Genomic DNA, 72089 nt, shown 5'->3' with positions numbered 1-72089 from the left:
GTCTACATTTTTCTCCTCAGTGGGTTCAGCGATTGATCTGAACTTGTGCGATCATTACCATGTGCAGACACTCAGGAACAATATTTTTCACTTTTCCCACATTCAAGCTGTTTATTAGCGTGTGTGTGTGTGTGTGTGTGTGTGTGTGTGTGTGTGTGTGTGTGTGTGTGTTGGTGTGGGTGTGTGTGTGTGTGTGTGTGTGTGTGATAGGCCGGGTCGTAACACTCTTGCATCACCCTAAACATGTCTACATTTATACATGATACATATCTGCTACGTGTGTGTGTGTGTGTGTGTGTGTGTGTGTGTGTGTGTGTGTGTGTGTGTGTGTGTGTGTGTATGATTTAAAGCTTTATACTGCAACGTCGGACGGTGAGGCAGCCAGGCTTTCCTCCGTGGTGGTTATGAGACAGGTCATACTGTCCTGCAGCTCTATCAGTGAGGAGTTTGATTTAAAAAGCTGTTTAACAAAAGCTCCACTCAGCTTTCTGCTTTCTTTAAATGTTGGCGTTATAGCTCCCCCTGCTGGTTATACACATACATAACACAGGAGGCCAAAATCATCAGTGACATTAGAGTCAGTTACAAGGTTTAATAAGCAATTCATTGATTGAATGTCACTCATCTAGATTTTTCTTGTGTCGTCCCCCATTAATCTATTCACTTGCTGCATTGTCTAATCCTATACTTTTATTGTGATTTATTATAAACAGATTTACCTGCCATAATGATATTGTTTTGCCTATATATATATATATATATATATATATATATATATATATGTTTGAAGATCTTTTTAAATCTAAAAAAATAGTTTGGGACCCTCGAGCAGAAGGCAACTGTAGGGGAGAGGATGTGGTCACACAGAGAAACTGCACATCGTGTCTAGCAGCTAAACCACAAACCTGGCAAACGGCTGTCTCTCTGCAACCACCATCTCTGTCACTCTGCAACCACCATCTCTGCACAGCTCTGTACAAACCAAGGTTATTGGTTTTTAGTTTAGTTTGAATTTCTTAGTTTTTTTTAAATGTATGGATTTGTCAGGGGCAAGATTCAACAAGGTCAGAAAATAGTAAAAATATCAGATACATGCAGACAACGTTGTCAGCATGTAGATCTGATATTTTTTAAGATTTTTACTAAAGACTAAAACTAAGAACATTTTCTCTAGTCAGCTTTTAAGTTTTGTAAATAAATACACAAATGTATTTATTTTATTTTTTGTCTGTTTGGTTTCCCCCTCAAAAGGTTACGCCTATAAAACCCTCCAAATGGTGCGTCACGTCATCAAACACCATTCTGATCAAAATGGACAGTTAGGCAACATCCATAATGTCTGCTGACTCGTCAACATTTTAAACCAATCAAAATCTTAAGTGACAATATGTTGCCTTTTACAGAGAGGAAGTGTATACGGTGATATGAACACTTCCTACTTGTCAGTTACTGAACCAAACCTGCACTGAGACACGACACATCATCTCCTCAGACAGAACCATATAAACAGGTAAGACTTTATGAACTTAGAATGTAAAATATGTAAAACGAACAGAACAGAATATTTAAATTCAACCTGGGTTGTGTGTTGTTTAAATTGTGAGGGAGTTTAACTTATCATTATGTACATCAACTTAAAATGAATGATGTAGAAAGTACCTCAAATACAACAAAATATGAATTACATCCATTAAGATCTGTTATTAAGATTTTTATAGGGTAGTGCTGTATTTTAAACATAATTTTAAAATGGAGAAACACCACAGTCCGTCGACATACAAGCAACACAGGAAGTGTCTGTGTGTCGACAGCCTGTGGTTTAGTATAGATATATGCAGCTTATTGACAAAAGAAGGAAAGTGAGAATAATAAACCATGTCATGAAAAGTACTAATTTATCCAAAGAGGCTGCAAATACAATCCCATCTAAAAAACACATTCTGTATAAATATATATCATAGACGATACAGAGCCACCTCCCTAATCACATGGTATGACTGGGATCTTTACAGTTTGTATATCCTGTCTACACAGGATACGGAAACAGTGCATGTATGTGTGTGTGGAAATTACAGGATACAGTAGGCGGACTCTAGATCGGATATGAACACTGAACATAGATTGTAAAATATGGACATAGTCAAGGCAATGCATGATTATTTGTATATCATTTAAACAACATGGCAATTCAACGTGTATAACATAAAACATTAAGACATTAACACAGAGCATTAAGAGAGTGCAAAAAGAACATGATGTTACATTTGAATATAATAATGAAACAAATGAATTAATGTTAAACAGGAGATCTAGTAGAACTAAAAGGCAAGTCATTTTATGTTTGGTTGCGCTGTGGCTTGTGCTCTGAAAATAGCAGATCTACATGGTCACAACGCGTCGCTGAAATCATGAACGCAGCGTCCGATTGCGGTGAAACTTTGCACACACATTCGCACTACGTTGAGGAACAAATGCCACTCTTTTAACATTGCCATATTATAGCGCCACCCCTATTTTTGAAAAAATCATGCAAATCGGTAGCCTACACATTATCTCTATAAAGGTGATCAAGACGGATCCGTCCAATTTTTCATATTCAATTTCCTTCCTGGTTGGCGAATCCCAAACGTTGCTAGACCACAATAACCACCTGACCTGGTGGAGACCTGTGCTCCGAGGAGCACTTTTTCTAGTTTGTTATAATCTCAATTGAACAACACGCCCCTACAACCATACACATGTTTCTCTGAGGGGTCTTGTGTCAATTCACAGATAATGTTGTTGATATACAATATTTAAATCAAACAAGAATGACCTGATCACCTGATATCTGACAGATTTGATGACATAGTGTATGTCTATATAAATGGTTTGATATCATACTTAACTTGTTCTGACATCTTATTCTTTTCAGATCCTGAATCTTCTTTGCAGCCTTTAATTAGTGATGGCACACGAACGTCTGTTAGGGATCCTTCAGGATCTTACTGCTGATGACTTCAAGCTATTCCAATGGCTCCTGGAAAAGGACCCCGATGGCTCCATTCCGAAATGCAGGCTGGAAAATGCAACCAGGCAGCAAACAGTAGATTTGATAACACAAACATATCCTGATAGAGCTGTGGACGTTACAAGAAAACTCCTGCAGAAGATCAACAGGAATGATCTAGCGGGGATACTTCCAGACGCTGGGTCTGGATGCAAAGGTAATTAAATTAAATTACATCAAATTAAATTAAATTAAAATATTGAAATCCTATCATACTGTATCATACTATATCGTTCATTTTCAAATCAGCCCCATGGTGGCGCTATAACAGGCCGATTCGTATTTTTAACTATAACTGCACCGATCTGTGTAAAACTTTGTATGCACACTCATGACTACGGCCTTGGTCCCTTAATAATACTGAAATGAAATGTGATGAGCACAAAGAGGGAAAATGTTAGGTGATACACATTTTCCACATCAGAATAGGGCAGGGGAATTTCTGTCTCATCCAACCGTGGATATAACAGATTTACATCGCAATGTGAGCTTGTAAATCTGCTATTTTATCTATTTAAAAAAATGTCACCTATAGGCTACTGGCATGCTCAAAATAGGGACACCAGCTTGAAAGTGGCTCAGTGTTATTACTACAATGCGGAAAAAGGTTAATAAACAATGTTCTTTCTTCTCTTCCAGGGATCAACATGGAGCCTACAGACATTATCACAAAGAACAAGATAAAGCTACAGTACAACCCTCCATCCACACATTCAACTGACCCAACCACACAGTCATCTGAGGAGGAAGTCAAGGTGTTGAGTTGTGAACATCCAGAGGAGCTTCAACAGTTCTGTGAGGAAGAACAGAGAGCTGTGTGTCGTATCTGTGACTCCTCTCACCACCCTGGTCACAAGCTGGTTCCTATAGAACAAGCAGTCAACAACCTGAAGGGCCAAATGAAGTCTGACCTCAGGACTCTAAAGGACAAGAGGACCAAATACAAACACTTTAAAACTAGATACAACACAGTGGTTCCACACAACAAGAAGCAGGTTTTGGTCACAGAGAGACAGATCAGAGCAGAGTTTGAAAAGCTCCACCAGATCCTGACAGAGGAAGAGGAGGCCAGACTGGCAGCTCTGAGGGAGGAAGAGGAGCAGAAGGAGAAGACTGTCAGCAGACAGATGAAGATCATTCAGGAGCAGATCTCCTCTCTCTCAGACAGCATATCTGCTGTAGAACAAGAGCTGCAGAAACACAATGTGTCATTTCTCAGCAGTTATAAACACACTCAGACCAGCGCCAGAGTCCTGTGTACACTGTCAGATCCACAGCTGGACTCAGGAGCTCTGATAGACGTGGCCAAACACCTGAGAAACCTGAGCTTCACAGTCTGGGAGAAGATGAAGGAGAGGGTCAAGTTCACTCCTGTCATTCTGGACCCAAACACAGCATCCGCCTGGCTCTGTCTGTCTGAAGACCTGACCAGTGTGAGATGGACACCAAGGCAGGAGCTTCCTGACAATCCAGAGAGGTTCACTAATGATGCTGATGTTCTGGGTTCAGAGGGTTTCAGTTCAGGAAAACACAGCTGGGAGGTAGAGGTTGGCGACCATCCTGTCTGGATTATAGGTGTGGCTAAAGAATCTGGTGATAGGAAGGGAAATAAATATGTCTCACCAGAATATGGAATCTGGTGTTTAAAGCAGAAGGATGGTCGCTATAGTAATGGGTGTAATAAAACCATCTCACTGCAGATGAATCCTGAGAGGATCAGAGTTCAGCTGGACTATGACAGGGGGGAGGTGTCCTTCTACGACCCTGAAGACATGACTCACATCTACACTCATAAAGACACTTTCACTGACAAACTCTACCCATATTTCTGTATTGGAAAGGCTGGTGATGCTGAAACCATTGATATCAAAATCTTTTAGTAGAGACACGTCTCTCTGGGATGTTATCAGGCAGAGACTGTTGGGAGGTCAGGGGGTCAGATGTAAACAACAAGGGCACTAAAACAAACACAACAACAACAACAATAACAGCTGTACAAACAGTAGCTGTCAAAAACTGTTATCAGCAGTGAAATCCATCAGTAATATTCATCTTTTCACAGCAGACATTTTGACAGGTAAACACAGCTGAAGTTAAAGGAGCACTTCACCCATTTTCAACCCTACCCTCATACTGTTGGTCCTTACTCATTATATAATAAGACGACACGGGAACTGTGTGTGTGTGTGTGTGTGTGTGTGTGTGTGTGTGTGTGTGTGTGTGTGTGTGTGTGTGTGTGTGTGTGTGTGTGTGTGTGTGTGTGTGTGTGTGTGTGTGTGTGTGTGTGTGTGTGTGTGTGAGAGAGAGATACAGCTGGACTAACTATCTAACTATTTTATTTGACATTGAAGAATTTTTCTTCTATACAGTTATATCGTTGTTGTCGGGCAGAAACCTCATATCTCCATATTTAAACTTTTTTGTTTTTTGGGTTAGGGTAATTGTTTTTTGGGGTTAGGGTAATTAATACCCTACTTCATAACTTCATAATACTACAGTGTCACACATAAGTAGCAAAAATAGCAGATCTACAAACTCACAACGTGTCGCATCGCAACGCGTTGTGAGCTTGTAGATCGGCAATATTTGAAGTGAAAGTTAAAGTGTTTAAGTGAGTCTGTGGGTTTTATGAATATTGAACCAATGAAAAGTATTAACAAGATCATGTGACTAAATAATAAATACATTGAAACCATTTACTGAAATATTTGACTCAAGTAAAAGTACAAGCTATTAGGATCAAAATGAAGGATGTCACGATTATGACATTTCACTTGACCATTAATTGTCACACAAATAATTGTAATGATTTAACTGTGTTTTTGTTGTTGAACATTAGAACATATGAATACAAATTTACACTTCTTTTTAACTTTTAGGTTTCATAAACAAAAGTCGCACAGGACAGATATGACAAATAACTTCATATTTCATCATTTTATACATAGAAAAAAGGGGAAAATAGCAAAAATAGCTGAGAACCCGTCACTTTGTGACACATTGTAAGCTTGTAGATCTGCTTTTTTTGCTTTTTTTATATTTGAAAATGAATGAACAGTTCCATGTTGAACAGTTTTCAACATGGATTATGACGATTATGTAAAATAATTGTGATTATCTCAAATAATTGCATTTAAATGATTATATAATAATTGTGATTATCTGAAATAATTGCATTTAAATGATTATATAATAATTGTGACAGGCCTAATCAAAATATACTTAACACATGAAAAGTTAAATTATGCATCATGCAGAATAATAAATAATACTTTAGAATGTTTAACCACATTAACCAGGCTTTCTCTGTTTAGGACAGTGGTTCTCAACCAGTGGTCCGGGGACCACCTGTGGTCCTTGGGGGGGGTACCAGGGGGTCCCCAGCTAAATGAGTTAACATAGCGTCACAATCATTTTAGATCTACAAGCTCATAGCGCGGCACCGAGTGCCGCGCTATGAGCTTGTAGATCTGCTATTTTTGAAAAAACTTGAATGTGTGCATATCTTTGAATATATATATATTTTTTACATTTTACATTTTTAACTCAAATCTTTGCTTCTGGGGGTCCCTGGCACAAAACATTTTCAGATGGGGGTCCGCGGCCAAATGTAATATATCAATTTAGGGGTCCATGCCATGAAAAAGGTTGAAAACCACTGATTTAGGATAAGAACAGTTTTTTCCCCCAATTTTTCAAGACCGTGAAAATAGCAGATCTACAAGCTCACAGCGTGTGGCATTGCAACACATTTTGAGCTTGTAGATCAGTTATTTTTTTTGCTATATTCATCGTATGATGAAGTATAAAGGACTTAAGCTGTTAATGTATAGTTAATGATAAAGAAGGGTCTTAACCCAGCCCCCTGAAAAAAAACTTTTACTGTACATATGTTTTCATTAATTTTCTTCATTTCTAAAATGTTCATATGATGTTCTGTATAGTAGTGTATATCCGTCTGTCATTTAATGTCACTCAGGGGAGCTGGCATTGGAAATGACATTCAAGAACGCAGAGCGGACACCGGACACATGCCGCGTGCACGTGTCCGAGAATGTGCTTTTTCTTACCAGGTTTGTTAGTTTTTTTTTTTTTTTTTGTTACTTTATTTGGGTTCATTTGGTTCATAAAATGTTCTCCATGAAGTGTAGATGTCGGAGGTTTTTCTTTTCTTTTTTCTTCATCCCAAAAGTCCTCTGTAACCAAATGGACTCTGTGTTTAATCAACTATACAATCATAAGCAGCAAGCACCGCGGTGGGGAGACCCACCCAGCCTGGAGCCCCCCACGGAGGGCAGACCCACCCAGCCTGGAGCCCCCCCACGGAGGGGAGACCCACCCAGCCTGGGGCCCCCCACGGAGGGGAGACCCACCCAACCTGGGGGCCCCCCACGGAGGGGAGACCCACCCAGCCTGGGGCCCCCCACGGAGGGGAGACCCACACAGCCTGGGGCCCCCCACGGAGGGGAGACAAAAAAAATAATAAAAATAAATCAGTGCAGGTAAACACATTGATGTGTTTACTTCCTGTTATGAATGATGATATGAAAATATGTCAACATAAAGAGTACAAAATATCTAGTTAAATTCTTACATGATTTCCAGCATGTTAGTTCCTCTGAGACAAGACATCATGTTTACCTGAATGCACCTGACACACCTGACGGTTCTAAACCAATCAAAATCTCACCTGAGAATGTGTTGTCTTTTATAGACAGGTAGGAGACCTGAGCTGTGAGATCTATGAAGACCTGTTCACTGTTCAGTTACAGTACAAGACCTTCTCCTCAGGCCTTGGCTACACGTACATGGATCTTTTTGTAAACGGACATTTTTGTGTGCGTTTGGGCCTTTCAGCCACACGCAAACGGTGTTTTTGGCCGCTAAAACGGATATTTTTGTAAACGGATAAATAAGTGAAGGTTTTCCAAAACATGCGTTTCAGTGGATCTGTGTGGACATGTAATCCGGAGATTTTGAGAAACGATGACGTCATCGCGCATTCGCACATGGTCATTATAATAATAAATAATATAATAATACATAAACACCGGACCGCTCATGGTCATTATAATAATAAATGAAGAGAGAGAGAGAGAGCAACACTTAACAGTCTATGAAACAAGGCACGCTCATTTATGGCAAAATAATGTCATAATTAATAATAAGACAGTGGTGGGAAAAGTAGCTCATTCACTGTGTGACGAAAACCGTCTTTCTCTGCGCCAAGTAGAACACACGGCGCGCACACAGATTGAATGTGGGGTCTGTCGTCCTAAAACACAATCGCCCCGGGTCAAAATCCAGCGACCATGGAGCGGCCGCGGGTGGCCCGCTCAAAAGGTGCGTGGGGCGGGGAGTTTTGGGACAACCGCCCATGGAATGAATCGATGAAGTAAAACTCAGCCCTGAAACATGATGGTGCAGAGAGTCCCTGCTTTATAGTGGTGTTCGATGTTTTTACATTGCCAACTCTCACATGTACATAAGCGTTCAGATTTCAAATATAAAGTGCTTACCCCCGAGCCACGGACGTTACAAGGCGATCCGGACCACGATAAGTACCCGTATCTCCCGTATTGTTCAATAAAATGCATTTTAATCCGATCGCCGGCCATTTTCTCCAAATGTTGTCCGATGCTTTCAACCATGTGTAGTGGAACGCAGTGAGCTGGGATTGAACCCGAGGCTCCCACTCGCCAGTCCGACGTGTTACCAGTCATGCCAATAGGGCTGAGCCCGATTGGCAGGTCTGTTGCACGCCGGTTCTGGCTAATTTGACTGTGGGGGCTACAATCACCCCCCCGATCTTTGGAGCGCGTCCTCGCGCTTCACACTTCACGCCGTGGACCACCGTACGCGACGTCCCTCATGTCCCTCACGCGAGGATATTACGCTCCTCGTCCTGCCGACTACGCCAGATTGTAGTGGAACGCAGTGAGCTGGGATTGGACCCGAGGCTCCCACTCGCCAGTCCGACGTGTTACCAGTCATGCCAATAGGGCTGAGCCCGATTGGCAGGTCTGTTGCACGCTGGTTCTGGCTAATTTGACTGTGGGGGCTACAATCACCCCCCCGATCTTTGGAGCGCGTCCTCGCGCTTCACACTTCACGCCGTGGACCACCGTACGCGACGTCCCTCATGTCCCTCACGCGAGGATATTACGCTCCTCGTCCTGCCGACTACGCCAGATTGTAGTGGAACGCAGTGAGCTGGGATTGAACCCGAGGCTCCCACTCGCCAGTCCGACGTGTTACCAGTCATGCCAATAGGGCTGAGCCCGATTGGCAGGTCTGTTGCACGCCGGTTCTGGCTAATTTGACTGTGGGGGCTACATGCGACACCAATGGTTGGGAGGTGTATTGCACTCTGATACAGTACCCAAAAAAAATAAAAGAAAAAGAAAATGGCCGGCGATGGGATTAAAATGCTTTTTATTGAACAATACGGGAGATAAGGGTACTTATCACGGTCCGGATTGCCTTGTACCATCCGTGGCTCAGGGGTAAGCACTTTATATTTGAAATCTGAACGTTTATGTACATGTGAGTTGGCAATGTAAAAAAAAACGAACAGCACTATAAACCAGAGACTCGACAGCGTCATGTGAACCATGGCTACTGTTTGCGCTGCAGCTGCGCCCTAATAATGTTGTTTTCGTTTATGTTCACGTATGCTATTAAAATAATGCAGCTATTGCAGTATTGGGCCTTAACATGTGATTACAAATGTATTTGTATTCGGCCCCTCATATATATAATTATAAAATAAATGTAAATATAAAATCTGATATAAAATTGAAACTTGCAGCTGATCGATGCGTTTCTGCGTCTACGTGTGGACAGGGATTTTTGTTTATCTTTGTCATGTGGCCAGGGATTCTTTTTAAAAACGGAGGACTAAAATATCCGTTTAGTAAAAGATCCATGTACGTGTAGCCAAGGCCTCAGACTGAACCATAGACCAATTATTTGTTTACCAACATTGAGACTGGACGCACAGGTGATTGTTTCACGCAATCAATTCTCAACCTGTTGTTTCGGGGTGCGCTGGTTTCAGTACACCCCCAACCCCCTCTTGTGTGTTGGCTAGTGAGGCGCGTCCTAGCGAGACCTGATAGAATGGGTTTCATTAAGAGCATACTGGTTGCACGCATACTGGTTCTTATCAGTGTGACGTCGTCTGTTAAGGGGTCTATAGAAACACAGGTAAGACTTACATTAAACATGGAAGAAAAGCACAACAGGGTTTATATTTATATTTAACTTGGGCTGCATGTTGTTTATATTGAGTGAGTGATGGGTGACTAGACTACTTATTAGAGAATATAAAAAGTAATGAAATAGGAAACTCCTTGAATGCATAATTAGAGTTATTATTATGATACTGTAATGTTGTGTTCAAACAGAACTTTAAAATCACAGTGAAGTGAACACAGGAGGAAGTGTTGTTTGTGTTGTTTGTGTGTAGACAGTAGACAGACTGTAGGGTTACAGTAAAGATAATGCAGGTTATTGTTAAAAGAAGGAGAGTGAGAATAATACACTATGACATGAAAACTATACTGATTTATCCATAGAGGCTGAAAATAATATGCTGTCTCACAACTTCTGTTGTAAGATTCTACAATCATTCTCATTGTTTGATTCCACTAAGAAATTGAACACATATATGTATTAATCAAAGTAAATTCAACATATTATACTTATGAATCAAAGTCAATTCAACATGTCATCAACATGTACATATTGTACATGGAGAATCTGTGGCAAAACGTGTCCATGTCCGTTGCACATTTCATATTTTGTAAAAGAGAAAAATAATCTAATATATTAAGAATGTGTTTGAGTGATTCTAGTAACTGGTAAAGTGTGGGGATGACACGCACATTAATATGTTGCACAAGACTTGTGGTATTGTGGTACCTGTCCTGTCCTTGATTGGATCAGGTGAGGACGACAGCTATAATTAAAATGTGTTAATATCAGAAATTGGAAAAGTACTGATATTCTGGTACTTGAGTAGAAGTACAATTACTTGTGTAAAAAACTACTTTGGTAAAAGTAGAAGTACTCATTCAAATAATTACTTGAATAAAAGTAAAAAAAAAGTACAGGCTCTGAAATGTACTTTATGAGTAAAAGTAAAATCATTTTTACCGGATGTTTCTGTGTAAAGCCAATTGTACACTAAGGCTATTAAACATAAAAGATCCCCACCAAACACACGTCTTAAAAATGGCCCAGGATTGGTTTCCAAACTGTGATGTGACGAATCATACAAGTAGTCGACCCAACTCTGGAAAACAATAAGTGGTTCTCAACCTTTTTACACTGAGTAACACCTCAGAAAATATTTGCTTCTCCAAGTAGGCTACCCCCATTATGACCACCCTGGGCAAGACCTGCGATGTTGGTTGTCTAGGAAGTTGACAACCGGAAATGGTTGAATTTTGCGGAAGTACCGCCCAAGGAAATGACGTTGATGCTTTACAAATCTGTTAACATTCTCCGTGAATGAAACGAGTGTTGTGATTGGTCAAAAAATATCGTTTCCGGGGGAAACGGAACTATGTCCACTCAGGACTTCCTAGACACTCGCTGCTTTAGGTCGTGACCAGCTCTTCTTTTCGCAGATGAGTGAGGCTGGGACCGAGGTTACATTATGACTGATGTTAAAATACAGTAGCGTAGTCCTACGGGCACTAGGGACATCTGGGCACTTCGATGTAAAATTGGCTATTATTTACAAAAATATAATATATATATATATATATATATATATATATATATATATATATATATATATATATATATATATATATATATATATATATATATATATATTTGAAAAATTGTCTAAAGTAAAGTATACATGATATGAACATGCAGGGTACATCATTATAAGACTTAACTTATCCTTCAGCTTCTAGTTTATGCCCCAAAATGACTGTTGTAGCAATTTGTCCGACCGTCCGACCGACAGACAGACAGACAGACAGACAGACAGAATTTTGCAATGTTCAGGCTGACATTATGTCGCTCGCTCGCATGTTATGTGCTTGATTTGTCTCTCGGCACTTTGTGTTTGGTTGTTGTAGATGAACTTACCTAATGATGCTGCGAGGTTCAAAGAGTTTAACACACTTCTAGCCTGGATATTTAATATCTGTCTTAATTCCATGAAAATGTCAAAACACGCTTTGAATTCCTTGTAGGAGAAAAACACTTAAACTTTTTTGAAAGACAATGGATTAATGGAGTGTATGAAATGTGGTCAGACAAAGAAACAATTAAAGGAGACATCCGGGCATTTTAAGTGTGGGCAGGCGCTGGACGCAGTAGCAGGCGCTGAAAGTCCCGACGACCTAACCGCTAATGCAGAATGAGCTAACGTTGGCTGCTTGTTTCTCTGCCTGGCAACACCGAGTTGCCAGGTTGGGAGAGAAACTAGCAGCCAGCGTTAGCTCGTTCTGTTATTAGCGGTTAGCTCGTCGGGACTTTCAGCGCCTGTTAGGGTATCATGAGACTCCACAATGAGTACTAGGAGAAAAAAAACTGACTTTGCATTTGTTAAAATAGGCGAATTTCTGCTTTCCACGGGCTCCCATTATGCCAACGGCGGGGGTCGTTAGACGGGACGAAGGGGACAATCTGGGAATAACTCAATGGGCTTTCCTATCGTGGTGAGTGCTTTGCGACACATCAAAGACAACACTTAAAATACCCGGATGTCTCCTTTAACATCAACAGTATGCCAGTGCAACACAGTCTCACCCCGAAGAAGGCACATGTTGCCTTTTTGCCAGAACCCCAGGAAGGCAGTATGTGTCGTCCAAGTCCGCCCCCGACGATAATATGCGCCTTCCAGGGTCACTCATAGACATTCATAGAATTCCTCAAAAGGCAGCATGCGCCTTCTTAGTCGTTCCATTGATAATACATTGGACTGACACACAACGTGAGCTAAGAGACTTGGTTGAAATGCACCAGAGCACACACCACCCACAAAAACCTGACAACAATATTCTGAGCATTTCTATATTATTTTGGTAATTTTTCGATGAGTATTTGTTGAGAACGGGACATTTCTTTGACTTTTCCAAGCCCCTGACGTCATTACAGATTACTTCCGCATTCCGTCACGGGCGTCATGGCTGAACTTCAGCCTTTTTTTGCGTTATATCCATTACGCTCGGTACATCTACATTAACGTTCAAATCTCAAATATAAAGTGCTCACTTAATGGCCACGGATGTTAAAATTCTGTACGGGTCCTTAAACATACATGTATCTTTTGTATTGTTCAATAAAAAAGCATTTAAATCCGATTGGTGGCCATTTTCTTCATGCTTTTACTACCTGACCCTACTGGTTGGAAGGTGTATTGCACTCTGATACTTTATAACTCTGTGAGAAAATGGCAGCCAATCGGATTAAAATGCTTTTTATTTAACAACACGGAATATACGGGTATTTTTGAGGGACCGTACATAATTTGAACGTCCGTGGCCATAGGTTAAGCACTTCATAGTTGAAATCAAAACGTTTGTGTAGATGTACGGGCCGTAAATGGAAAAAGTGCAAACATCAGGTTGAAGTTTCGTCATGACTGTCATGATATGATGTTTCAGGGCTACTTATCTATCTATCTATCTATCTATCTATCTATCTATCTATCTATCTATCAATAATTATCATTATTATTATTATTATTATTATTATTATTATTATTATTATTATTATTATAATAACTAGCAATAATGAATTGTGCTTTAGCATTTCAAATGTTTAACACTGGGGTTCACAATCACCTTTTTGAATGTTGTTGATGCTGTTAATATATCCCGAATATTAATAAGAGTAAGGGTAATAATAATAATAATAATAATAATAATAATAATAATAATAAGGGTAATAATAATAATAATAATAATAATAATAATGATAATGATCAATAAATAATTGTGCTTTAAGATAATTTAAAATGTTAAATGCAGTTGTTGTTTTTTTGATGATCAGGCCTGCACAACCTTGAAATAGCCTACTTGCCATACATATTAAACGTATTTCTAATTAAAATATATATTATCTAACTCTTAACCGCTAATTCCTGGTGCATACTAGACTACGCCCACTACATCCGGTCTAGTGGATACGTTTCCGTATCCGCTAGACTAGACCGGATATTTACCACTTCTGCACAGTGCAGTGCACACAGCTGTTGTTACTTCGTCTCAGGGTAAGTGTCCGTTCATTGCATTTATAAGATATACATCGTTAAATATACACCACAAAATGATAGGCCATGGCGTCATTGTTCACATGTTAGTATGTAGCAAGTTGTTTGATCTGGACAAGTAAAAGACTATAAGTTTAGGCTGCTTGTTTTGGTCGGACATTGCTAAGCTAGCCAACTAAAGCCAAAACAACGCGCCGCACTACGATGCACCAGTAAATCCCGTACTTCTCCTGTACAAATGCAACATATACGGTGCTTACCCGGTTGCCCCACATGTTAACTAGCAGTCCGGAGTCTTTGTGCAATGTATTAGTGCATATTTCTCAATAAAGAAGTGTTTTAATCCCGTCTGTGGCCGAACGCCATTCCCCCCCTCGTTTATTCCCTTTTGCATTGAGTGTAATTCCGACTTTGACCTGATGCGCCCCGTCACTACCGCCATTGGGAACTTCAACAGAATCGTCCACAGACGGGATTAAAACACTTCTTTATTGATACTTACGGTCTAATACATTGCACAGAGACTCCGGACGGCTTATTAACATTTAGGGCGACCGGGTAAGCAACTTATATATGTATATATACATGTGTTTTGTACATAGATGTACGGGCTTTACTGGTGAATGTCAGCATTGAAAGTGAGCTATGTTCAGGGGTTAGGGCAGGGGTCTTCAACCTTTTCATGCCAAGGACCCCCTTAACTGAGAGAGAGATGAAGCAGGGACCCCCTAACTGAGAGAGCTATGAAGCAGGGACCCCCACTATATATTACATACAGTTGTGTTGCAGATGAAAGCTATTCATAGATGTTTGATTCATGTTAATGTGTATTTTCAGACATTTAACCACTTAAACCGCAAATACCTGTACTTGGTCTGCTCTTTTTTTCCCTCTTTGCCAAAAATAGCAGATCTACAAGCTCACAACGCCTCGCAGCGCGAGGCGTTGTGAGCTTGTAGATCTGCTATTTTTGGCTAAAGTTAGAATAGGGACGCTAGGGTTCAAGTGGTTAATGTAAAAACAACTGATCCTATCACACAGAGATTTGGCGGACCCCCTGTATTAAATCTGAGGACCCCCTAGGGGTCCCGGACCCCCTGTTGAAGACCCCTGTTGTAGGGGGCTCATAAAGACCTCTCATTGATCCTGCCTGGGTCCCATTGGTGGGGGGAGGTGGGGTGCTGATAAATGGTTACTCTCTCCTGATCTTCTGTTTCTCTCTTTGAAGATTTTAATATTCAGAGGTTTGAGGACCTTCTATGGCAGTGGTTCTCAACCTGTGGCTCCCCACATTATTTTGGGGGAGTCCCCAGATGACAGTGAAGTGACAATTAAGGACTTTTAAAAAGTCAACAATTATTAAAATAGTCGATCTACAAGTTCACAACGCATCGTAACGCGGGGCGTTGTGAGCTTGTAGATCTGCTATTTTCATAATATTTATCTGTGGAACCGAGTCAAACAAAATGTATTTAAGGTCTGTAAGTTCTCACTGCTAAATATGTTATGTGTGTCCCATTAATCTTCCTTAACCTTAAATACTGTTTGTTTGTTATTCTATTTATAGTGGCTCATAGGAATAGACGGAGAGACGGGTGACAGCCGGAATGTAGACGGCATCCGGGAGCAGTATGGGTTGGCGCCCCAGCCTGTGTCTTCCGTGAGGAAGAAGCCCAACAAATCCACGGTGAGGCCTTTAAGGAGGGCCATTCAAGCAAGCCGCAGTACCACCACGGGCCAAGAAACCATCACACCAGAATGAAATGTTTGGAGTGGGGGTGTCTGGTGCAACGCTCAGGTCCTGGACCTGGTGAGACGCACCAGGAGGAGGAGCCCGGCCAGGATGCCATCCACAGAACCTAGCCCCTCCACGTGCAGAGCCTCTCTTCTCCCCCAGTCCCGGCAGAGTGGTTCCGGACAAGTGGATTGAGTGCCCTGCGATACTGTAACACTTTTTTTTTACAGACAGTTTCCCATATATTGGATTACCTCCGTTCGTGTGGATTATTTATACCCCTATTCGTTGATATACATTGTGGATTTGAACTTTAGTCGGCCATATGCATGCACTGGTCAATGGACTATACCTTCCAACATGTGGACCTGCACCTTATGTCTAACCTCATGTACATACCTGCTGCCATTTTATTCTATGTGAAGATAAGATTGATTCATCTCATGTCTATAATGCGTTCAATAGTGGTTAGTAATACCTTGGGACCACTATTGACAGTGGCTTGACCTTTAACGACAACACACAGGCCATCTTCGCAAAGTGCCAGCAGCGGACCTACCTGCTACGGAGGCTGAGACGCATGTATATTTCCCCTCCCATCCTTCACAGCTTTTACATCTGCCATGTAGAAGGCCTCCTTACCTTCTCTTTCCTGGCTTGGTACGGGGGGCTCTCACAGACCAACAAGGCTAAGCTGCGGAGGGTGACCACCTCTAAGCTCTGTGGGGTGCTGTGATCTGCCCGTCAGCATCTCTGTGACCAGAGGACAGTGACGAAAGCAGGGAAGATCGCGAGAGACCCAAGGGCAGTGCCAGTTTCATCCCCTCTGCCGTTGGGCTCCTTAATAAACACAAACCCCCTAACACCTGATCCACCTCACCTGGTCGAACTGGACTAGCTTGCTAGCCCCCCCCACGCACACACACGTGCATGTATGCAAGTCCATTCCATGGACTTGCATACATGCACGCACACGTGAAGTCATACACAAACACATTCTGCGTGCTCCACAAGTGTGGAGAGGACATTGCTTTCTTTTAAATTTAGAATTGTATCTTTTATAGAATTGAAGTACTTTGCTAGGTGTTTTTAATTGTGGTGTATATGTATGTATTGTCTTGTCTTGAATGTATGCATTGATCTGAGCAAAACAATTTTCCCTTGTGGATAATGAAGACATTTAATCTAATCTAATCTAATCATTATTAGCATACTTATAATGCCATATGATTTTCTTTATAATCCTGTATAATTATAGTCATAAGAACTAATACATACTCATAATGCTTTATAACAATAAGCATGTCACATTATACAGCATTCTATAAGGACTTATACGGTCAAGTATAAATGCAATGTTATATGCTTGTAGCACTATAATTATAATTACATTATAAATAAGTATAAGCACTCCTAGTGTAATCAGAACACAGTAGTCATATGGTCAAGTATCATGATACTTTATAATTACTGGTCACTCCCTGACTTTTTTTCCTTTGACCACGATCGTCATCATAGGCTTACTATAGTTCATTGTGTATTCTTAGATACAGATGCTGAGTGATTATTATACTATGGAGACTTCTTCGGCATGCACATCGGCTATTTTTGCAATGTTTTAGTTAAAAGAGAAATAAAATGTCCATCACAATATTTAGTCCAATGTGTTATGTATGCATGTATGTTTATCTAAACTGTTTGTTCACAAATGACACGTATTTTATTTAGATTGCATCTGGTTTGGCAGTTTACCTGTATCTTTTGAACGATTAACTTTGTCCTGCAATTTGGTGAAATAAAAATACTACTTTTTGAATTTGATTGGAGTGATTTGAATAACAATGCCCTTATTAAACATTACATTACAGTCATTTAGCAGACACTTTTATCCAAAGCGACTTACTGCAAAACCATACTGCAGTAAAGTCTTAGACCTATATGTGAAGTTCTAAGATTTGCTCTAGAGACAGATACACCTCATTACAAATAGGGTTAATTCAACATAGTATATTGTAGTACTGTTTGTTTGGACAATACCCCAGTATTTAGACTACAGCATGCAAGAGAAATCCTAATGAGTGAGGTCTTTGATGACACTGTTATTCATCAACCGTGCTACAAGGCAGAGTGTTTCTCAGTGCTATATGTGATTGATTGATTGAATACTTTATTAACAGTTTGCAAAAGGCACAGTGGCACAAATGTATACAACATAATGCCAAATGGACAACCCAAATAAGCCCTCAGGGCTTGTTTCCATTAAGATCGTGTACATTCAATTCATAGATACAGTACATACATATAAAGACAAACAATGATATACAGTAATATGCAAAAATATCATATATACGAGTAGTAATAAGACAGAAAGATATGTACTGTAAACAGTTTGGGGTTTCCGGTGATGAGCTTAGACTTTTTACAGGGGCCAGTTACAATTTGCAGTCTTTTGGAAGAGGGTAAGTCCTCCACTTTGCTCATCCCATCGGTAGGTATGTAGGTACATAAAGGGCATGACCTTTACACCATGTAATTATAATAATAATAGTACTAATAAAGACAATTAAGAGAACCGTATGTCGGTGTGTGAGGAAAGTTATATGGCCGCGTTCGGGCTGAGGAGCTGATCACGAATCCATTGTCCGATCGTGTTTTCGCCCCCTAGTGGCCGAGATAATAGTGAAAAACTGTTCAAAAAGAGTAAAAACAAAATCGGAAACCAGTTTACGCATCAGCGTGCCGCCCCAAACGCGCTCGTATAACTCTCCTCCTACACGGCCTTACGGTTCTCTTAATTGATAGCTAATTGGTTAGCTTTTCTTGCTTAATATCTCGAATACAATAAGGACTTAGAGTCCAATGTTTGGATATGTTGTTCAGCTCACCGAGACGCACGTGTGGATATGTTGTTTGTCCCTCTACGACAATTTTTTTTTTTCTGACTTTGCCTGTCAATATGGGTCAACGTTTTACGCCTCTATGTACCTTCCAACAGTGTCAGAAGCAAACGTTAGAAGTGTCGTAGCGGGACAAACAAGAGATCCACGCGTGCGTCTCGGCGAGCTGTACAATATATCCAAAAGGTGGATTCTAAGAACCTATCGTTATGGAGATATATCGTGTTATAGCGCGAAATAAGTTGAGATTAGACCCCAGCCAATTAAGGAGAACGGTAAGGCCGTGTAGGAGGAGAGTTATATGAGCGCGTTCGGGGCGGCACGCTGATGCGTAAACTGGTTTCCGATTTTGTTTTTACTCTTTTTGAACAGTTTTTCACTATTATCTCGGCCACTAGGGGGCGAAAACACGATCGGACAATGGATTCGTGATCAGCTCCTCAGCCCGAACGCGGCCATATAACTTTCCTCACACACCGACATACGGTTCTCTTAATTGTCTTTATTAGTACTATTATTATTATTATTACATGGTGTAAAGGTCATGCCCTTTATGTACCTACATACCTACCGATGGGATGAGCAAAGTGGAGGACTTACCCTCTTCCAAAAGACTGCAAATTGTAACTGGCCCCTGTAAAAAAGTCTAAGCTCATCACCGGAAACCCCAAACTGTTTACAGTACATATCTTTCTGTCTTATTACTACTCGTATATATGATATTTTTGCATATTACTGTATATCATTGTTTGTCTTTATATGTATGTACTGTATCTATGAATTGAATGTACACGATCTTAATGGAAACAAGCCCTGAGGGCTTATTTGGGTTGTCCATTTGGCATTATGTTGTATACATTTGTGCCACTGTGCCTTTTTTTTTGCAAACTGTTATTAAAGTATTCAATCAATCAATCACATATAGCACTGAGAAACACTCTGCCTTGTAGCACGGTTGATGAATAACAGTGTCATCAAAGACCTCACTCATTAGGATTTCTCTTGCATGCTGTAGTCTAAATACTGGGGTATTGTCCAAACAAACAGTACTACAATATACTATGTTGAATTAACCCTATTTGTAATGAGGTGTATCTGTCTCTAGAGCAAATCTTAGAACTTCACATATAGGTCTAAGACTTAAATGCAGTATGGTTTTGCAGTAAGTCGCTTTGGATAAAAGTGTCTGCTAAATGACTGTAATCTAATGTTTTAATAAGGGCATTGTTATTCAATCAATCCAATCAAATTCAAAAAGCAGATTTTTTTATTTCACCAAATTGCAGGACAAAGTTAATCGTACAAAGAAAACAATTTAGTGCAAGATACAGGTAAACATGCCAAACCAGATGCAATCTAAATAACATACAGTACTTGTCATTTGTGAACAAACAGTTTAGATAGATAAACATACATGCATACATAACACATTGGACCAAATATTGTGATGGACATAGATTTTCTTTTAAATTTCTCTTTTAACTAAAACATTGCAAAATTAGCCGATGTGCATGCAGAAGAAGTCTCCATAGTATTATGACTACACAATGCATCTGTATCTAAGAATACACAATGAACTATAGTAAGGCTATGATCCTGGCCAAAGGAAAAAAAAGTCAGTGAGTGACCAGTAATTATAAAGTATCACGATACTTGACCATATGACTAATGTGTCCTGATTACATTAGGAGTGCTTATACTTATTTCGTCCTTATAGAATGCTGTATAATGTGACATGCTTATTGTTATAAAGCATTATGAGTATTTATTAGTTCTTATGACTATAATTATACAGGATTATAAAGAAGATCATATGGCATTATAAGTATGCTAATAATGATTAGATTAGATTAGATGTCTTCATTATCCACAAGGGAAATTTGTTTTGCTCAGATCAATGCATACATTCAAGACAAGACAATACATAAATATACACCACAATTAAAACACCTAGCAAAGTACTTCAATTCTATAAAAGATAAAATTCTAAAATTTAAAAGAAAGCAATGTCCTCTCCACACTTGTGGAGCACGCAGAATGTGTTTGTGTATGACTTCACGTGTGTGTGTGTGCGTGCATGTATGCAAGTCCATGGAATGATTAGCACAGAGTCCATCCAGGTGCCCTGTGTGTGTGCGTGGGGGGGGCTAGCAAGCTAGTCCAGTTCGACCAGGTGAGGTGGATCAGGTGTTAGGGGGTTTGTGTTTATTAAGGAGCCCAATGGCAGAGGGGATGAAACTGGCACTGCCCTTTGCCTTCCTGAATAGAGGCACCATATCTCCTACTTGAGGGCAGGACCTGAAAGGAGGTGCTGAGGTTATGAGTTGCTTCTCTCGCGATCTTCCCTGCTTTCGTCACTGTCCTCTGGTCACAGAGATGCTGACGGGCAGATCACAAAACCCCACAGAGCTTAGACCCCAAGGTGGTCACCCTCCGCAGCTTAGCCTTGTTGGTCTGTGAGAGCCCCCCGTACCAAGCCAGGAAAGAGAACGTAAGGAGGCTTTGTATGTGGCAGGTGTAAAAGCTGTGAAGGATGGGAGGGGCAATATCCATGCGTCTCAGCCTCCGTAGGATGTAGGTCCGCTACTGGCACTTTGCGAAGATGGCCTGTGTGTTGTCGTTAAAGGTCAAGCCACTGTCAATAGTGGTCCTACGGTATTTATAACCACTATTGAACGCATTATAGACATGAGATGAATCAATGTTATCTTCACATAGCATAAAATGACAGCAGGTATGTACATGAGGTTAGACATAAGGTGCAAGTCCACATGTTGGAAGGTATAGTCCATTGTCCAGTGCATGCATATGGCCGACTAAAGGTCTAATCCACAATGTATATCAACGAATAGGGGTATAAATAATCCACACGAACGGAGGTAATCCAATATATGGGAAACTGTCTGTAAAAAAAAAAGTGTTACAGTATCGCAGGGCACTCAATCCACTTGTCCGGAACCACTCTGCCGGGACTGGGGGAGAAGAGAGGCTCTGCACGTGGAGGGGCTAGGTTCTGTGGATGGCATCCTGGCCGGGCTCCTCCTCCTGGTGCGTCTCACCAGGTCCAGGACCTGAGCGTTGCACCAGACACCCCCACTCCAAACATTTCATTCTGGTGTGATGGTTTCTTGGCCCGTGGTGGTACTGCGGCTTGCTTGAATGGCCCTCCTTAAAGGCCTCACCGTGGATTTGTTGGGCTTCTTCCTCACGGAAGACACAGGCTGGGGCGCCAACCCATACTGCTCCCGGATGCCGTCTACATTCCGGCTGTCACCCGTCTCTCCGTCTATTCCTATGAGCCACTATAAATAGAATAACAAACAAACAGTATTTAAGGTTAAGGAAGATTAATGGGACACACATAACATATTTAGCAGTGAGAACTTACAGACCTTAAATACATTTTGTTTGACTCGGTTCCACAGATAAATATTATGAAAATAGCAGATCTACAAGCTCACAACGCCCCGCGTTACGATGCGTTGTGAACTTGTAGATCGACTATTTTAATAATTGTTGACTTTTTAAAAGTCCTTAATTGTCACTTCACTGTCATCTGGGGACTCCCCCAAAATAATGTGGGGAGCCACAGGTTGAGAACCACTGCCATAGAAGGTCCTCAAACCTCTGAATATTAAAATCTTCAAAGAGAGAAACAGAAGATCAGGAGAGAGTAACCATTTATCAGCACCCCACCTCCCCCCACCAATGGGACCCAGGCAGGATCAATGAGAGGTCTTTATGAGCCCCCTACAACAGGGGTCTTCAACAGGGGGTCCGGGACCCCTAGGGGGTCCTCAGATTTAATACAGGGGGTCCGCCAAATCTCTGTGTGATAGGATCAGTTGTTTTTACATTAACCACTTGAACCCTAGCGTCCCTATTCTAACTTTAGCCAAAAATAGCAGATCTACAAGCTCACAACGCCTCGCGCTGCGAGGCGTTGTGAGCTTGTAGATCTGCTATTTTTGGCAAAGAGGGAAAAAAAGAGCAGACCAAGTACAGGTATTTGCGGTTTAAGTGGTTAAATGTCTGAAAATACACATTAACATGAATCAAACATCTATGAATAGCTTTCATCTGCAACACAACTGTATGTAATATATAGTGGGGGTCCCTGCTTCATAGCTCTCTCAGTTAGGGGGTCCCTGCTTCATCTCTCTCTCAGTTAAGGGGGTCCTTGGCATGAAAAGGTTGAAGACCCCTGCCCTAACCCCTGAACATAGCTCACTTTCAATGCTGACATTCACCAGTAAAGCCCGTACATCTATGTACAAAACACATGTATATATACATATATAAGTTGCTTACCCGGTCGCCCTAAATGTTAATAAGCCGTCCGGAGTCTCTGTGCAATGTATTAGACCGTAAGTATCAATAAAGAAGTGTTTTAATCCCGTCTGTGGACGATTCTGTTGAAGTTCCCAATGGCGGTAGTGACGGGGCGCATCAGGTCAAAGTCGGAATTACACTCAATGCAAAAGGGAATAAACGAGGGGGGGAATGGCGTTCGGCCACAGACGGGATTAAAACACTTCTTTATTGAGAAATATGCACTAATACATTGCACAAAGACTCCGGACTGCTAGTTAACATGTGGGGCAACCGGGTAAGCACCGTATATGTTGCATTTGTACAGGAGAAGTACGGGATTTACTGGTGCATCGTAGTGCGGCGCGTTGTTTTGGCTTTAGTTGGCTAGCTTAGCAATGTCCGACCAAAACAAGCAGCCTAAACTTATAGTCTTTTACTTGTCCAGATCAAACAACTTGCTACATACTAACATGTGAACAATGACGCCATGGCCTATCATTTTGTGGTGTATATTTAACGATGTATATCTTATAAATGCAATGAACGGACACTTACCCTGAGACGAAGTAACAACAGCTGTGTGCACTGCACTGTGCAGAAGTGGTAAATATCCGGTCTAGTCTAGCGGATACGGAAACGTATCCACTAGACCGGATGTAGTGGGCGTAGTCTAGTATGCACCAGGAATTAGCGGTTAAGAGTTAGATAATATATATTTTAATTAGAAATACGTTTAATATGTATGGCAAGTAGGCTATTTCAAGGTTGTGCAGGCCTGATCATCAAAAAAAAAACAACTGCATTTAACATTTTAAATTATCTTAAAGCACAATTATTTATTGATCATTATCATTATTATTATTATTATTATTATTATTATTACCCTTATTATTATTATTATTATTATTATTATTATTATTATTACCCTTACTCTTATTAATATTCGGGATATATTAACAGCATCAACAACATTCAAAAAGGTGATTGTGAACCCCAGTGTTAAACATTTGAAATGCTAAAGCACAATTCATTATTGCTAGTTATTATAATAATAATAATAATAATAATAATAATAATAATAATAATAATAATAATAATAATAATAATGATAATTATTGATAGATAGATAGATAGATAGATAGATAGATAGATAGATAGATAGATAGATAGATAGATAAGTAGCCCTGAAACATCATATCATGACAGTCATGACGAAACTTCAACCTGATGTTTGCACTTTTTCCATTTACGGCCCGTACATCTACACAAACGTTTTGATTTCAACTATGAAGTGCTTAACCTATGGCCACGGACGTTCAAATTATGTACGGTCCCTCAAAAATACCCGTATATTCCGTGTTGTTAAATAAAAAGCATTTTAATCCGATTGGCTGCCATTTTCTCACAGAGTTATAAAGTATCAGAGTGCAATACACCTTCCAACCAGTAGGGTCAGGTAGTAAAAGCATGAAGAAAATGGCCACCAATCGGATTTAAATGCTTTTTTATTGAACAATACAAAAGATACATGTATGTTTAAGGACCCGTACAGAATTTTAACATCCGTGGCCATTAAGTGAGCACTTTATATTTGAGATTTGAACGTTAATGTAGATGTACCGAGTGTAATGGATATAACGCAAAAAAAGGCTGAAGTTCAGCCATGACGCCCGTGACGGAATGCGGAAGTAATCTGTAATGACGTCAGGGGCTTGGAAAAGTCAAAGAAATGTCCCGTTCTCAACAAATACTCATCGAAAAATTACCAAAATAATATAGAAATGCTCAGAATATTGTTGTCAGGTTTTTGTGGGTGGTGTGTGCTCTGGTGCATTTCAACCAAGTCTCTTAGCTCACGTTGTGTGTCAGTCCAATGTATTATCAATGGAACGACTAAGAAGGCGCATGCTGCCTTTTGAGGAATTCTATGAATGTCTATGAGTGACCCTGGAAGGCGCATATTATCGTCGGGGGCGGACTTGGACGACACATACTGCCTTCCTGGGGTTCTGGCAAAAAGGCAACATGTGCCTTCTTCGGGGTGAGACTGTGTTGGCCAGTGACCACAGTGAAAAGGGTGCAGGAAAGAGTAAAAAAAACAGAAGGCATGTCATCTGTTGACAAGGAGCTTTTTGCTACCGAGGCAAAGGAGAAAAACAAGTGGACACGTAAAGATGTTTTTTGTCAGTCGAGAGAAATTGTTTCAAAGTGTCTGATAATAACAATGATAATGATAACTAATAACACTCCACAACAATAACCCATGGAAACCCTCCATTTACAGCCTGGGGGTCTGACCTCCAACATAAAGTGTTCTCATCTCTGATCAAAGATAGGAGCGCTTACATCAACCTAGTTGTGACACTGCATTCCTTTAAACGCTGTCGTCCCTTCATTATCTAATCACTCATCACGTACGCGTCTATTTGTGTATTTTTCCATTTGGCACACCTTACTTCACACCTACACATGGTATTTCTCATCTACAGACAATACATGTTCATCTTAATGGAAACCACAACTATTCAACCTTCCTTCACAAACATAAAACTAGTTTAACTTGATCTCCTCAAGTAACCCTGTCCTCTTAAAAGCCATCAATCTGTATAATAATAATCATACGACCTATAAAATGCACTCAGTCACCTTTGCAGCTAATTGTTCCTTTTGCTCATGTAATGTGTGATGGAAGCACTGTACTGATCATAACACCCAACTAGTGAATTCCCAAACACAGAATAGACATGGACCATGCTGCATTTAATGTCATCTGCCAGTATACCGTTAATAGACATGGACCCAGGGCCGTACTTACCATTGGGCTATGGTGGGCTGCAGCCCAGGGTCCCCCAACCGGGGGGGCCACTACATTTTTGGTGAAAAAACAAACAAACCAAAAAAAAAACAAGTGCTCAGTACATGTATGTATTAAGTTTACATTTCCCTTGGTTTTGAAGAGACTGCCCTCCCAGCCAACATAATAATGATTCAGCCAGTGTTGCCAGATTTTGCGAGACATGCATAGTCACACGCACGCACGCACGCACGCACGCACGCACGCACACACACACACACACACACACACACACACACACACACACACACACACACACACACACACACACACACACACACACACACACACACACGCCTGCACTATATCTATACTATATCACATCTACTATATCGTCTCCAGTTCATGTAGGATCATTTTAAAAGTAGGCTAACTCTCATATTCCTCTCATAGGGATTGCATTGACGGCCGCAGTACATCGTCCTCCCGTACCTCGAGTGGGGGCGCTGTCTCAATAGTGGGCTTGAATTTGTAGGCGGCCGTGTGTCTCTAGTAGTTAGTCCTAAACTCTGCACAGAGGATGGTAAAAGTAGAGAGGAAACATTCCCCAAGGGGACGATACAAGTACAATCTGATCAAATCTAAATCTTTTTGAGATTGAGATTATTGAGTGTTTATTGAGCACTCTGACAGAATGTGTATCTGTGCATAAATAGGAACGAGGGGTAAGCACACACATCCTACAACAATGAATCAGGTGCTGGACAACAATACGTACATCAGGGACAGAGGGGAAGTCTGCCCACCATTTAAGCTCCCAGTATAATTTGTTTTATTATAGTTAGGCCTAACTGTAATTAAAAATAAAAATCACACCTGTGTGAAGGTAGCGGCGCCTTTGATATATTTTGTCATAGATATGTGTTTCTACTAGAGAAACAATATTAAAAGGCTTCCACTGGCACTAAATAGCGCCATTGGAAGCGAATCACCAAATGCATTCCAAGGTAAGTGGCAAAAACTGATCTGTCATAGCTGATAGAGTGGGTACCTAAAAAATAAACTTTAGGTACCCACTCTATCAGCTTCTATCTTCGTAGCTTTTTGTAGCAGATATACAAACTTCGCGCTCTATACCTTTAGGTATAGAGCGGATATTAGCCCTCTATACCTGGCTTTTGCGTCAACGTTCTGATTGGTCAGGCTCGCCAAGGTTAGTTACTATTCATGACATAGTGATGTCATGAATAGTAGTAACATAGTGATGTCATGAATAGTGACCAATCAGAACGTTGACGGACCTGACCAATCAGAACGTTGACGGACCTGACCAATCAGAACCTTGGCGAGCCTGACCAATCAGAACGTTGACGGACCTGACCAATCAGAACCTTGGCGAGCCTGACCAATCAGAACGTTGACGGACCTGACCAATCAGAACCTTGGCGAGCCTGACCAATCAGAACGTTGACGGACCTGACCAATCAGAACCTTGGCGAGCCTGACCAATCAGAACGTTGACAGACCTGACCAATCAGAACCTTGGCGAGCCTGACCAATCAGAACGTTGACGCAAAAGCCAGGTATAGAGGGCTAGCGCTGCTAAAAATGTACTGGGATCTTAAACCATGTGCGGACTTCCCCTCTGTGCATAAATCACATTGTGTGACTGGAAGCTCAGTGAGTCATTAGTGAAAACAGGTTAAACTGGTTACACAGTAGATAGCATCACAAGCCAGTCTCTGCTTCACTATGATATAAAGTAACACTGAGACAATGTTGTAACAAACAACATGACACTGGTGGTTCAACTGTATTTTATACTGTACATGGTTTATGATGAGGATACTGTATGTGAGAAGAGAAAACACACATCTATATGATTACACAACTTAAAGCAGCACTATGTAGTTTAGGGTATCATCAGTGTCCACTTTGGACACAAATAACATGGCAGCCAACGTCTTTGACTTCATTACCCAAGAGTCTCTGCAAGCATGTCTGGTGAGGCCGCGCTGTGATTGGCCAGTCTTCACTTTGACTGGCAGTTCTGCCTTGGCAATATGCCAGGATGAAGAGGAGAGGCGCAAACACAAACACACACACACACACACACACACACACACACACACACACACACACACACACACACACACACACACACACACACACACACACACACACACACACACACACACACACACACACACACACACACACACGTCATGTTTACCTGAATGCACCTGACACACCTGACGGTTCTAAACCAATCAAAATCTCACCTGAGAATGTGTTGTCTTTTATAGACAGGTAGGAGACCTGAGCTGTGAGATCTATGAAGACCTGTTCACTGTTCAGTTACAGTACAAGACCTTCTCCTTAGACTGAACCATAGAAACACAGGTAATACTTACATTAAATATGGAAGAAAAGTTACAGTAAAGATATTGCAGGTTATTGCTAAAAGGAGAGATAATTATAAACTAAGCCATGAAAACTAGAACTGATTTATCCATAGAGGCTGAAAATAATATTCTGTTGTAATCTAAAATCATTCTCATTGTTTGTATTTATGAATCAAAGTAAATTTAACATATTATATTTTTGAATCAAAGTCAATTTAACATACTTATGGGGTCATCAACATGTGCATACATGGAGAAACGTATCTGTGGCAAAACGTGTCCTAAATATTCATAATCTAATGTCTTAAGAAAGTGTTTGAGTGATTCTAGTGACTGGTAAAGTGTGGGGATGACACACACATTAATATGTTGCACAAGACTTGTGGTATTGGTACTGTCCTCATGTCCTGACAACCCGATCTCCAAGAATTTAGTAAACATTGCACGGAGTGTCATTCCGTGCATAGACAACTGGAAAACCCGAAAATCTGTGCATAGCCGCCTCACATCTCCCCCATTGTGACTAAACCATAAAGCGAGCAAGTTGCCGTCCGGGTGAGGACAACTGGACAGCTAGAAGTAAAATGTATTAATATCTGCCTTAATTCCATGAAAATGTCAAAACAGTGTTTTTTGTTTTTTTTTTACTTTATTTATTGGATTTTTCTGCAGCAGTATTCAGCATTAAAAAAAACATAAGGTACAGAAAAGCTTTTTAAAGCAGCCAATAAAATACAACATTTCAATAGACACATTCAATTATCACCCCAAACATGAAGACATAAATTAAAAACAAAATATATATCCATAATATATATATATATATATATATATATATATATATATATATATATATATATATATATATATATATATATATATATATATAAACAGACCAAACAAGTCAAAACAGTGTTTTGACATTTTCATGGAATTAAGGCAGATAACACGCCTTGAATTCTTTGTAGGAGAAAAACATTGTAACTTTTTGAAAGACAATGGATTAATGTTGCTTTTTGCTACCAAGAAAAGGAGGGCAGAAGTGTTAAATAAAGCTTTTTGTCAGTCGAGAGAAAGTGTTTCAAAGTGTCTGATAATAACGATGATAACTAATCTAATCTAACACTCCACAACAATAACCCATGGAAACCCTCCATCCACAGCCTGGGGGGTCTGAAGAAATAATAATAATAATAATAATAATAATAATAATAAGGATAAGGATAAGGATAATTCCTTTAACAGGTCCGTTCATGAAAGTCCTTGCGGTCTTGTTTCCAATGAGGGCCTGTGAGCAATTAGGGGTTAAGAGTCTTGCTCAGGGACAAATTTCATTTCATCGACACATTTGCTGGCCTGGCCTGGAATCGTACCTGGGGCAACTAGGGCCTCTGGCTCCCTAGGCGGGCTCACTAACCACTCAGCTAATTGTAATAAGGGTAATAATAATAATAATAATAATATTCCCTCCATTCACAGCCTGGGGGTCTGACCTCCAACATAAAAGTGTTCTCATCTCTGATCAAAGATAGGAGCGCTTACATCAACCTAGTTGTGACACTGCATTCCTTTAAACGCTGTCGTTCCTTCATTATCTAATCACTCATCATGTACGCGTCTGTTTTGACTCACATGGACCATGCCACATTTAATGTCATCTACCAGTATACAGTGAAGTACTTCCCTTTCTCCAGGTTTTCTTCACAACAGGAAACCAAAAAGAATTAGAACAATTTCTACAATGTTTTAAATATCACATCTGTGTGCTGTGACGTGCTGTGATGCAATGCATTGTGAGCTTGTAGATCAGCATAAATCACAATACATATCTCTGCTGTCGGGCAGAAACCAGCCATGTCCGAAATATTAACTTTTCAAGAAAAAAAGAAGAAGAAAAAAACAGCCTCATCAATAGTGACTTTATACATTATTATTATTATATTATTATCAACACTTTACCCAAATACAACTCAAGTGGAGTTATAGGAGGTTTTTGAAAATATTGATGAAAACGTACATCCCAAGCTGCCATAGTGATGACCCCTGCTTATGAATCAACATATTATACTTATGAATCAAAGGAGTATGAGAATAATACACCAGGATAATCTCTTAGATTATACAGTATGTGACAGAGGTCTTTATCTATGCTAATGGTTTCTGCCAAACATTGTAAACAGCTCTCTGTTGGGCATCAATGCTGGACATTTATCTACAGCTTAACGTTGTTGTGCTGAAGCTGTAGAGTGTTTAGTACAGAGCATCAATTCCTTTTTCAAATGTGGAACAGATTAAATACAATTAGCCTACAGTAGTTTTACACATTTGATTGTAATTGACATAATAGTAAGCGTCTATTGTTTTGCACAACAGTCGTACATAGGTTGCTTTGCATGATAGTTGATTAGTAGCTCAAAAGTTGTTTTTATTTGTTATTCTTCATGCCCCCCATGTAAAGTGTCTTTGGGTTCTCAGAAATGATCTTAATTATTATTCCCTCAATCTGTTGTGTAGCCTTCTGGCTCGCTAGCTAGTCATGACTTGTGACAACATAGCTTCATATATAAAGTTGGTAAAAGACAGATGTGTGAATGTTATGACAGTGAGCTGTTTATAACCTCCACTGTCATAATGAACAAAACACTGAATTAACTAGATATCTCCAGGTCAAGATGCAGAGGGAAATCAGATCGTTCTTATTTTTAAATGAATTGTTGTATGAAAATGTAAACATGAAAAGAAAACATTTTTCACAGCTATAAAAAGTGATAAATCATAACAGCAAATATGACTGACATAACAAGCTGAGCTGTGAATAAATATACAATATTCACCGTAACATAAAGTGGGACCTTACTTTAAAACAATCCCCACATAGTGTTTGTATGTCAAATGTGTCACTATTTTATTTTATTTCTTCATTCTGTGGACAAACAATATTCCTTCTTCTCTTCCAGGGATCAACATGGAATCTACAGATATTATCAGACAGAACAAGATAAAACTTATACGCATTCTAATGTCAAACATTCACTTCATCATCCAGTGTGTTCATGCAGATACTGAAAAGCTACTGACGGACATTGAATACATGAACCTGAAGAGCATCTCTCTGCCATTCAACGCAGCCACTGAACTTGTGGACAAAATGATTTTCAAGGGTGAAACAACGTGCAGCTCGTTCCTGCGTCTGCTACAAGACACAAAACTAACAGACGTGTTTCCTGATCTGAAGACAATGCCATGGTGCAACCCTCCATCCACACCTTCAACTGACCCAACCACACAGTCATCTGAGGAGGAAGTCAAGGTGTTGTGTTGTGAACATCCAGAGGAGCATCAACTGTTCTGTGAGGAAGAACAGAGAGCTGTGTGTCGTATCTGTGACTCCTCTCACCACCCTGCTCACAAGCTGGTTCCTATAGAACAAGCAGTCAACAACCTGAAGGATCAACTGAAGTCTGACCTCAGGACTCTAAAGGACAAGAGGACCAAATACAAACACTTTAAAAATAGATACAACACAGTGGTTCCACACAACAAGAAGCAGGTGGAGGCCACAAAGAAGCAGATCAGAGCAGAGTTTAAAAAGCTCCACCAGATCCTGACAGAGGAAGAGGAGGCCAGACTGACAGCTCTGAGGGAGGAAGAGGAGCAGAAGGAGAAGACTGTCAGCAGACAGATGAAGATCATTCAGGAGCAGATCTCCTCTCTCTCAGACAGCATCTCTGCTGTAGAACAAGAGCTGCAGAAACACAATGTGTCATTTCTCAGCAGTTATAAACACACTCAGACCAGCGCCAGAGTCCAGTGTACACTGTCAGATCCACAGCTGGACTCAGGAGCACTGATAGACGTGGCCAAACACCTGAGAAACCTGAGCTTCACAGTCTGGGAGAAGATGAAGGAGAGGGTCAAGTTCACTCCTGTTATTCTGGACCCAAACACGGCATTCCCCTATCTCTGTCTGTCTGAAGACCTGACCAGTGTGAGATTGACAGACACAGAGCAGCAGCTTCCTGACAGCACAGAGAGGTTCACTAAGGATGCTGAAATTCTGGGTTCAGAGGGTTTCAGTTCAGGAAAACACAGCTGGGAGGTAGAGGTTGGTGACCATCCTGACTGGCTTATAGGTGTGGCTAAAGAATCTGTGGACAGGAAGGGAAAGAAATTAGCCTCACCAAGATATGGAATCTGGTGTTTATATCAGAAGGATGGTGTCTATACTAATGGGTGTAGTAACATCATCTCACTGCAGATGAATCCTGAGAGGATCAGAGTCCAGCTGGACTATGACAGGGGGGAGGTGTCCTTCTACGACCCTGAAGACATGACTCACATCTACACTCATAAAGACACTTTCACTGAAAAACTCTACCCATTTTTCTATATTGGAGAGGCTGGTGATGCTGAAACCGTTGATATCAAGATCTGTCAAGTATAAGTAATGGAAGAAATACTTAGGTCTTTTACTTAAGTAAAAGTACAAATACCACAGTGTAGAAATACTGTTACGAGTAAAAGTGCTGAATGAAATATTTGACTTAAGTAATAGTACAAAGCTATTACTATCAAAATTAATTAATTAATTTCACTTGACGATTCATTGTCACACAAATAATTGCGATTAATGATTTAACTGTATTTTTGTCGTTTAGAACATATGAACATATGAATACAAATCCACACTTCTTTTTGGCTTTTAGGTTTAATTAACAAAAGTTGCACAGGGCAGATATGACAAATAACTTCATATTTCATCCTTTTATACATGAAAAAAGGGGAAGATAGCGGAAATAGCTGACAACACGTCACTTTGTGTCACTTTGTGATATACCAGGGGGTATATATATATTTTTAATTTTTTTTTTTTTTTTAACTCAAATCTTTGCTTCTGGGGGTCCCTGGCACAAAACATTTTCAGATGTGGGTCCGCGGCCAAATGTAATATAACAATTTAGGGGTCCATGGCATGAAAAAGGTTGAAAACCACTGATTTAGGATAAGAACAGTTTTTCCCCCCAATTTTTCAAGACCGTGAAAATAGCAGATCTACAAGCTCACAGCGTGTGGCACTGCGACACATTTTGAGCTTGTAAATCAGTTATTTTTTTTGCTATATTCATCGTATGATGAAGTATAAAGGGCTTAAGCTGTTAGTAAGTAGTTGATGATAAAGAAGGGTCCCCCACGGAGGGGAGACCCAGGCTGGGTCGCGGTGGTGGCGAGGTGTCATTGATAATCTTTGTGTTGTAAATTAAATATATTTGTAGCTGTTCCAGAGAGCGGTTGAATTTTGTGGTATTTGATTTTAGTATTTTTCTGGAAATATGAAAGGTGAATATTGTTTATTTTGGGTAATATACTGTATTGTATGGAGTATGGTTATATATAGTACCTTCTACTGTTCTCTGCATTGTGGCCTGCTGTAGCAGAGATCACGTGACACCAATCACGTCAGCATTGGGTTCACCTGTGTGAGCTTTGGTGCTGCTGGTAATCAGAACAAACAGAGTTTCAGAGCTGTGAGGAGCTCTCTCTATGTCAAGAAGAAAATAAATATATAAAATGATAAAAAGAAGTACTAACACTCCTGAATATAACTGGGCAGAAGGCGCACACGGTATGTCTTTTGTTATGTGTTATCTTTGTATAAATTGTCATCATTGTTGTTTTGTTGTGTGTTTATGCACTAAAAATGGACGTTTCATTTGATAAATGTGGATATTTCATGGACATTTTGTTGCTGCCAACAAGTACGTTATAATTCATTGTGGTTAAAACATATTGTTTTATGTTATTTCATTCACAGTTATTCACATTGTCTCTTCTTGGGAGAAATAAAAACCCTAGTGAACATCAGTTGGAGCGTGGTTTACTCTGCCTCAGGAAAAGACAGTTTAGGAGCAGTTATAATATTGTTACTTATTACATTTTTAATGATCTTGTATTGACACTGAAACATGTCATTCATTTATCATTGTCATCATTAGGACAGTTAGAAGTCTCTGTGTGCATCAGGTCAGGTCATGTTCTGAGGTCATAAGGTCAAACTGAGTGGGTCATCCATGGAATTCCTCATTTGTCTTCTGTCTGTTGAATTCATGAGTTGAGTTTGTATATCTATGACTGTGTCAGTTCACCCTGACACTTACTAACATCTTAAAGAGGTGGTGCCATGGTTTTGCACTTTTTCTGTTTTTCATGTGTCTATGGGTTGATAGAACTTCATTAAGCCCCCTGGTGGTGTTTGTATGGTGTTTTATGTCTTCTCTGACTATTTTGAGTTTCTACCTGGAGGCTGAAACCTTGAGGGTCAAACGTGCCAATAGAAAAACAGCGCTTTAGTGACATAGTAAAATTGTACCCTCCCCCTCATTATCATAACGCAACAGGTTTGGGCATGAGGAGGAGGAGGGACAATCACAGGTGGGTGGTGCTAAGGTGGTGGAGGAGGTGCTAAGGTGAGAACCAGGTATATTTAATGAACTGGAGGGGTGTCCACATAAAAACATAATTTTAACAATTTCTGTACACTTTTTTGAAAAAGATCTAACTCCTAGTATAACCATAATACCTGATGATTATTTTTTAGGGGGGGGGCACCCCGTCTTTAACCAGCCTTTAGTAAGTCCCTGTGTTATTTTACCCATAACCTACAACAGGAATTCTATGCCACACAACACAGGGTTAAAGTTTGAATTATTCTTTATTGAAGTTGCAGAGAATGATATTTGTTTGATTGTATTAATATATTGTTTCATTGTTGATTGTATTGACTGTATTGACACTGTTAAGTGGGAAATTGGGTACTCTAATTATTATTAATTATTATTATGTGGGTAATTCTCTGAGTAATATGTGATGACACTTTAAAATGTGTATATGAATTGTAATATCTCTGGACATTGGGAATTAGCTGGTTAAATTGAGGATTCAATTCAGATTCAATTGGTACGGTCCAATGGGAGGGGCCTAGCCTATTTAACCCATTAAGACCTGGAACCAGATTTGAGCTAAAAAGAATTATTTTGCACTTTGGCTATTCAAAAATAGCAGATCTACAAGCTCATAGCGCGGCACCGAGTGCCGCGCTACGAGCTTGTAGATCTGCTATTTTTTTTTTATCTATAAAATGTGTGCAAATCTTTGAATATATATATATATATATATATATTATTATTTTTTTCAAGCGAACATTTGTAACTCAAATCTTTGCTTCTGGGGGGGTCCCTGGAACAACATATTTTGAGAAGGGGGACCGCGGCCGAATACGTACAGTATACATTTTGGGGTTCTTGACATGAAAAGGTTTGAGAATGAGAACCACTGACATTATATACGTTTTTTCTAAAAACTGTTAGGATTTAGAAGACATTATGTAGAATCTGAACCTCAGTAGTAGACCCAGGACCAGTGTGTTCAGTGCTGTAAGTGTAAATAATATTTTTGCTGGGCTTCATTTTTTTGTTCATGATTTTCCTGGTCTTTAAAAAGGTGAATAAACCCCACTTCTTCTTCTGCATCATCAAGGATTCTGTCTGGTGATCATTCAGTATTTTTTCATTTTTTGCTATTTTACTAGTGTTTTCAAACTGTGTCTTTCAGCAAACACTGCCCTCTATAGGTCAGAGTGTGACAATGACGTAAACATATGACTTCTAAAAGATGAATGAATGAATAAGTTATTATTTATTTTCTTAAAGGAAACTTTAAACAATATGAAACCAACCAAATGAAGTTTGATATTCAGAAGGTTTAATATTTGCAAGTGGTAAAATAATATTGAAAACTATTCTTAAATGTGCAAATTAAAAGTCATTAGCATTATTTGTGTGGAAAATGTGATTATAATAATAAATGACATAATAAAATAGTGATAATAAATATAAAGCCTCATGAGTATTCCTATAACAGTAATGGTGTTGTGTGTATATATTTATGTCATGCTGTGATCAATGATCAGATGAATATGATTGATCAACAATAATGAAATGTTTGTCACTCTGGTATCACTGCTATGAAGAGTGTGACTTTCTACTGGTTTGGATGGAAAGACTAGACTTATGAGGACATCACCAGCTTCACTCTGTGTTCTGTTGCTGCAACACTGTGTGATGATGACCTCTAGTGGACCGACCTCATTACTGCACTATAGGACTTACAACTTTAGGCATTTAACAAAGTCTCTAATCCAGAGTGACTTACAAGACCATCACTGGAAAACAGCATAACAAATAGTACTGTAACTACACTGATCTATTCCATTCAAAAATATCTGTGAATATAGAAGCCAATGTGCTTAAAGCTGGCATCACAGGCATGGAGACTATAGCTGTTATTGTATAAAATCTATTAATTTGTATTATTGAAACGTTATTAAACCAGATAAAATATACGGGTCTGCAAGTCTCTTTAACTAGAATGAAGGGGCCAAGACAAGAGGCAGATATACGTTTCTATAAAGTACTATAATACACAGTACACAAATCTGTTTTTACTCTTTGAAGGAGATAAACCAAATAAGGGGAATTATCCCCAAAGTGTGTAAAATAACTCTATGAAACTTCTCCTTTAAATGCAGAAAATGTATTATAGTATTGCTTACAGCTTTAAGCAGAACATTCAGGTAAAAGTAAGTAGATTGAATACAATGTTCAATTAAGCTGTTCCAAATTAATCCATATCACATACATGACAATATTAAAGTTCTATCCAAATAGATCTCAAATACATAGGTACTCTTACCCTCCCATGCTGTGATAAAACAAGACATAACTAAAATATCACCTTCTGGTAGTTCCTTCCAATAATCCAGATTCCTTCTTTCTACCTGTTGTCTATATTAAAGCAGAGCGAGGTATAAGGCGTACAATCTTTCCCTCGCCTGACTACAACCTAATAATAGGCTATAAAGGGTGAGGCCCCTTGTAAGACCCATCATCAAATTGGAAGATCTTTTAGTCTAATACACGCACTATGTTTTTGGCTGATTTTTCTACCCCATCTATTATTAAGCATCTAAATTCCGTATTCGCACAAGTCAGAGGCTAATTCCCCAACTCGGGTGATATGGTGAGATTACTCTAACAGACCCCAGGTCTCTAACGACAGCGCACAAAGTCTCTCAACAACTTGCTCTCTGAACACTGTTAAGGGCATTTTGGCCCATCCTATTTGTCCTACCACCCACGTTCTCTTGACCATATCCCGTTTATTACCCCATGGTCAGCGTGTCTGTGCTTGATGCGTCATGACCCTTTTGATCTATGTTTGGGACATATCACCTCTTCCCTATTCTTACACACTATTTCACCATTATGCAATACCCTTAGGGAAATGATGTTTCCATAGTCTCAGTAGCTATTACCCTATACACTAGTCGTGACCATTATTTTCCTATCTATACTATTTATCTCAGTTTACTTATCGTCTGCTGACTAACCCAAATAAACTCTTATTTAAGTAAAAAGTATTTACTCTTCACCCCACTATTGCCTGATCAGTGTATTCCTGTGCTACACCCAGTCTGTCTAGTAAGGCCTTTTCTCCCCCCTTGTAATACTACGTTACCTTCTATCTTTATACGTTCCTCCCTAACACTCCTTTCAGTGATTACTTCATCCTTACCACTTCTTCTAGTGATTAACACATCTTTAAGAATATAGTAAGCATTACCACACTTTATCATTATTTTCTTACTCCATCTCTTCTTATTTCATTTACCTTTTACTGTCTTTAAGTATTTTTATTCTTATAGAGAGTAGAGTAAAAATAGTAGAGTATTTCTACTCTTTCTTCTCAAAGTCACACTCTCTCTGCTTTTTGGCTCCTCGCCCAGCTTTCATGGTTTCCTGTCCTCCACTAGAAGTTCCTCTTTTCTAGTGTCGTATCTGGTTATATTTTATACCAGTATGCAAGTAAAAACATATAGAATGATACTAAAGAAATATATACTACAGCTAAAGTCAGAATAATCATGTGTTGACTCAGAGCCAGACACACTGGCAGCGGCTACTCAAGGACTCTGCATAGCTGTGAAGTACAGTCATTTAAATGTCTTTGTCTTATCATCCTGATCACACCCTGAGCAGGATATAGGAAACAGATAGGGAGACAGTACCATTTGTATGGGTTCAAAGAGACAATGTTTGATCTTCAACAGCTGTTGGGGGATTCTCCCCCAACCCACCCGTTTGTTTGTATTCAAATGTGCATAAAAAGGTGAATGTAATGTAACTCAGGACGAGTACAGTTGTCACACGACGTGAGGCTGCTCGTGGAGCTCAGGGGCTTCTGCCCCTGGCTCTTTGCTATGCTGTACTTGATGAATGAATAAACCGAATCATGCATGATAAACTCTGGGTCCGTGATGTCTCTTCTCCTCTACTTCTTATTACATCTACCAGCCTGCTAAACCGCAGTTTATGCCTCAATTTACGACACTAGCTGTTTGTTTTACTGCTAACCTATTTCCTCATTCTCACACACACTGTAATGGCCCTGTCTTTTCTCACATCTTCATTTTAACCCCTTGCATTCAAGCTTGAAACAGAAAAAGATTTTAAGTACCCTCCTCAGTACTCAGTTCATCAAATGAACACAGTTTAGGCATAAGGCATCCATACAATGAATATATGAAACAATATGGTGGAGGATGGCTCTGATCTCCCTCATCGGCAACTGATTCTCTTATGGACTGTCCGGTGATGATGGAGGGGTAGGTGAATTCCCCCTTCCTGGAGTGGAAGGCACGTAGACCAGGGATTCAGGGAATGATGCAACCTGGTGATTGTGGTCGTTGCGACATCAACCTTATCAGCTGCTGCTGTTGGGGTGTCGCCTCTGGACCCTGTTCTAACTCCACCTCCCTGTGCTCCTCACTCCCCCTGCTACAACTCCTCTATGTCACTCTCCTCATCACTGCTTAACACTATCACAGCATCTCTGTTCCTATAGCGTCTGATTCCATCCTGTCTTCATCATCGCTGATTTCTATCACTACCCTCTGACGCTCTCTCTCTCATTGTTTCTCCTAGTTCCTCCATATTTCTCTCCACATTTGCTCTTTCCGAATTAAGAGACGTGATTGCTAGTCCACCATTTATGGTTGCCAACACATTTTCTAATACCTCCTCATCTCTTAGGGTCATTTCTGAAGGCCCCTGAGCTGCAGAGCTGGGCCCTGCTCTGTTACGGGGCATAGTGCCATCTGAAGGCCCCTGAGCCGCTGAGCTGGGCCCTCGTTGACTGTTACGGGGCATAGCGCCATCTGAAGGCCCCTGAGGTGTCGGTACCACATATTAAGCTACGTGTTCGGCTTTTGCCAGCCGCGGATCTCGATTCATGCAAACAACTGCCCTCCGGGCGAACTGTGTGTGTGTGTGTGTGTGTGTGTGTGTGTGTGTGTGCGTGCGTGTGTTTAAGTGTAGCTTCTGAAGCCCTTTTGGCTGTAGTGGGAAACAAATGAAATGAACCTTGACCTTGTCTAAAAAAGTTCAAAATTATTCCATTTTCAAAAATGTGAATATTTATCCAAAAGTACAAGTTCATGCTGCATCCGGACGCGATGAGTCTGGAAGGACAGACAGACAGACAGACAGACAGACAGACAGACAGACAGTAAAATGCTCTTATCGACTAATCTGTTTCCATCATCAGCAGACAATTAAAACCACCAGCTTATTATAGACTGCTAGAATGATGACAGCATTAACTATTTAATAATATTAACGTTCAATAAGTCAATAGTGTAATATTATATGAATAATAAAGACAGGATACATTCTTAAAGAAAAAAGTATGCCTGACACTTGATCCAGTTTCATGTACGATAATTATTTCTTCCTTGTTTCTTTGTCTCAGTTCACTGTAACATATTGTTGTGAAATGATTTGTGGTTTCTTTACCATCGCTGTGCAGTTTATATAAATACATATCCAACACTTTCACCCTGGGGTCCATATTGTGGGTCATAGTCATTAGAGGTGTTTAAAAATGAATTAATTAATGTTTTCTAACAGTGTTTTTGAAAGAAAAAACCTATGTTGCTATACTATCAGTGGTTCTCAAACTTTTTTCATGTTAACACATTGTCTGCCAGGCTTTATTCATAATGTACTCACCCACTGCCAGCATTTTATATCATTTTTTATAGAAAGAATGTGAATTACTTGTCCGTTTATTTTCTAACATTGAAGTGAATGTTAATTCGTTGTGAATAACAAAAAGAAGTGAATACCCAAAAATTAGAGAAACATTTTAGAAAAAAAATAAAAATAAAAATAATTAAAAAAAAAAAAAAAATATATATATATATATATATATATATATATATATATATATATATATATATATATATATATATATATATATATATATATATATGATATGTATTATTTGGTCGCGGAATACTGTGAAAGTGAATATGTATATTTTGAAGTATATTTGTAAAATATGTTGTTCCAGGGACCCCCCAGAAGCAAAGATTTGAGTTAAAATGTTCGCTTTAAAAATATATATTTAAAGATTTGCACACATCTTTGTTTAAAAAAAAATAGCAGATCTACAAGCTCGTAGCGGCAGCGCTATGAGCTTGTAGATCTGCTATTTTTGAATAGCCAAATACATCTTAAAATGACACAGATGCGTTCCCGGTCTTAATGGCTCAAGTGGTCACATGATGTCTGCTGACTCGTCAACATTTTGAACCAATCACAATCTCAAGTGACATTATGTTTCCTTTTTATGGACAGGAAGTGTATGAAGTGTTATGAACATTTCCTACTTGTCAGTTACTGAACCAAACCTGCACTGAGACACGACTCACTTCTCCTCAGATAGAACCATATAAACAGGTAAGACTTCATGAACTTAGAATGTAAAATATGGAATAAAAGCAGAACAGAATATTTAAATTCAAACTGGGTTGTGTGTTGTTTAAATTGTGAGGGAGTTTAACTTATCATTATGCACATCAACTTAAAATGAATGATGTAGAAAGTTCCTCAAATACAGCAACATATTAATTACTGTTATTAAGATCTGCCATTAGGACATTTGTTTTGTAGAACTTAAACATCATTTTAAAATGAAGAAACACCACAGTCCGTCGACATACAAGCAACACAGGAAGTGTTGTCTGTGTGTCGACAGCCTGTGGTTTAGTAGAGATATATGCAGCTTATTGACAAGAGAAGGAAAGTGAGAATAATAAACCATGTCATGAAAAGTCCTAATTTATCCAAAGAGGCTGAACATACAATCCAATCTACAAAACACATCCTGTATATAATATATATAATATATATCATAGACGATACAGAGCCACCTCCCTAACCACATGGTATGACTGGGATCCATTCACTTTACAGTTTGTATATCCTGTCTACACAGGATACGGAAACAGTGCATATATGTGTGTGTGGAAATGACAGGATACAGTATAGGCGGACTCTAGATCAGATATGAACACTGAACATAGACTGTAAACTATAGACATAGTCAAGGCAATGCATGATTATTTGTACAACATTTAAACAACATGGCAATTCAAAGTGTATAACATAAAACATTAACAGCATTAAGAGAGTGCAAAAAGAAACATGATTTAACATTTGAATATAACAAAAGCAATTAATAATAAACAGGAAAACAAGAATTAAATTACCGTAGATCGGCTATTTTTGGCAAACGTTCCCCCCCATACTGGGGTTCATTTGGCAGTCTATAAATCCCGCCACCAAATCCTGTGTGTGTGTGTGTGTGTGTGTGTGTGTGTGTGTGTGTGTGTGTGTGTGTGTGTGTGTGTGTGTGTGTGTGTGTGTGTGTGAGAGAGAGATAATATAATATAAAAATATAATTGTGTTTACGTTGCTCATTCACAAATGCAGAAATACTATTGTTTTAAAATGTTTAGCGCGGCGTACTAAACACTGTGCGACGCGTTGTGTGTTTGTAAATTGCCTATTTTCACTATTGCAATACAAAGAAGTATATGTGATAACACCACATCACGTTCTGATGATATATTCATTTTGAAAGATATTGAAAATATTTTGGGCTATAATGGCATGACTAAAAATAAAATAAGGTAAAGTAAAGCTACAACAGAGGAAATGGTTCATAAACAATATTCCTTCTCTTCCAGTGATCAACATGGAGGCTACAGACATTATCACAAAGAACAAGATGAAACTTATACGTTTTCTAATGTCAGACATTGACTTCATCATCCAGTATGTACATGCAGATACTGAAAAGCTACTGACAGACATTGAATACATGAACCTGAAAAGCATCTCTCTGCCATTCAAGGCAGCCACTGAACTTGTGGACAAAATGATTTTCAAGGGTGAAAAAACTAGCAGCTCGTTCCTGCGTCTGCTACAAGACACAAAACTAACAGACGTGTTTCCTGACCTGAAGACAATGCCATGGTACAACCCTCCATCCACACCTTCAACTGACCCAACCACACAGTCATCTGAGGAGGAAGTCAAGGTGTTGTGTTGTGAACATCCAGAGGAGCATCAACTGTTCTGTGAGGAAGAACAGAGAGCTGTGTGTCATATCTGTGACTCCTCTCACCACCCTGGTCACAAGCTGGTTCCTATAGAACAAGCAGTCAACAACCTGAAGGTCCAACTGAAGTCTGACCTCAGGACTCTAAAGGACAAGAGGACCAAATACAAACACTTTAAAACTAGGTATAATAATGAAGTGGTTCAACACAACAAGAAGCAGGTTTTGGCCACAGAGAAGCAGATCAAAGCAGAGTTTAAAAAGCTCCACCAGATCCTGACAGAGGAAGAGGAGGCCAGACTGGCAGCTCTGAGGGAGGAAGAGGAGCAGAAGGAGAAGATCATTCAGATCATTCAGGATCAGATCTCCTCTCTCTCAGGCAGCATCTCTGCTGTAGAACAAGAGCTGCAGAAACACAACGTGTCATTTCTCAGCAGTTATAAACACACTCAGACCAGCGCCAGAGTCCAGTGTACACTGTCAGATCCACAGCTGGACTCAGGAGCTCTGATAGACGTGACCAAACACCTGAGAAACCTGAGCTTCACCGTCTGGGAGAAGATGAAGGAGAGGGTCACGTTCACTCCTGTTATGCTGGACCCAAACACAGCAGCCAAGTCCCTCTGTCTGTCTGAAGACCTGACCAGTGTGAGAAAGCTAGACAAAAAGCAGCAGCTTCCTGACAACACAGAGAGGTTCACTAATGATGCTGATGTTCTGGGTTCAGAGGGTTTCAATTCAGGAAAACACAGCTGGGAGGTAGAGGTTGGCGACCATCCTGACTGGACTATAGGTTTGGCTAAAGAATCTGTTGACAGGAAGGGAAAGACATATGCCTCACCAAAATATGGAATCTGGTGTTTATGTCAGAGGGATGGTGTCTATACTAATGGGTGTAAGAAAACCATCTCACTGCAGAGGAATCCTGAGAGGATCAGAGTTGAGCTGGACTATGACAGGGGGGAGGTGTCCTTCTACGACCCTGAAGACATGACTCACATCTACACTCATAAAGACACTTTCACTGACAAACTCTACCCTTATTTCTCTATTGGAAAGGCTGGTGATGCTGAAACCATTGATATCAAAATCTGTCGAGTACCAGTGATTGAAGAAATACTCAGGTGTTCTACTTGAGTAAAAGTACAAATACTGTAGTGTTGAAATACTCTGTTAGTAAAAGTCCTACACTCAAAAGCTTACTTAAGTGAGAGTACAACACTATTAGGATGGAAATGTACTTAAAGCAGCAAAAGTAAAAGTAATCATTATGCATAGTAATGAATTTCACAATAATAAATAATACTTGATTGTATTGTACAGCAATTATTGATGCTTTAATCACATTAACCTATATTTAGGAAAATAACATTTTTTTCAAAATAGTGAGCGTTTTGAGCTTGTAGATCAGTTATTGTTGCTGTTCATCGTATGATGAAGTATATAGGACTTAAGCTGTTAACCCATTGAGACCTGTTGCTACCTACACGTTGTTATACCTTTCAATCCGGATGCCACCTCTGTGTCTCATTAGTTGTTGCTTTACATATACTGTAGTAACATCATTTTTTATTTTTTATTTTTAGTAAGAATTTGAACGTTTTCAGAAAACTATGGTTAGGTTTTAGAAGGCGTTTTTAGAATCGGCCTCAGGTTTAAATGGGTTAATGTGTAGTTAATGATAAAGGAGGGTCTTATTTTAATTACTTTATACTGGTACCCCCCCAACATCCTAATTTACATGTTTATTATATGTTAATCTCAATCTGCAAAGTTATTAAAAGTAAAACATTATATTATATAAACATGTAAATGTCCTTCATCTTACCTTAATTATCTTATATTAACACTGAAACATGTCATTCATGTATCATTGTCATCATTAGTTCTCATTAGAACTCTGGCTTTAGTGTGGAGACTTTTATTTGAAATAAAGTTGTAATACAATTAAGTAAATTGTATTCTATTCTTCTGTACTGTGTATATATATACTTTTACATTTTACTTATCAAACTAGAGTGTTGCACAAAACTAGTGAAAATAGCAGATATACAAGCTCTGCTATTTTCACTATTTCTGAAAAATATTATTCCATTTCCCAAACAGTAACTGTTTGGAGACACAATGTTTCCATCCAGAACAACGATGTGAAATTTATCAAAATGTTAAACTGTAAAATAATTGTTAAAGAATTATAATTTTTTGGTTAAAACCCCCAAAAATGTGTTAAAAGGTTAAAGCACTACAGTATATTATGATAGTAATCATTGCTATAGAGCAGGGGGTTTCAACCAGTGGTCCGGGGACCACCAGTGGTCCTTGAGGGGGTTCCAGGGGTCCCCAGCCAAATTAATAGTTAGCAACCAAATGGACCCTTATGTGTCTGTAACTGTGAGAGTGTACAAAATGCAACCAAATGGACCAAATGGTTCCATTTTGTACACTCTCAGAGTTAAATGAACACTGATGATGGTGATACAGTGTAGATTGGGACCCCCAATAAACCTAAATGGTTGAGTCCCTGGCATATCTTTTCAAATAGGGGTCCGTGGGCTAATATGTGTCAATTTGGGGGTCCTTGACGCAAAAAAGGTTGAAAACCACTGCTATAGAGTGTGTGTTCAGTAACAGGAGTCTAAATGTCTCTACAGCTCTTTAACCTATGAAGACCTGGAACGCATCTGTGTCACTTTAGATTTCTTTGGCTATTCAAAAATAGCAGATCTACAAGCTCATAGCGCGGCACCGAGCGCTCAATCAGGGAACGCATCTGTGTCATTTGAAGATTTCTTTGGCTATTCAAAAATTAGCAGATCTACAAGCTCATAGAGCTTGAAGATCTGCTAGTTTTGAAAATGTGTGCAAATCTTTGAATACATATTTTGGTTAAAGTCAACATCTTTAACTCAAATCTTTGTTTCTGGGGGTCCCAGGAACAACATATTGGGGGATGGGGGTCCACGGCCAAATACTGTAGATATCATTTTGAGGGTCCTTGACATGAAAAAGTTTGAGAACCACTGACACAGAAAGACAAGTTGTTTTTTTAAACCATTAGGATTTAGAAGATATTTGTGGAATCCCCAAAAGCAAAGATTTGAGTTACAAGCTCATAGTGTGGCTTGTAGATCTGCTATTTTTGAATAGCCAAAGAAATCTAAAATGACAGATGCATTCCCGGATTGAATGGGATACCGCTATGCAACTCTTCAGATATTTTTCAGTTATTCAGTTCAGGAAAACACAGCTGGGAGGTAGAGGTTGGCGACCATCCTTACTGGGTTATAGGTTTGGCTAAAGAATCTGTTGACAGGAAGGGAAAGACATATGCCTCACCAACATATGGATTCTGGTGTTTATATCAGAAGGATGGTGTCTATGATAATGGGTGTAGTGATAAAACCATCTCACTGCAGATGAATCCTGAGAGCATCAGAGTTCAGCTGGACTATGACGGGGGGGAGGTGTCCTTCTACGACCCTGAAGACATGACTCACATCTACACTCATAAAGACACTTTCACTGACAAACTCTACCCATTTTTCTCTATTGGAAAGGCTGGTGATGCTGAAACCATTGATATCAAAATCTGTTAAGTACCAGTGATGGAAGAAATACTCAGGTCTTCTCTTACTGTAAGTAAAAGTACAAATATCGTGTAGAAATACTATTTAGGAAAATAACAGTTTTTCAAATAGTGAGCGTTTTGAGCTTGTAGATCAGTTATTGTTGTAAATAATATTTTTGCTGGGCTTCATTTTTTTGTTCATGATTTTCCTGGTCTTTAAAAAGGTGAATAAAACCCACTTCTTCTTCTGCATCATCAAGGATTCTGTCTGGTGATCTTTCAGTATTTTTTCATTTTTTGCTATTTTACTAGTGTTTTCAAACTGTGTCTTTCAGCAAACACTGCCCTCTATAGGTCAGAGTGTGACAATGACGTAAACATATGACTTCTAAAAGATGAATGAATGAATAAGTTATTATTTATTTTCTTAAAGGAAACTTTAAACAATATGAAACCAACCAAATGAAGTTTGATATTCAGAAGGTTTAATATTTGCAAGTGGTAAAATAATATTGAAAACTATTCTTAAATGAGGCTATTCATGCAAATGAAAAGTCATTAGCATTATTTGTGTGGAAAATGTAATTATAATAATAAATGACATAATAAAATAGAGAGAATAAATATAAAGCCTCATGAGTATTCCTATAACAGTAATGGTGTTGTGTGTGTTTATGTCATGCTGTGATCAATGATCAGATGAATATGATTGATTGATCAACAATAATGAAATGTTTGTCACTCTGGTATCACTGCTATGAAGAGTGTGACTTTCTACTGGTTTGGATGGAAAGACTAGACTTATGAGGACATCACCAGCTTCACTCTGTGTTCTGTTGCTGCAACACTGTGTGATGATGACCCCTAGTGGACCGACCTCATTACTGCACTGCATGACTTACAACTTGGGTTTGTAAATCATTTACAATGTAGGCATTTTAGAGTCTCTAATCCAGAGTGATTTACAAGACCATCACTGGAAAACAGCATAACAAACAATACTGTAACTACACTGATCTATTCCATTCAAAATATCTGTGAATATAGAAGCCAATGTGCTTAAAGCTGGCATCACAGACATGGAGACTATAGCTGTTATTGTATAAAATCTATTTATTTGTATTATTGAAACGTTATTAAACCAGGTAAAATATAGGGGTCTGCAAGTCTCTTTAACTAGAATGAAGGGGCCAAGACAAGAGGAAGATATAAGTTTCTATAAAGTACTATAATGTGTTCAAGTACATTGAGTGTAAAAAAAAAAAGGAAAAATAAATCAGTGCAGGTAAACACATTGATGTGTTTACTTCCTGTTATGAATGATGATATGAAAATATGTCAACATAAAGAGTACAAAATATCTAGTTAAATTCTTACATGATGTCCAGCATGTTAGTTCCTCTGAGACAAGACATCACACCAATACAAGCTTATTATAGTTTTGATGTTTTCATTAGTGTCTATTTTTATATTTTAGAAAACATCTATATGATTACACAACTTAAAGCAGCACTATGTAGTTTGGTGTATCATCAGTGTCCACTTTGGACACAAATAACATGTCAGCCAACGTCTTTGACTTCATTACCCAAGAGTCTCTGCGGGCATGTCCGGTGAGGACGCGCTGTGATTGGCCAGTCTTCACTTTGACTGGCAGTTCTGTCTTGGTGCCTTGGCAATATGCCAGGATGAAGGGGAGGAGAGGCACACACACACACACACACACACACACACACACACACACACACACACACACACACACACACACACACACACACACACACACACACACACACACACACACACACACACACACACACACACTATGAGTCATGTTTACCTGAATGCACCAGACACACCTGACTGTTCTAAACCAATCAAAATCTCACCTGAGAATGTGTTGTCTTTTAAAGACAGGTATGAACCAACTGCTGTGAGATCTATGAATCCTGTTCATACTTGTCAGTTACAGTACGAGACCTGAGCTGAGAGACCACAAACTTCTCCTTAGACTGAACCACAGAAACACAGGTAAGACTTACATTATAGAAGAAAAGCTCAACAGTGTTTATATTTATATTCAGCTTGGGTTTCATGTTGTTTATAGTGAGTGAGTTGATACTCGTCCTTTCAGAGATCAGGTTGGAAGTGACAGTGAAGTGACAGTGGTGGTGGTGGGGGGGGGGGGGGGCATGTTGTAGTACACACCTTACCCACCGTGTGTGTAGTACTCTGTGTGCATGTGTGTGTGTGTGTGTGTGTGTGTGTGTGTGTGTGTGTGTGTGTGTGTGTGTGTGTGTGTGTGTGTGTGTGTGTGTGTGTGTGTGTGTGTGTGTGCGCGCGTGCGCGTGTGTGTTTAACTCAAATCTTCTGGGGATTCTACAAATGTCTTCTAAATCCTAACATATTGCTAACATGTTGCTATAATATGAGTTGTCAAGGACCACCCAACATGTATTTGTCTCTAAATAATTTGTTCCAGGGACCCCCAGAAGCAAAGATTTGAGTTAAAAATGTATATATTCAAAGATTTGAACACATTATCATGATTTTCTTTTCAAAAATATCAGATCTACAAGCTCATAGCACGGCACCGAGTGCCGCACTATGAGCTTGTAGATCTGATATTTTTGAATAGCCAAAGAAATCTAAAGTGACACAGATGCGATTGAATGGGTTAACATTGTACTGTTTAGTGTCACTTACTTTTCTGCTGTAAATTATTTCTACTCACTTTAACAGCTGTAAAGTATTTTTACTTACTTTAACAGCTGTAACGTATTTTTTACTCACTTTAGCTTTAAAGTATTTCTGCTCATTGTAACAGCTGTAAAGTATTTCTACTAATTTTAAAGGTGTAAAGTATTTCTACACAAAGTAAGTAAACTACTTTAAGTACTTAAAGTCATTTTACTCAAATTGTAGATCGGTCATTTTAGTTGTAGATCTGCTATTTTGAAAAATGGATGAAGTGGTCAGATGGGTTTGTGACAATATGCATAATGTCTGCTGACTCGTCAACATTTTGAACCAATCAAAATCTCAAGTGACATTATGTTTCCTTTTTATGGACAGGAAGTGCATTTCCTGATCGTCAGTGACTGAACCAAACCTGCACTGAGACACCACACACTTCTCCTCACACTGAACCATAGAAACAGGTAAGACTTTATGAACTTAGAATGTAAAATATGGAAAAAGAACATAATATTCATATTCAACCTGGGTTGTGTGTCGTTTAAATTGTGATGGAGTTTGGGGGAGACAGAAGTAAAAAAAATGAACCTCGAATGCAGCAAAATATGAATTAGTGTTATTAATTAAGATCTGCTATTATGAACAGACATCACAGGCTGTCGACACACAAGCAACAGGAAGTGTCTGTATGTCGACAGCCTGTTAGTGTACAAGGAAAGATATTGAAGTGTATTTTCATTTGTCAATATATATAATATATATATATATTAAGAAAAATATTGTATACTGACAACGACTAAAACTAAGGACACAGCGGAGGGGAGGAGAGAGGAGGAGACACACACACACACACACACACACACACACACACACACACACACACACACACACACACACACACACACACACACACACACACACACACACACACACGTCACGTTTACCTGAATGCACCTGACACACCTGACTGTTCTAAACCAATCAAAATCTCACCTGAGAATGTGTTGTCTTTTATAGACAGGTATGAACCAACTGCTGTGAGATCTATGAATCCTGTTCATACTTGTCAGTTACAGTACGAGACCTGAGCTGAGAGACCACAAACCTCTCCTCAGACTGAACCACAGAAACACAGGTAAGACTTAAATATAGAAGAAAAGCTCAACAGTGTTTATATTTATATGTAACTTGGTTTACATGTTGTTTATAGTGAGTGAGTTGATACTCGTCCTTTCAGAGATCAGGTTGGAATTGACAGTGAAGTGACAGTGGTCGTGGTGGGGGGGGGGGGGGGACTATCTGGAGGGATTCTATCCAGTCCACTGTATGTTGTAGTACACACCTTACCCACCGTGTGGGCAAGGTGCAGTGCTAACAGTACAATGTTAACCCATTCAATCCGGGAACACATCTGTGTGACTTTAGATGTTAGGATTTAGAAGACATTTGTAGAATCCCCAGAAGCAAAGATTTGAGTTTAAAAATGTTCTCTTTAAAAACGTATTCAAAGACTTATTGTATGTTAGTATTATTAAACTATTGAGTTAGTTTACAGTATGTTGTCATCATTCTATAGCAGTCTATAATAAGCTGGTGGTTTTAATTGTCTGCTGATGACTGTCTGTCTGTCTGTCTGTCTGTCTGTCTGTCTGTCTGTCTGTCTGTCTGTCTGTCTGTCTGTCCCTCTTTCATTGTTTCTGTGAGACGTGTGTGCGCACACACACACACACACACACACACACACACACACACACACAGACAGACAGACAGACAGACAGACAGACAGACAGACAGACAGACAGACAGACAGACAGACAGACAGACAGACAGACAGACAGACAGACAGACAGACAGACAGAGACACACGTCATGTTTACCTGAATGCACCTGACACACCTGACTGTTCTAAACCAATCAAAATCTCACCTGAGAATGTGTTGTCTTTTATAGACAGGTAGGAGACCTGAGCTGTGAGATCTATGAAGACCTGTTCACTGTTCAGTTAAAGTACAAGACCTTCTCCTTAGACTAAACCATAGACACACAGGTAAGACTTACATTAAAAATGGAAATTCTGTCAGCTTGTAGATCTTGTAGAAGCTAATTAGAAATTTATGAAACAGGTTATATTTTTGGGAATAGCTGGAAAGATTTTGAAACTTGTCACCTATCATGTCAAGCCCAAAATAAGGACTCCATGTTGAAAGTGACTTAAGTATTAAGTAACGGGGGAAATGGTTCATAAACAATGTTCCTTCTTCTCTTCCAGGGATCAACATGGAGGCTAAAGATATTATCATAAAGAACAAGACAAAACTTCAAGCTATTCTCATGTCAAACATTCACTTTGTCAGTGAGTGTGTTTTTGAAGAACAGCTAGTGACGGGCCGTGAGTACACCGACCTGAAGAGCATCTCTCTGCCATCCAAGGCAGCCACTGAACTTGTGGACAAAATGATTTTCAAGGGTGAAACAACTAGCAGTTCGTTCCTGCGTCTGCTACAAGACACAAAACTAACAGACGTGTTTCCTGGTCTGAAGAACAGGAAGAACCTGATGGACCAACTGAAATGTGACCTTGATTCTCTACAGGACAAGATGAAGAAATACAAAACAACTGCAAAGAAATACCAAACAGTGGTTCCACACAACAAGAAGCAGGTGGAGGCCGCAGAGAAGCAGATCAGTACAGAGTTTAAAAAGCTCCACCAGTTCGTGACAGAGGAAGAAAAGGCCAGACTGGCAGCACTGAAGGAGGAAGAGAAGCAGAAGGAGAAGAATGTCAGCAGAGATATGAAGATCATCCAGGTGCATATCTCCTCTCTCTCAGAAAGCATCTCTGCTGTAGAACAAGAGCTGCAGAAACACAATGTGTCATTTCTCAGCAGTTATAAACACACTCAGACCAGCGCCAGAGTCCAGTGTACACTGTCAGATCCACAGCTGGACTCAGGAGCTCTGATAGACGTGACCAAACACCTGAGAAACCTGAGCTTCACAGTCTGGGAGAAGATGAAGGAGAGGGTCAAGTTCACTCCTGTCATTCTGGACCCAAACACAGCATCCCGCTGGCTCTGTCTGTCTGAAGACCTGACCAGTGTGAGACGTACAGACACAAAGCCACAGCTTCCTGACAACCCCGAGAGGTTCACTACTGCTCCTGAAGTTCTGGGTTCAGAGGGTTTCAGTTCAGGAAAATACAGCTGGGAGGTTGAGGTTGGAGACCATCCTTCCTGGATTATAGGTTTGGCTAAAGAATCTGTTGACAGGAAGGGAGAGAAATATGCCGAACCAGAATATGGATTCTGGTGTTTAACACAGAGGGATGGTGTCTATACTAATGGGGGTGGTGATTCCATCTCACTGCAGATGAATCCTAAGAGGATCAGAGTTCAGCTGGACTATGACAGGGGGGAGGTGTCCTTTTACGACCCTGAAGACATGACTCACATCTACACTCATAAAGACACTTTCACTGACAAACTCTACCCATATTTCTCTCTTGGAAAGGCTGGTGATGCTGAAACCATTGATATCAGAATCTGTCAAGTACCAGTGATGGAAGAAATACTAAGGGGTCCCCAGCTAAATGAGTTAACATAGCATCACAATCATTTTAACCACTTAGCTTTCGCTATTTTTGAAAAAACTTCAATGTGTTTATATCTTTGAATATATATATTTTTTTCTAAACATTTTTTTTTAACTCAAATCTTTGCTTCTGGGGGTCCCTGGCACAAAACGTTTTCAGATGGGGGTCCGCGAGCCAAATGTATATCAATTTAGGGGTCCATGGCATGAAAAAGGTTGAAAACCACTGATTTAGCATAAGAACTTTTTCTCCTCAATTTTTCAAGACAGTGAAAATAGCAGATCTACAAGCTCACATCGTGTGGCATTGCGACACATTTTGAGCTGGTAGATCAGTTATTTTTGCTATTCATGGTATGATGAAGTATATAGGGCTTAAGCTGTTAATGTTTAGTTAATGATAAAGAAAGGTCTTATTTTAATGACTTTATATACTGTGACCCCTCCCCCATACGTCCCAATTTACATGTTGGTTTATGAAACACAGGATAAGATGTAGATTTCATTTGGACAGGCACATACATGAGAGTGTTGTCTTGGTGATGAATGGTGGATGTAATGGAACTGCGGTTAGGTTGTAATTTGGGACGCATCATTAGTAGAGTTCCCTTGGTTCTTGGGGTGTTTCGGCCTCGACACTGTACACCCTCGCCAGCTACAGGGTGATCAGCCCTGATCTTACGTCATTCCAAAATAGTCATGAGAGTTGCCTTCAGAATGGCAGGCTTCTCATGGGACTATGAGAAGCCTGCCAATACTTTATTTATGCAAATAAATATTTTTTTTTCACCAAATTAACCTCCACTATCACAGGTTGAAATGAACAAAACACTGAATTAACTAGATATCTCCAGGTCAAGATGCAGAAGGAAATCAGATCTTTCTCATTTCAAATGAATTGCTGTATTAAAAAGACAAAAAGAAAACACATTTCAATACTTTAAAAAGTGATGAGTCATAACAGCAAAAATAACTGACATAAGAATCTGTGAATAAATATACAGTATTCAACGTAACATAAAGTGGGACATTACTGCTACTGCACAAAACTGTTTAGTGATGTTTTAAAACAATGACAGTATGTCATTGTTTTGACATACTGTAGGTGACAGATGACTCTGAGGAAGATGCAGTAGCATTGAAACGTCAGTCACTCCTTCTTGTACCAGTCCAGCACCTTCATAAAAAAGGCTCCAAGCTCCAACAGGGTCAATTCTCTTCTACAACGCCTTTGTCCTGCTCCTGTGACGCAGCGGGCTTGCCTTGTTTGCCCGAGGTGCTTCAGTAGACTCCCTTTCTTCTGATTTTATTTCTTCTTTCTGTGTGGAAGGACCACGCCCCACTCTGATCGTGTCACTTTGTTTATTATCATACTATTAAATATTAACCAGCATCACCCTATACTCACAATGTAGGTTACACCTTACACCCCGACTGACACTCCTTTAAGTATTATTTATATTTAAGCTATTACTTTTCTCATTTAATATGCGAAAGAAAATGGTCTTTTCAAGTAGGTTTATAATACACTATTTACATGAAGTAGGAGGAATGTAAAGACATTTTAAAACACTGTACGGTATAATAAAGTTAGCCATCTGTGATATACCAGCAGCATTTACTGCATTCATCATTTACCCATGTGTGATAAGAGACATTTAAAGTAAATGTTGACATATCTGAAAGCCATGCTGCAATTCAAAAATGCCCCCTGTCCAATTCCTAACCTACCCCATGTCCTAACCTAACCTACCCCCCCCCCCCTCTCTCTTTCTCCTTTTGTACATATTTTTCACTCTTCATACCAGTAACCTGTAAACTGATTGTATGACATTCTGTATAGTAGTGTGTATATCTGTCTGTCTCTTATATGTCATCATGATTTGTGTGCATGGGGATCTCATCTTAAACAAGCTCAGTGCTTAATGAGCTATCCAGTTTAGTAGACCTTGTATTGTGAATTTGTACTTCCATGTACTGTTATGTACTGTCATGTATATGTGTCATGCAAAAGATAACCGATCTACAAGATCAATGCATCGCTATGTGACACGTTGTGAGCTTCCTTGTTGGTCTGCTATTTTTGCCTGAAGAAGATGTTTTGCTCAGTGTTTTGTGTCAGCTGCTGTTTGTCTTGTTTCATATGTCTGATATGTTTTTAAATGTGTAATTGTTTTGGTAATGCAATGATAAAGGAGCATATCACCCGTTTTCCATCTACTCACTCTGTGTCTCAGAGGAGGTCTGTGGACAGTTCAGAAACCTGCCAGTGACATCATCAATGGGGATTCCAAGCTAATGAAAACGACAGCTTTTCTCTTCCTGGAAATTAGAATGCTGTTTATGCATAATATATTAATTAATTACACAGCTTGGTTGAATGCTTGATTCTGATTGGTCAATCGTTGAATTCAGCGTGTGTTATGTCTGGATACTGACGTTGAGCTCAATAACAGACCTCTTTCTAATCAGAGACTCAGAGCACCTGCTCATATCAACCTGCGCTTTTTTTTTTTTTTTTTTTTTTTTCTTTATTTACCCAGGGTAGTAGCTGAGCACAAGTGCTCATTTTCAGCAACGCCCTGCTTGGTTTTATGCTGTATCCAACGTTACAGCCATGTAAACAAACACACCATGCCATTTACAACTAAACGTTGCTCTCAAGAATGTTTTTGAAAACATTTGAAGAAGAAATACACGATGCAGTAACAAAAAAGTGACTCTATTTGATTCACTTACACATACTTGTTTACCGTGGCGCAACAACGCAAGAATACCAAAACGCTCGCCCCAAAACACAGTCACCCCGGGGCAAATCCAGTGGTATTATAAATCCGGTGGTATAGAGAATGGGGTCGAGTCTTCCAGTTACCTTTTGGAATACTAATCCGAGGCGAACGTCTCTGCCTAGTCCAACACTTCTCTACCTAGTCCAACACTTCTCTACCTAGTCCAACACTTATCTGACTAGTCCAACACTTCTCTACCTAGTCCAACACTTATCTGACTAGTCCAACACTTGTCTGCCTAGTCCAACACTTCTCTGCCTAGTCCAACACTTATCTGCCTAGTCCAACACTTCTCTGCCTAGTCCAACACTTCTCTGCCTAGTCCAACACTTATCTGCCTAGTCCAACACTTCTCTGCCTAGTCCAACACTTATCTGCCTAGTCCAACACTTCTCTGCCTAGTCCAACACTTCTCTGCCTAGTCCAACACTTCTCTGCCTAGTCCAACACTTCTCTGCCTAGTCCAACACTTATCTGCCTAGTCCAACACTTCTCTGCCTAGTCCAACACTTCTCTGCCTAGTCCAACACTTGCTCACTTTCCGTAAGCAAGGAAATAATTTGTTTTGTTGTTACTTTTGGGTAAATGTATTTATATAAAATAAAAAAAGCTGTGCAATAAGCAGGATAATGTACAGTTAGGTGGTCATTATTGAATATTCAATTTTCAATAATTACCACCTAACCGTACATTATCCCTTGCATAAACTATACCACTGACATGTTACTGTGTAACCAGCCTGATCTCACACAATTTAGTATACATTGCACGGACCCAGTGCACGTCATTCCATGCATTGCCGCCTAGAAAACCCGAAAATGTGTGCATATGTACGGCGAGTCCCACAATGGGCCTAACCGGTTGCAACCCAGAAGCAGAGCAGTCCGCACAACATGATTTACGATTCTGTGCCTATATAAGCATATAACTCAAATGGCGCAAGCAAATGTTGCAACGTTCGGGACGTCAACTCGTTCGCTTAGCTCACTCGGTAAAAACATTGAACATTGAACCTGTCCATAATCTAAGCTTTATTGTTTATAATCATCTTATTAAATATTAACCAACATCACCTATACTCACAATCACTCATGTCACTCCTTCAAGTGTTGTTTATATTTATGCTTTTCTTTTTCTTTTTCTTTCCAGCTAAGTTTGTTGTTTTATTCTTTCTTTTTTGTTTTAACCTGTAGCACTTTGAGATTTGTTTCAAATATAAAGTGCGTTACAAATAAAATGTATTATTATTATTATTAAGTTAATGTACATTCATTTAATCAAGGAATTCAAAGAAGTATAGAACAAACTGTACATTTATTTTCTCTTTCTTCAGACTGCTTCCCGGGCCAGTGTAATAACTGGATGGGGAGCGCACTACAAATACTGAACCTCTGAACCTATTAAGTTTATCATCTGTGATATGCTGATATAGCAGTATTTACAGTACTCTATTAATCATCTACTCATATATGATATGAGAAACTGCTGTCAGTCTTGACTCGTCCTGCGTCTCCATTACAGGGTGTTGTTTCTCTACAGAACAAAACATAGAGAGGATCATCATCAGTGAGTTAAAGTTTAAAGTGAATTATTGGTAAGTGTTGATATTTTAAACATTCTTTACATTCCAAAGGAAATGGTTGTGAAAATCTCATCAATATTAAATGTTTCCTAAACTGTCAATGTGTGTTTACAGACTTGAACACTTCCTGTGTGTCACAGCTCACAGTGTTGTAAAAGAGTCTGAAATCATTCTCTTTGTTTGATGCCAATAGGAAATTCAAATATATTATGTTCATGAATCCAAATAAATTCAACATTGTATAATATAACAAATGTTATATTATACAATATATGGTATCTCTTAAGTATTTGACTAAAGCCGTATGTACTAATTCCTAGGTATTTCGTCATGTGACAAGTAATAAAAATAGCCGATCTACAAGCTCACAGCGCGCCACGATGTGACGCGTTGTGAAGCATTTCAACATTATGAAAATGTTTTATGTTGGGGGGGAAATTTGGAATGTTTGCACAAGATAGCATATCCAAAACAGGGACGCTAAATTGAAAGTTGTTAATAATAGGGGGCAATGTTTCAAAAACAAAGTTCCTTCTGTTCCAGGAATCAACATGGAGCCTACAGACATTGTCACACAGAACAAGACAAAACTTCAAGACATTCTAATGTCAAACATTCTCTTCATCATCCAGTGTGTATTTGAAGAAAAGCTACTGGTGCACCTTGAATACATGAACCTGAAAAGCATCTCTGACTCTCTCCCATCCAAGGCAGCCACTGAACGTGTGGACAAAATGATTTTCAAGGGTGAAACTACATGCAAAAGAAATAGCAGATCTACATGCTCGTAGCGCGGCACTCAGTGCGCTCTATGAGCTTGTATATCTGCTATTTTTGAATAGCCAAAGCTAAGTGGTTAAAATGATTGTGACGCTATGTTAACTAATTTAGCTGGGGACCCCCTGGTTCATTCATTTTCAAATATAAAGAAAGCAAAAATAGCAGATCTACAAGCTTACAACGTGTCACAAAGTGACTTTGTCATATCTGCCCTGTGCAACTTTTGTTTATGAAGCCTAAAAGACAAAAATAAGTGTAGATCTGTATTCATATGTTCTAATGTTCAACGACAATGCATGTAAAAGAACAATTTTTCAAGACCGTGAAAATAGCAGATCTACAAGCTCACAGCGTGTGGCATTGCGACACATTTTGAGCTTGTAGATCAGTATTTATTTTGCTATATTCATCGTATGATGAAGTATAAAGGACTTTAAGCTGTTAATAAGTAGTTAATGATAAAGAAGGGTCTTAACCCAGCCCCCCCCCCCCCCCCCCGCCCTCAAACTTTTACTGTACATATGTTTTCATTATTTTTCTTCATTTCTAAAATGTTCATATGATGTTCTGTATAGTAGTGTATATCTGTCTGTCATTTAATGTCACTCAGGGGAGCTGGCATGGACAATGACATTCAAGAACGCAGAGCGGACGCATGCCGCTCGCGTGGGCGAAAATGTGCGTTTTTCTTTCCGGTTTTGTTACTTTTTCGTTTTTTTGTTGCTTTATTTGGGTTCATTTGGTTCATAAAATGTTCTCCATGAAGAGTAGATGTCAGAGTTTTTTTCTTTTTCTTTTTTCTTCATCCCAAAAGTCCTCTGTAACCAAATGGACTCTGTGTTTAATTAACTATACAATCATAAGCAGCGAGCACCGCGGTGGGGAGACCCACCCAGCCTGGGGGCCCCCACCTCGCGGCGGTCTTGAGGTGGGGGGACTGGACTGAATCATAGAGGACACAGTGTCTTCTAATTAAACAGGCGCCGGCACCACTGATGTCTCTATGAATTGAGTACAAGGACCCCATGTGAAACAAGCCGTTATGCTTTCATGGGCTTTTCAATCCTATTTAGTTGACCTTGTGTTTGAACTGTACTTTCATGTGTTTGCAAACTACTAAATAAAGTATTCAATCAATCAATCTTATTTGTATGACTTTATATACTGTGACTCCTCCCCCATACATCCTAATTTACATGTTGATTATATTTTAATCTCAATCTGCAAAGTTATTAAAAGTAAAACAATGTTTTTTAATCATTTTATAGATGTAAATGTCCTTCATCATTCTGGTGTAGATCAATGATGATCTTAATGTTGTAAATGAAATATATTGTTACTTCTTACATTTAAAAGGATAGATCAACCACAAATTATTTTTTTCTCTATGGATTACACCCCCCATGGAGACTTGTATTCATGGAGATTGTTTTGTTTTTGTCTCAATCCTAAAACAATAATTTGATGACCGACGGCGGCTCCGGTAGGAGACACAAAGAGTCAACTTTGTGTCTCCTACCAGAGACATTAGCATCTTTCCACCGGTCATCAAATTATTGGCATAGGAATGAGACAAAAAACAAAGAAAATCTCCATGAATTAAAGGCTTCATGAGGTGTGTAATTGATTGAAAATAAGCCCTTTTTTGGGTGAACTATCCCTTTAATGATCTTATATTGACACTGAAACATTATCATTGTCATCATTAGTTCTCATTGGAACTCTGGCTTTAGTGTGGAGACTTTTATTTGAAATAAAGTTTTAATCACATAAATATTCTATTCTATTCTTCCGTACTTTCAAACATTTATATTTTATACATATATATATGTATATATAGTGGAAATAAGCGACGTGTGTGTGTGTGTGTGTGTGTGTGTGTGTGTGTGTGTGTGTGTGTGTGTGTGTGTGTGTGTGTGTGTGTGTGTGTGTGTGTGTGTGTGTGTGTGTGTGTGTGTGTGTGTGTGTGTGCTTCCACTGCCAGCTATCTAGTTGCCTCTATCCACCTGTCTCCTAAGCTGAATTCCATTCCCCAAAACTCGGTCACTCGCTCACTCTCCTCGCTTCCTCCACTCGCGCCTAAGCCCCGCCCCTGCGAGGAGCCGAGGATTATTTGAGAGGACGAGTGGTCGAGCGGTTGCCCTCAAAGGATCGGACTGCACTCAGCAGCGTCATTTCAAAGCGACGGCAAATTCCGCGATCACTTATGACGTCTCACACAGCTGGACCAGAGCAGCAGAGCCGTGGATGAAAATATACTATGCATAGAATAATATGCAGGTATAGAATAATACAGAATATAAGAATAGACAATTCATCAATGTGGATGGATGGCCACATCGTTATCTTTATAGTTACATTATTGTGCAAAGCCATTTATTCCTGAAATAGTGAGCGCCAGGATGAGCAAACTTACATTTATGAATTGAATCCTGACCTGTCCCTCTTTTTGCTCGTACAGTCCCCAGAACCCCAGTACAAAAATGTACTCCATGAAGTGTAGATGCGTGGCAAAAAGGAAACGTCGCAGCCAAGGGGCGCGCAGAACGGTGGATGCATATTTATAGCAGAAACAGCTTCACATTTAACTATAGCCGTACTCATTCAATTCTGAACCGATTCTTAAAATGTAAAATTCTCTATTTAGCTGTGAAGGGTCTTCTTTCATGTGTATCAGTCATGATTGTTTCACCAACAAACAATATTAAATATCGGCGGGTCCTTCTTCTCCATCGCGCTGTTCGCGCACCTCCCGTTTTCTTCTATTTTTCTTCGTCCCAGAAGTTAAAAATGTTAACATAATCTTTGTCTCAGTCATTTATAGTAGTCCGTGTACTGCATTGAGGCATGCACGAATAGAAACAGCTTTTGAGACAGAAAGTGTGCACAATATATTACAATGTATAATTGTATTATGCTTTATATCATTCAACAACGCAATAAAGCCAGTGGCTTGTTGCGGTCTTTTCAGTTACTGTACACTGTGTGTGTGCGTGTGTGTGTGTGTGTGTGTGTGTGTGTGTGTGTGTGTGTGTGTGTGTGTGTGTGAGAGATGCGCAACGAGTGAGCGGCGGCGGCGAGGGGGGGGGGGGGGGTGCGGCCGGTGTTTTCGGCACATGTGGAGGAGGAGGACCATGTAAACGTCACGGGAGAAGGGGAAAAAAACAAAAAAAAGTGTACACGTGATGCGGAAGTCTGCCGCGGAGGAGCTGTTGAGAGTGGCCGAGGATACACTTGATGTACACTCGCTCAATGCGGAAGTGGAGAGCCTCCTCGCCGACTCCACTCGACTCCACTCGCCTCCACCAAGAAGCACATGAACAATTGGACCGCGACTACTTCCGGTTCGAATTCGGAGTGACCGAGTGGGAGTGAGCGAGTGGCCGAGATTTTCGGTATTGGAATTTGGCTCTAGGCTTTTCACTGTGTTCCACTTCCTGTCTTTTGATCCAATGAAATCCAATGAAACCGGTCAGATGACTAATGATATCCAATGAAATCCGACAGGAAGTGGAAAACACACAGCCAAGAAACAGGTGAATATAAGCTCTGCCCTGTCCTCCAGGTCTTGTCTAATCTCTCAAGAACAGATTCTGCCCTGCGGTGGAATCTGTCGGGGAGGTTCGTCATAACGTGTGCGCATTGGCTACAAGTGGGCGTGCCTTCAGATCAGGAAGCAGGCCGCGCTTTACCCAATCAAATGTAGTGGGCGGGATTCACGTGTCCATCCACCTTTCCCCCCTTGAAACTAGCCGAAACTAATTTAACAATAGCGTCCTCGGAGCGGACAAAACCACGGAAAGATATTCACATTTTAAATGACTCTTTCATCATAGAAACAAGTGGGCTCATAACCAAAACCATCCATGTTCTCTGGGAGAAGTGGTGTTAGTGTTCCGTGTAGAAATATTGTTAGTGGGAATGAAAACGTAGTCGCACCAACCGGAAGTGATGCGCTGAAGGCAGACATGAAACCCCGGTTTCCCTGCGCACTGGTGTTCCATTTGCCTCCGGCCAGACCCCACAGACAATATCAGAAAACAGCAGAGGTCGATGTTTTTCATTTTCTGTGGGGTCTGGCTACGCGAGACTAGGTCTTGTCAGATCCATAACGTTTTGTGCTTTTTCTGAACCCAGAGCCTGTTGGATTCCTGTCCTGTTTTCGTGGCTTCCCTGGACCTCGCCTCGCCTGCTCTGCCAGCCTAAGCCTAGGCCAAATCTATATATATTCTTTGCGTCTGAGTCTGCACTTGGGTTCACCTATAGACTTTAACCTTAACCAGTGGCGTTTGGTGGATTCTAACGTTGACCGGGCCAGAACCGGGCCAGGGGGGGGGGGGGTGACCGGTTTGACGGCTAAACTGGTGTCCTAATGGCCACTCATTAACAATTCGGCCGAATGCAAATGAGCCCCATTTGAAAACAAAGGCGACTTTCTGTGGTTGGTTACAACAGAATATGGGTGAGGGGCTGCTAATGTTGATTTTTAGCCCCTACACAGGGGCAAGCTGGGTCTACAGCCTGGGCCATGGCCTCGTTGGCCCCAATGACGATACGCACCTGACCTTAACCCTGAGAGCGTGTTGCGGGTTCGACTCCCGGTCTCGGCGACCTTTGCGGCGTGTCACCCCCCACGTCTCTCCCCATTTCCTGTCAGTATACTTGTTCCTATTAATAAAGGCAGAAAAAAAAGACTCAACAATGTTTTTTTTTAATGTTTTTTTTTAAGTGTTAAAATAAATATCTCTACATTGGGGCGCTGATGGCCGAGTGGTTAAGACATTTATATGTAGGCTCTGATTAATACAGGACTTTTTACTTGTAATAGAGTATTTCTACACTGGAGTACTTCTTCCACCACTGATAAGAATGATTATTCAATTCATAGATTATCTCCCCTGCTGCAGTACATAGATTATAGAATGATGTAATAAATATAATATAACCTTAAAGAAACTCTTCTCTTATGGGGCCCCTGGCACAGAATGGGGTCTGTGGTCTAATATGTATCATTGTGGGGGTCTGTGGTCTAATATGTATCATTGTGGGGTCTGTGGTCTAATATGTATCATTGTGGGGGTCTGTGGTCTAATATGTATCATTGTGGGGGTCTGTGGTCTAATATGTATCATTGTGGGGGTCTGTGGTCTAATATGTATCATTGTGGGGTCTGTGGTCTAATATGTATCATTGTGGGGGTCTGTGGTCTAATATGTATCATTGTGGGGGTCTGTGGTCTAATATGTATCATTGTGGGGTCTGTGGTCTAATATGTATCATTGTGGGGGTCTGTGGTCTAATATGTATCATTGTGGGGGTCTGTGGTCTAATATGTATCATTGTGGGGGTCTGTGGTCTAATATGTATCATTGTGGGGGGTCTGTGGTCTAATATGTATCATTGTGGGGGGTCTGTGGTCTAATATGTATCATTGTGGGGGACATGAACATGTTACAGCTTTATGCTCTGTTTGTTTTCTACAGAGACTGGAATCAAGGCTTTCTCCTGTGTGATGCTGACCCCTAGTGGACTGACTGCATACTGCACTGCATGAATCATTCTCCTAGATTAAACAGACAAAATTACATTATAATTATTTATACGTGTCTATGTCTGTCTGTCTGTCTGTCTGTCTGTCTGTCTGTCTGTCTGTCTGTCTGTCTGTCTGTCTGTCTGTCTTATGCTTGCTATATTAAATATAATTAAGTATCATAATAAATGATCTGATATTAAATGTATCTAAATTGAAAGTAAACCAACCAGATCATCCATAAATAAATACTTAATCAAAGTAGCGAGAGTAGTTTTGAATGTATACTCTGCAGTATGACAGTGTCTTACTGGCTAGAAGTGATCTACAAACTCTCAACTTCAGTGAGTTTGTAGATCAGTCAGTTCTTAAAGCTGCCGTCTCTGAGGGAAACGGAAAGCCTCGTTTCTATTTTCTGTTCAGTGTGCACATCCGGTTTAGAGCCCGCCTACTGTATCCGGTCATTTCCCCCAAACATACATAAACAAACACGATCGTGTAACCGTATCCGCTCTGAACCGGATATACAAACTCCTGACTGAATGTACTCCAGTCTATTCTCCGCCTCCCAAGGCTGTGTAAAGAAGGAGCAGACATGTTGTGATCATTCTAAACCACTGGGAGGTTTGATGGAATCTATCCACCTGTTTCCTAGGCTTTTCACTGTGTTCCACTTCCTGTCTTTTGATCCAATGAAATCCAATGAAACCGGTCAGATGACTAATGATATCCAATGAAATCCGATAGGAAGTGGAAAACACACAGCCAAAACAACGAGAGTCACGTGGACAAGAAACATTATCTTTTATTTAGTTTATTGAGACCGTTTGTCAAATTAAACGGTTCAGGAAAATGTGTGATTGTGTTACACTGTGACCTCTCCTTCTTTAATATACTCCTTTCCACCCACTCCTTTTCATCTTGGTGGATGAAAACTACAAAATACATAGAGTGAGGATCATCATCATCATCATCATCATCATCATCATCATCAGTGAGTTGAAGTTTAAAGTGAGTTGTTGGTAAGTGTTGATATTTAAACATTCTTTACATTCTAAAGGAAATGTTTGTGAAAATCTCATCAATACTTTTTAAATGTTTCCTGAACTATCATGAGTGTTTATAGACTTTAATTCATCCTGCTTGCTGTAAGTGTCTGAAACTATTCTCATTGTTGGTGTAGTATATCTATATATTTTATATTATGTTTTAACTCTATGAGCAGGCTATATATCAGGTTAATTTATACTTTAAATATAAATGGAGAAACAGTGTACCGTGAAGGGACTCCCTCTGTCTTTGGTGTTTCGACCGGGTGGGCGTGGTTGCGTCCTGTAAAACCACGCCCACCTGGTTGAAACACCAACGACAGAGGGAGTCCCAAACATACATAGGGTTGTGCACATGCGCACTAGCGCTGGAGCGTACCATAAACGGCCAACGTGCCATGGTAGGGTACAGCCTAATACTAGGTTCTACAGAACAGTACCGGGATCCTACAAGCTCAGTGAGTCATGATGCCACACGTTGTGAGCTTGTTGGTCTGTTATTTTTGAAAATGTTAAAATACAACAGAGAGAGAGAGAGAGAGAGAGAGAGAGAGAGAGAGAGAGAGAGAGAGAGAGAGAGAGAGAGAGAGAGAGAGAGAGAGAGAGAATATTAAGTCACAATAATTAAGGTAATAATTAATTAAACTTGACAGTGTGTCTTCTGGGTTTGAGTGTAAACCAGGTCAGTGACTTGTACATAAAGCAGTCTTAGGTTCTGTAAGGACACCTCAAGACTAATCTTTATTACAATCATTATAAATGACATTAAGATGATTGAGATTTGTTTCTGATGTATACTTATATATGATATCTGCACAATGTTTTGGATATTTTAATGTATGTTAATTATGTGTGTTTACAGTCATGGATTCTAAAAGGAGGAGACTACAGCAGAGATATGCAGATGAGCAGAACATCTCTTTGCAGAGTGAGACTCATTCACTGGATGTTTTCAGAGCTCCAGGTATGTCTGTGTGCAACCATGACTGTAGTCCAACATTTAAATCATGTTTTAAATTATGCATTCATTGGTAGTCTTCAACAGGAATATTTATTAAAAATGCATTTATAATGCTGCTCTTTTTGCTATTTTTTGAAAATGTATAAATTATTTTGAATTATTAACCATTTTTGAAAATTTGCACCTACTGTACACTGGCCTGCCTAAAATAGATACATCTGCTTGAAAATCGTTCAGTTTTACTGCAATGGGGGAAAGGTTAACAAACAATGTTCCTTCTTCTCTTCCAGGGATCAACATGGAGGCTACAGACATTATCAGACAGAACAAGATAAAACTTCAACACATTTTAATGTCAAACATTCACTTCATCATCCAGTGTGTATTTGAAGAAAAGCTACTGGTGCGTTTTGAATACATGAAGCTGAAAGCCATCTCTCTGCCATCCAAGGCAGCCACTGACCTTGTGGACAAAATGATTTTCAAGGGTGAAACAACGTGCAGGTCGTTCCTGCGTCTGCTACAAGACACACAACTAACAGACGTGTTTCCTGATCTGAAGACAATGCCATGGTGCAACCCTCCATCCACATCTTCAACTGACCCAACCACACAGTCATCTGAGGAGGAAGTCAAGGTGTTGTGTTGTGAACATCCAGAGGAGCATCAACTGTTCTGTGAGGAAGAACAGAGAGCTGTGTGTCGTATCTGTGACTCCTCTCACCACCCTGGTCACAAGCTGGTTCCTATAGAACAAGCAGTCAACAACCTGAAGGTCCAACTGAAGTCTGACCTCAGGACTCTAAAGCACAAGAGGACCAAATACAAACACTTTAAAACTAGGTATAATCATGAAGTGGTTCAACACAACAAGAAGCAGGTTTTGGCCACAGAGAAGCTGATCAGAGCAGAGTTTAAACAGCTCCGCCAGTTCCTGACAGAGGAAGAGGAGGCCAGACTGTCAGCTCTGAGGGAGGAAGAGGAGCAGAAGGAGAAGATCATTCAGAACATTCAGGAGCAGATCTCTTCTCTCTCAGACAGCATCTCTGCTGTAGAACAAGAGCTGCAGAAACACAATGTGTCATTTCTCAGCAGTTATAAACACACTCAGACCAGCGTCAGAGTCCAGTGTACACTGTCAGATCCACAGCTGGACTCAGGAGCTCTGATAGACGTGGCCAAACACCTGAGAAACCTGAGCTTCACAGTCTGGGAGAAGATGAAGGAGAGGGTCAAGTTCACTCCTGTCATTCTGGACCCAAACACAGCAGCCGATTGTCTCTGTCTGTCTGAAGACCTGACCAGTGTGAGATATACAGACACATGGCAGCAGCTTCCTGACAACACAGAGAGGTTCACTAAAGGTGCTGATGTTCTGGGTTCAGAGGGTTTCAGTTCAGGAAAACACAGCTGGGAGGTAGAGGTTGGAGACCATCCTTACTGGTTTATAGGTCTGGCTAAAGAATCTGTTGACAGGAAGGGAAAGAAATATGCCACACCAGAATATGGAATCTGGTGTTTATATCAGAAGGATGGTGTCTATAATAATGGGTGTAATAGTAAAACAATCTCAGTGCAGAGGAATCCTGAGAGGATCAGAGTTGAGCTGGACTATGACAGGGGGGAGGTGTCCTTCTACGACGCTGAAGACATGACTCACATCTACACTCATAAAGACACTTTCACAGACAAACTCTACCCATTTTTCTGTATTGGACCGGCTCGTGATGCTGAAACCATTGATATCAAAATCTATCAAGTGCCAGTAATGGAAGAAATACTCAGGTCTTCTACTTAAGTAAAAGTACAAATACCACAGTGTAGAAATACTGTTACGAGTAAAAGTGCTGATTGAAATATTTGACTCAAGTAAAAGTACAAAGCTATTACTATCTAAATTAATTAATTAATTTCACTTGACAATTAATTGTCACACAAATAATTGCGATTAATGATTTAACTGTGTTTTTGTCGTTGAACATTAGAACATATGAATACAAATCTACACTTCTTTTTGGCTTTTAGGTTTAATAAACAAAAGTTGCACAGGGCAGATATGACAAATAACTTCATATTTCATCCTTTTATACATGAAAAAAGGGGAAGATAGTGGAAATAGCTGAAAACACGTCACTTTGTGACACGTTGTCAGCTTGTAGATCTGCTATTTTAGCTTTCTTTACATTTGAAAATGAATGAACAGTTTTCAACATGGAAACGATTATGACGATTATGTAAAATAATTATGATTATCTCAAATCATTTCATTTAAATGATTATATAATAATTGTGACAGGCCTAATCAAAATATACTTAACACATCAAAAGTTAAATTATGCATCATGCAGAATAATAAATAATACTTTATTATGTTTAACCACATTAACCAGGCTTTCTCTGTTTAGGACAGTGGTTCTCAACCAGTGGTCCGGGGACCACCTGTGGTCCTTGGGGGGTTACCAGGGGGTCCCCAGCTAAATGAGTTAACATAGCATCACAATCATTTTAACCACTTAGCTTTGGCTATTCAAAAATAGCAGATATACAAGCTCACTATGAGCTTGTAGATCTGCTATTTTTTGAAAAAACGTGAATGTCTGCATATCTTTGAATATATATATTTTTTACATTTTCCATTTTTAACTCAAATCTTTGCTTCTGGGGTCCCTGGCACAAAACATTTTCAGATGGGGGTCCACGGCCAAATGTTATATATCAATTTAGGGGTCCATGCCATGAAAAAGGTTAAATACCACTTAATTAGGATAAGAACAGTTTTCCCCCCCAATGTTTCAAGACCGTGAAAATAGCAGATCTACAAGCTCACAGCGTGTGGCATTGCGACACATTTTGCGCTCATAGATCAGTATTTATTTAGCTATATTCATCGTATGATGAAGTATAAAGGACTTAAGCTGTTAATAAGTAGTTAATGATACAGAAGGGTCTTAACCCAGCCCCCCCCCCCCCCCTCAAACTTTTACTGTACATAATTATTCTTCATTTCTAAAATGTTCATATGATGTTCTGTATAGTAGTGTATATCTGTCTGTCATTTAATGTCACTCAGGGGAGCTGGCATGGAAAATGACATTCAAGAACGCAGAGCGGACGCATGCTGTGCACATGCCAGAGAATGTGCGTTTTCTTACCGGGTTTGTTATTTTCTGGTTTTTTTTTTTGTTACTTTATTTGGGTTCAATTGGTTCATAAAATGTTCTCCATGAAGTGTAGATGTCGGAGTTTTTTTCTTTTTCTTTTTTCTTCATCCCAAAAGTCCTCTGTAACCAAATGGACTCTGTGTTTAATTAATACAATAACCACCCAGGCTGGGGCCCCCCACGGTGGGGAGACCCAGCCTGGGGGCCCCCACCTCGCGGTGGTCTTGAGGTGGGGGGACTGGACTGAATCATAGAGGACACAGTGTCTTTTAATTAAACAGGCGCCGGCACCACTGATGTCTCTATGAATTGAGTACAAGGACCCCATGTGAAACAAGCCGTTAGGCTTTCATGGGCTTTTCAATCCTATTTAGTTGACCTTGTGTTTAAACTGTACTTTCATGTGTTTGCAAAATACTAAATAAAGTATTCTATCTATCAATCAATCAATCTTATTTGTATGGCTATATATTGTGACTCATCCCCCATACATCTCAATTTACATGTTGATTATATTTTAATCTCAATCTGCAAAGTTATTAAAAGTAAAAGGAACTGTGTCATTTTTAGATTTTAGCTAAAAAGCATTATTTTACACCTTGGGCTATTCAAAATGTGTGCAAATCTTTGAATATATATATACTTTAAAGCAAACCTTTTTAACTCAAATCTTTGCTTCTGGGGGGTCCCTGGAACAAGATATTTTGATGGGGGTCCGCGGCCAAATACATATAATTTTGGGGGTCCTTGACATGAAAAAGATTGAGCACCATATAGAAACATACGTTTTTGAGAATACTGTTGAGATTTAGGAGACATGTAGAATCGGCGTCTCAATGGGTTAAAGATGTAAATGTCCTTCATCATTCTAGTGTAGATCATTGATGATCTTAATGTTGTAAATTAAATATATTGTTACTTCTTACATTTAAAAGGACAGTTCAACCACACATTACTTTTTTTCCTATGGATTACACCCCCCCATGGAGATTGTTTTGTTTTTGTCTCATTCCTAAGACAATAATTTGATGACCGGTGGTGTCTCCGGTAGGATACACAAAGTGTGCTAGCAAAGTGTGCTAGCAGCAGAATGCTGCTGCTAGCACTGCAAATGCTGCAAATGGTGCATGGTGCAAAAACGTAGATCACTCCAGAGGAAGTCTAATATCTTTCTGCACAATTAATGAAGAGGAACTCCGTAAAACTATATCACAGATGACATCATCATCTTGTTCACTGGATGCAATACCCACCCCGTTTCTCAAAGAGGTTTTAGACAGCGTGATTGGAGATATCCTAAGAATTGTAAACAGCTCTCTACTTTCAGGCGTCTTTCCAGACTCACTGAAAACGGCTGTAGTCAGGCCGTTACTCAAGAAACACAACCTTGATCCATTGGTGCTGGGTAATTATAGACCAATCTCTAATCTGCCATTTCTGGGAAAGGTCTTAGAAAAAACTATCTTTCATCAACTGGATGTGTTCCTACAGAACAATAAGGTTCATAACAAATTCCAATCTGGCTTCAGGAAAGGTCATAGCACAGAAACAGCACTTGTAAAAGTAATTAATGATCTTAGGGTGTCCGCTGACAACAAAAATATATCTGTTCTCCTACTCCTTGACTTAACCGCTGCTTTTGACACGATTGATCACAAAATTCTACTGCAACGCATGGAGTACTGGATTGGTTTGTCAGGCACAGCCTTGTCTTGGTTCTACTCTTACCTAACAGGCAGAAGCTATTTTGTCAGCCTAGCTGATTTTGACTCAGACAAACATGACATCTGTTCTGGTATTCCACAGGGCTCAATGCTGGGTCCCTTATTGTTCTCCCTGTATATACTACCACTGGGAGAACTCATCGCCGATCACGGAGTGAACTTCCATTTCTATGCTGATGATACCCAGCTGTATCTTTCGGTAGCTCCAGACGACCCCTGCGCTCTAGACCCATTGTTGACCTGTCTGTCCAGTATAAAATGCTGGATGAGTGAGAACTTTCTTAAGCTAAATGAGGATGAAACAGAAATTCTCATAATTGGCTCCAGTGAGCAGAGAGAATTAATAATAAGTAGACTTGGTAACTTGGCTGTAGAAAGTAACACCACAGTAAAGAACCTGGGGGTTATTATCGACTCTGAATTGAATTTGAATGCACACATTAATCATGTCACCAAGATTGCTTTCTTTCATCTTAGAAATATTGCGCGAATTAGAGACTATCTGTCGTTAGACGACGCAAAAACGCTGATCCACGCTTTTGTTTTCTCTCGGCTTGATTACTGCAATGCACTCTACTCTGGCCTGCCTAAGAAAACAACTGACAGATTACAACTTGTTCAAAATGCGGCAGCCAGAATTTTAACTAAAACTAGAATGAGAGAACATATCACTCCAGTTCTAGCTTCACTACACTGGCTCCCGGTTGTTTTTAGGATTGATTTTAAAATTCTTTTAATAGTTTATAAAGCTCTAAATGGTCTGGCACCTTCCTACCTCTATGACTGCCTAGAGAGACATGATCCAAACCGGACCCTCAGGTCTTCAAGTGCTGACCTACTCGAGGTGCCTAAAATGACATATAAAAAATACGGTGAAGCAGCATTCTGCTTTTACGGACCAACAGTGTGGAATAAACTCCCATTACACCTAAAACAGGCAGCCTCTGTCGATAGCTTTAAAGCACAGCTCAAGACCTATTTCTTCACTCTTGCTTTTAGCTGACTCTTTGGTTGATTTTTAAGTCCTCACTGTATTGCCTATTTTAATGTTTTATGCTTTTGCTTTTATTTTATTTTATTTTTTGTTTGCTTTATTGTTAAATTGGTTGTAACTGTAACTGTATTCTTGCTCTGTAAAGCACTTTGCGCTGCATTTCATGTCATGAAAGGTGCTATACAAATAAAGTTTATTATTATTATTATTATTAACTTTGAGTCTCCTACCACAGACATTAGCATCTTTCCACCGGTCATCAAATTATTGGCTCAGGATTCTGCGACAAAAACAAAAAATCTCCATGAATTAAAGGCTTCATGGGGTGTGTAATTGATTGAAAATAAGTCATTTTTCGGGTGAACTATCCCTTTAATGATCTTATATTGACACTGAAACATTATCATTGTCATCATTAGTTCTCATTGCAACACTTATAATTATAAAAATAATAATTTGAATACCCTATAGGGACTATTGTAATGTGGTTAACATATAATAATACAGAGAACAGGGACTATAGGGTATTATAATGAGGTTAACATATAATAATACAGAGAACAGGGACTATAGGGTATTATAATGAGGTTAACATATAATAATACAGAGAACAGGGACTATAGGGTATTATAATGAGGTTAACATATAATAATACAGAGAACAGGGACTATAGGGTATTATAATGAGGTTAACATATAATAATA

At 39.7% G+C, this 72089-nt stretch overlaps 5 protein-coding genes across 6 annotated transcripts; all 5 read left to right on the top strand.

The window, feature by feature from the left end:
• The first annotated feature begins 1415 nt into the window (after nucleotides 1-1415).
• Nucleotides 1416-5233, top strand: LOC311034821 (E3 ubiquitin-protein ligase TRIM35-like). Its single transcript, XM_084042839.1, has 3 exons — nucleotides 1416-1510; nucleotides 2915-3206; nucleotides 3689-5233. The coding sequence occupies exons 2-3, from the start codon at nucleotides 2948-2950 to the stop codon at nucleotides 4927-4929; spliced, it is 1500 nt and encodes a 499-aa protein (XP_083898965.1). The 5' UTR covers nucleotides 1416-1510; nucleotides 2915-2947; the 3' UTR covers nucleotides 4930-5233.
• A 23082-nt stretch (nucleotides 5234-28315) lies between these two features.
• Nucleotides 28316-44298, top strand: LOC311034820 (zinc-binding protein A33-like). Its single transcript, XM_084042838.1, has 2 exons — nucleotides 28316-28434; nucleotides 42586-44298. Exon 2 carries the CDS (start codon nucleotides 42594-42596, stop codon nucleotides 44094-44096), a length of 1503 nt encoding a protein of 500 aa, XP_083898964.1. The 5' UTR covers nucleotides 28316-28434; nucleotides 42586-42593; the 3' UTR covers nucleotides 44097-44298.
• LOC311034833 (zinc-binding protein A33-like) lies at nucleotides 31671-33011 on the top strand. The gene has a single exon (XM_084042854.1). The coding sequence runs from the start codon at nucleotides 31675-31677 to the stop codon at nucleotides 32878-32880; it is 1206 nt and encodes a 401-aa protein (XP_083898980.1). The 5' UTR covers nucleotides 31671-31674; the 3' UTR covers nucleotides 32881-33011.
• Nucleotides 44299-48488: 4190 nt separating the features above from the next.
• On the top strand, nucleotides 48489-54886 carry LOC311034826 (E3 ubiquitin-protein ligase TRIM35-like). Of its 2 annotated transcripts, none has more exons than XM_084042845.1 (5): nucleotides 48489-48558; nucleotides 49603-49688; nucleotides 50295-50359; nucleotides 51175-51271; nucleotides 51494-54886. In XM_084042845.1, the coding sequence occupies exon 5, from the start codon at nucleotides 51502-51504 to the stop codon at nucleotides 52825-52827; it is 1326 nt and encodes a 441-aa protein (XP_083898971.1). In that variant the 5' UTR covers nucleotides 48489-48558; nucleotides 49603-49688; nucleotides 50295-50359; nucleotides 51175-51271; nucleotides 51494-51501; the 3' UTR covers nucleotides 52828-54886. The 2 variants fall into 2 exon arrangements, with proteins under 2 accessions (XP_083898971.1, XP_083898970.1); XM_084042844.1 differs by having other exon boundaries at nucleotides 50242-50359.
• Nucleotides 54887-65892: 11006 nt separating this feature from the next.
• LOC311034825 (nuclear factor 7, brain-like) lies at nucleotides 65893-68053 on the top strand. Its single transcript, XM_084042843.1, has one exon. It carries the CDS (start codon nucleotides 65925-65927, stop codon nucleotides 67302-67304), a length of 1380 nt encoding a protein of 459 aa, XP_083898969.1. The 5' UTR covers nucleotides 65893-65924; the 3' UTR covers nucleotides 67305-68053.
• Nucleotides 68054-72089: the final 4036 nt, after the last annotated feature.

The sequence above is a fragment of the Gymnoscopelus microlampas genome (genome assembly GCF_963454915.1).
Source record: "Gymnoscopelus microlampas genome assembly, chromosome: 19".
In the NCBI taxonomy this organism is placed as follows: domain Eukaryota; kingdom Metazoa; phylum Chordata; class Actinopteri; order Myctophiformes; family Myctophidae; genus Gymnoscopelus; species Gymnoscopelus microlampas.
Note: the sequence above shows the minus strand (reverse complement) of the source record. Positions and strands in the feature narration are given on the sequence as shown.

Coding starts and splice junctions, on each gene's coding strand:
- LOC311034821 (XM_084042839.1), top strand. CDS start 2,948: ATGGCACACGAACGTCTGTTAGGGATCCTTCAGGATCTTACTGCTGAT. Junction 3,207..3,688: donor CGCTGGGTCTGGATGCAAAG/GTAATTAAATTA, acceptor CTTCTCTTCCAG/GGATCAACATGGAGCCTACA.
- LOC311034833 (XM_084042854.1), top strand. CDS start 31,675: ATGCCATGGTGCAACCCTCCATCCACACCTTCAACTGACCCAACCACA.
- LOC311034820 (XM_084042838.1), top strand. CDS start 42,594: ATGGAGGCTACAGACATTATCACAAAGAACAAGATGAAACTTATACGT.
- LOC311034826 (XM_084042845.1), top strand. CDS start 51,502: ATGGAGGCTAAAGATATTATCATAAAGAACAAGACAAAACTTCAAGCT.
- LOC311034825 (XM_084042843.1), top strand. CDS start 65,925: ATGAAGCTGAAAGCCATCTCTCTGCCATCCAAGGCAGCCACTGACCTT.